A 72,089-nucleotide genomic window follows, 5' to 3' on the forward strand; every position below is an offset into this window, starting at 1 on the left:
TTTGAGTTGGGTATCAGCATATCTTTTTCAATAACAGCTTTATTGAAATAGAACTCACATAATCATAAATTTTACCCTTTTAAAAAAATGTATGACTCAATGGTTTTTAGTATGTTCACAAAGTTGCACAATTTTTACCACAATCAATTTTAGAATATTTTTATCCCTCCCAAAAGAAGTTTCGGGGATTTCCCTGGCAGTCCAGTGGAAACAGGACTCCATGTTTCTACTGCAGGGGGCACAGATTCAATCCCTGGTCAGGAAATAAGATCCAGCGTGCCATACAGTGCAGCCAAAAATAAAACAAAGTTCCATAACCACTAAGACTCACTGCCCATCCCACAGGTTCCCAGCCCCTTGCAATCACCAATCTACTTTCCATCTCTATGGATTTGTCTACTCTACATTTCATATAAACGGGACCATGCTATATGTGGTCCTTTGTAGGTTAATGTTTTCAAGGTTCATCCATGTTGTAGGACTGATCAGTACTTCATTCCTCTTGATGGTTGCATAATATTCCATTACATGGCTATGCCACATTTTGTTTATCCAATTGATAGAATTTAGGCTGTTTTCAACCTTTGGCTAATATGCATAAAGCCACCATGAACATTCATATACAAGTTTTGTGTAACACGTTTTCATTTCTCTTGGGTACACAGCTAGGAGTGAAATTGCTGGGTAATATGGTAGCCCTTGTGGAGAATATATGGAGAATATGGAGAGTCTTCTTATGTGGCTGGCAGATTTAAACCAGCAGACTCACTTTTGGGCTCTTTTTGGAACTTTTTTTTTAATATTTATTTATTTTTGGCTGCACTGGATCTTCGTAGCTTTTGTGTGGGTTTTCTCTAGTTGAGGCAAGCAGGGGCTACTCTTCATTGCAGAGCAGGCTTCTCATCGCGGTGGCTTCTCTTGTTGCAGAGCAAAGGCTCTAGGGGGGGCTTCAGTAGTCGTGGGGCACAGGCTGTTGCCTTGTGCCATGTGGGATCTTCCCAGATTGGAGACCAAACTCTTGTCCCTTGCACTGGCAGGCAGATTCCTATCCACTGTGCCACACAGGAAGTCCTAGATCACTTCTTTTAATTCTAAAATATTTGTTCTCTCTTCTACCAATAGAATGTTTGCACACTTTGGTATCCTATTTTCTGCTTCATCATTGTTCTGCATACTTCCAACTATTCCAAACTTAGTCTCTAGCCAGACTCCCATAAACAGCTACTCTTTCTGAAGCAGCCCCTCCATGCTATGTTTTCTTCACAGTATTGGGTTGGCCAAAAAGTTCATTCGGAAAAACCCAAATGACATTTTAAGCCAACTCAATATTTATTAGTGTCTGAAATTATCGCATTTACCTGTTTATCATCTGTCTTTCCATACACACTCTGAAACTATCAATCATCCCTTGGTATCTGCAGGGGTTGGTTCTAAGACCACCATCACCACCCCCACTACATGGGTACAAAAACTCATGGGTACTCAAGTCCTTTATATCAAGTGGCATAGTATTTGCATATAACCTACACACATCCTCTCATATACTTTAACTTATCTCTAGATTATTTGTACATGGCAGAAAGTGAAGAGGAACTAAAAAGCCTCTTGATGAAGGTGAAAGTGGAGAGTGAAAAAGTTGGCTTAAAACTCAACATTCAGAAAATGAAGATCATGGCATCTCGTCCCATCACTTCATGGGAAATAGATGGGGAAACAGTGGAAACAATGTCAGACTTTATTTTTGGGGGGCTCCAAAATCACTGCAGATGGTGACTGCAGCCATGAAATTAAAAGACACTTACTCCTTGGAAGAAAAGTTATGACCAACCTAGATAACATATTGAAAAGCAGAGACATTACTTTGCCAACAAAGGTCCCATCTAGTCAAGGCTATGGTTTTTCCAGTGGTCATGTATGTATGTGAGAGTTGGACTGTGAAGAAAGCTGAGCGCCGAAGAACTGATGCTTTTGAACTGTAGTGTTGGAGAAGACTCTTGAGAGTCCCTTGGACTGCAAGGAGATCCAACCAGTCCATTCTGAAAGAGATCAGCCCTGGGATTTCTTTGGAAGGAATGATGCTGAAGCTGAAACTCCAGTACTTTGGCCACCTCATGGGAAGAGTTGACTCACTGGAAAAGACTCTGATGCTGGGAGGGATTGGGGGCAGGAGAAGGGGACAACAGAGGATGAGATGGCTGGATGGCATCACTGATTCGATGGACATGAGTCTGAGTGAACTCCAGGAGTTGGTGATGGACAGGGAGGCCTGGCGTGCTGCGATTCATGGGGTAGCAAAGAGTCGGACACGACCGAGCGACTGAACTGAACTGAACTGAACTGAATGTGATGCAAATGCTACATTGTTGTTGTTATTGTTTAACTGTTACGTCATGTTCAACTCTTTTTCGAGCCCAAGTACAGTAGCCCTCCAGGCTCCTTGCATGGTATTTCCCAGGTAAGAATACTGGAGTGGGTTGCCATTTCCTTCTTCAAGGGATCTTCCTGACTCAGGGAATGAATCCTTGTCTCCTACATTGGCAGATGGATTGTTTACCACTGAGCCACCTGGGAAGCCAGCAAATGCTACATAAATAGCTGTAAATACAATGTAAACACTATGCAAATAGTTGCCAGTGTGCAACAAAGTCAACTTTGTTTTTCGAACTTGCTGGAATTTTTTTCCCAAATATTTTTTATCTGTGGTTGGTTGAATGAAGAACTCATGGATACGGAGGGCTGACTTGTATTAGCCCCATGAGAGGAAGAGACCATGTCTATTTGTTTACCACTGTATCCCAGTGTCTGGAATAGAGACATAGCAGAAATTCAATAAATATTTGGTGATTGAATGAATAGTTAGATTGTGGAGTTCTTATTTGATTTTGTTATGCTACATTGCACATAAACTTTTCATAGCTTTTTGAAATAAATTGCATTTCCAAAGGACAGTCTCAAATACAGAAGAGTGAAATACATCACTCTTCATCACACATTTACAAAATGAAAAGATATCAGCAACACTCTAAATGCTTAATGTCTATAAACTGAAATATTGTGCAAGACTTTTAAACGATGTTTACGGAGAGACTGTACTACTACAAGCATGTTTGTTCCATTACATGAAAAAGAGCAGGATACAAATATATATGACACTATGGTTACAAAGGAGAAGGTTACAAAGGAGAAGGCAATGGCACCCCACTCCAGTACTCTTGCCTGGAGAATCCCATGGGCAGAGGAGCCTGGTGGGCTGCAGTCCATGGGGTCGCTAAGAGTCGGGCACGACTGAGTGACTTCACTTTCACTTTTCACTTTCATGCACTGGAGAAGGCAATGGCAACCCACTCCAGTGTTCTTGCCTGGAGAATCCCGGGGACGGGGGAGCCTGGTGGGCTGCCATCTATGGGGTCACACAGAGTCAGACACGACTGAAGTGAGAGCAGCATGGTTACAAAAAGTAGTGTTTAATGCCTAGAGAAGAGGATTGTGAGGCAATAAACCAAAATGTGCACAGGGTTGTCTTTGGGTGATATAATTCAAGGCCACTGTTTTTCTCTCTTCTTCTTTCCACTTTTACATATTTTCTATCATGAATCTGTTATTCTTATGATAAGAAACAAAAGTAATTTTAAGAAAAACTATGATATGAATAGAAAGCTCACCATGAAAAAGGAGACATTTTTACTGATTTTTATACAATTTTAAAACAATAGCTTAAAAACAAAAAACCCACAATTGTTATTTACATTACCAAACTGAAGGGGAGTTTTCTCCTTATAGTTATGTTCAGGCTAATAAACAAACCTCAGAACGCCAGGCCTCAAGATTGCCGGGAGAAATATCAATATCCTCAGATATGCAGATGACACCACCCTTATGGCACAAAGTGAAGAAGAACTAAAGAACTAAAGAGACTCTTGACAAAAGTGAAAGAGGAGAGTGAAAAAGTTGGCTTAAAGCTCAACATTCAGAAAACGAAGATCATGGCATCCATTCCCATCATTTCATGGCAAATAGATGGGGAAACGGTGGAAACAGTGGCTGATTTTATTTTTCTGGGCTCCAAAATCACTGCAGATGGTGATTGCAGCCATGAAATTAAAAGACACTTACTCCTTGGAAGGAACGTTATGACCAACCTAGAGAGCATATTAAAAACAGAGACATTACTTTGCCAACAAAGGTCCATCATCTAGTCAAGGCTATGGTTTTTCCAGAGTTGGACTGTGAAGAAAGCTGAATGCAGAAGAATTGATGCTTTTGAACTGTGGTGTTGGAGAATACTCTTGACAGTCCCTTGGACTGCAAAGAATTCCAACCAGTCCATCCTAAAGGAAACCAGTCCTGGGTGTTCACTGGAAGGACTGATGCTGAAACTGAAACTCCAATATTTTGGCCACCTGATGCGAAGAGCTAACTCATTTGAAAAGACCCTAATTTGGGAAAGATTGAAGGCAGGAGGAGAAGGGGACGACAGAGGATGAGATGGTTAGATGGCATCACCAACTCAATGGTCATGAATTCGGGTAAACTCCAGGAGCTGATGATGGACAGGGAGGCCTGGCGTGCTGCAGTTCATGGGGTCGCAAAGAGTCGGTCACGACTGAGCGAGTGAACTGAATAAACAAAAGATGAATGATAAAATAATCTTCAAGCCCTAATATATACCGGATCTAAGACATAACACTGTCTACTATGTGTCCCCTAATGGAAAAACACAACATAACGTTCAAGTAGTCTGGACAAAAATTTAACTTAAATCTGATCAAGCTTCTAGATTAAATGAAGTGTTAGTTGCTCAGTCATGTTCAACTCTTTGAGACCCCGTGGACTGTAGCCCACCACGCTCCTCTGTCCATGTGATTCTCCAGGCAAGAATACTAGAGTGGGTTGCCATTCCCTTCTCCAGGGGCTCTGCCCAACCCAGGGATCAAACCTGGTTTCCTGCACTGCAGGCAGATTCTTTACCATCTGAGCCACCAGAGAAGCCTAAAACCTATTAATCTTTTTATTTGTTTAACCATAATTTAAAATTCACAAGTAGATTGCATTTTATTTCTGTGGCAGTACTGATATTATTGGGGCTTCCCAGGTGGCGGTAGTAGCAAAGAACTCCCCTGCCAATGCAGAAGACACAAGAGACACAGGTTTGATCCCTGGGCTGGGACGATCCCCTGGAGGAGGGCATGGCAACCCACTCCAGTATTCTTGCCTGGAGAATTCCCATGGACAGAGGAGCCTGGAGGGCTATAGTCCATGGGGTCACAAAGAGTTGGACACGACTGAGGAACTAAGCACAGCACAGTTCATTTCTCATTGCTTTAGGTATGACAGTACTATTACAGTTATGTTTTTAAAATAGTCCTTATCTTTTAGAGCTATATCTGAAATATGTAGGGATAATATAATATTGAGTTTCCCTGGTGGCTCAGATGGTAAAGAATCTGCTTGCAGTGCAAGAGACCCAGCTTCTATCCCTGGGTCAGGAAGATCCCCTGGAGAAGGGAATGGCTATCCATTCCAGTATTCTTGCCTGGGAAAGCCCATGGACAGAGGAGCTTTGCGGTCTACAGTCCATGGGGTCACAAAGAGTCAGACATGACTGAGTAACTAACACCCACACAGTATATCATGACTGAGGTTTACTTCAAAATAACGTGAAGGAAAAAAAAATAATAATAATAACGTGAAGGGGAAAGTAAGTCAGGATATAAAGTTAGCCATGAGTTGGTCATGGTGAAACTGGGCAATGAATATGGGATTCAACTGCTTCACTTTTACATGTTTTACATTTTCCACGATAAAACGCTAGGAGAGTGCAGGCGGCTACAACCTTAGCTTACTTAAAGTAAGTAAGTAGTCGGCCAGGTCATAGACCCCTCACCAATCATGCCTAATCAGACTCCTTTACCCACCCCCACCCTCCCTCCGTCTTCATCCCTCTGGTATGCTCACACTCCTTTCCATTGTTTACCTTTCACTTTGGATAGTCAACCTTGACTTAACTCTCTTATCCCAAATCCTCTGGCTGATGGACCTTAACCTTATAATTCAGTTACTATTGTTGGGTAACAAATCACCTCAAAACTTGTATTTAAACAACAATTACCATGGTTCTGGGGTTTGACCAGGTTGAACTTGGCTGTTCTCACATACAGTCTGTCACATAGTTACAGTAAGTTTCCCTCATTCCTAAACCTGGCAATCGGTGCCGGCTGTTCGCTGGGATGTCTGCAGAGGTCGTCAGCCAGAACAACTACACGTGGGCTCTCATGGGCTCACACAGGCTTCCCCATAGCATGGTGGTGAGGTTCCAAGAGCAAGCATCCCTATAATATCCCAGGTAGCAAGTCTATCAGCTTTTTGACCTAGTTCAGGAAACATCACTTCAACCATAGTCACTAGTCACACACGTTCAAGGGGAGAAAACTAGGTCCCTTGTCTTGATGAGAGGAGTTTCAATGTCACATTGGGAAATGAGCATGTGGAATGAAGATTTTTGTTGCAGCCATCTTAGAAAATTCAATCTGCCATACTTTGGGTCCCCCTTGGCATGCACATTTGTTTCTCTGGCTCTGATCAGTTCCCAATTACTAGCAAGCCAAAGGGCACTTTCCCACTCAGAGAGCTTGTCCATCTGGCCCTATCAGCTTGCAGATTTCCCTTGGCATCAAAATTTACATCATTCCAGCACTGGTGTTACCTGCTCCCAGACTTCCACCTCCCTCCTCTCTTGCCCTTTCCAAAACATATAGGGACACAGCAGCAGATAACATAGGCCGTACACTCTTGAAAATATTCCACCTGTACAAACCTGGCCCAAGGAATACAAACAGATACGAAATATGGTGGTAATAGACATGCTTAATTACACTTTAAAACTATTCAAGATTGTGCACTCTTGATGTTGGTTTGTGTCACTATTATATAATAGATAATAAAAGGCCTCAATGTCAGTATCCTGAGAAAGCTCTTATTTTAAGTACCAGGTAGAAGAAAAATTATTCAGCACAAAACATTCCTATCACCAGAAACATTGTGGCACCCTCTGCTGTCAGGAAACAAACCTGAAGGTACACTGGGCTAATTCTCCCTGCAGGCTTCTCCAGTGTCTTTGTACCAAGGCTGCCAATCATCATAGGCAGATGTGAAAGCATAAATCAGAGAGGGGAGGAAAATTATGCGGCTTAATTTGAGCAAAATAGTAAAGAATGAAAATCCAATCAGGGTGTCTAGCTGAATGGTAATAATAGGAAAGGGAAAAGGAAGCCAGGCAGAGAATCTCAAGAGGTAGCCAGTATCAAGGACATCATAATATAGTCAATCTTTGTTTAAACCCTTTACGGAAGGAAGGTTACTCTCCATAAATAACCCATGAAACACAGAAAGGTTAAACAAGCTGCACAGGGTCACATAGCAAACAAATGTCAGAGCCAGGATACAAATCCCAGCCATCTGTCTCCACAGTCTATGTCCTTAAACACTCTGCTCTACTGCCTAAGATATAACTGTGACTACTGTGGGGAAGGAGGGCAGGGAGTTATTTTTTTAATGTATCCAGAATTATTACTAGATGGTAGCTAAGACAGTAAAGAATCTGCCTGTAATGCAGGAGACCTAGGTTCATTCCCTGGGTTGGGAAGATCCCCTGGGGAAGGAAATGGGAACCCACTCTAGTATTCTTGCCTGGAGAATCCCATGGACAGAGGATCCCGGCAGGCTACAGTCCATAACGTCGCAAAGAGTCGGACACAACTGAGCGACTAACGCTTTCACTTTCATTATTGCTTTCACCTAGAAGACGACTGATTACCAGGAAAATTACTTGTCCCAAGCTAAGCAGAGACATTAGGAAGCAATCCAAGTCTCCTAACCACAATAAAATCATTCTGAAGTTTAGAAGATTCTTTCCTTCTAAATTTAGGACTTTTTGCTCTTTTGACAAATCAGAATATATTACAATGACCCCAAAAGTAATGTCCTTCATCACAACCTCACTAAAATCCATCAGCTGCTTTTACAAAGAGAATGGATTTCCCCTATAACAAGTTCAAGGCCCATACAATCTGACTGCTTCATGCACCAACCAATAAACCAGCTGAGCAGAGTCACTGAGTATTCCAAATCTGAAGACTGGTTTACTTGGCAAGTGAAACGTGTATGGTGGGAAGAGGAGGAAAAACCCTCCCTCAGAAAGGACAGAGCAACTCAGTTCCAGTCACAGGAGATGTGGGGATATTACTACAGTTCACTGGGAGCACATGCTGGAGATCATCTCAATACTGCAAACAGGAAGGGTATGAGCTTGGATGTCTACTGAAGGCCCAGTACACACAGGAACTGTTCTTAGAGTTTTGGACTTTTTATTGTATTTAAACCTCACCACACAACCCCTATGAGGCTGTCATTACCATCCCTATTTCACAGAGAGTAGTATGTCTGGGAAGAACTGACCCAAGGTCACATGCAAGTATCTGCTAGATTGACAGATGTGAACTTCTGTGTTTCTGCTTTCAAAGTTCAAGCCATTTCTCTTCCATCCAGTTGCTCATGCAACATACAACATACAATTCAAGACATCAGAAAACCCAAGAGTTGTTTCTGGCCACCTCCCCAAAATTTTAGACTCGCCTGAGTGGTCTGGATATACCTAGACTGCAATGCCCACTATGACACTGGTTAAGTACAGCTTAGAGAACACGCTTTCTGTTTATTCCTCCATGTTTCCCATCCTTCTCTCATATTCCTCACGTCTTCCTTCTCCCAACCCAGATCATCTCTCCTGGTCTATATGTCTAGGGTTGGTGTTTACAAAAGGGGACAACCCTATTCATTACTGCCTCCAATGATGTACATTATACATAGCCTCAGAAGAGATACTGATGCAGAAAATAACAAACTTCTCCTTTGCAGGCCTTCATGGAAAGCTTGGGCAAGTAAACTGAAGTTTGCTGGCCTTCAGTTTGATCAAGCAAAATAAGAGTGGGCTAGACTATACACTCTTCCAGCTATAAAGGCTATGATTTCACAATTTTTTCTGAAAGGTGTTTATCGTCACAATGAAATAGCCCCAAGAAGTACATAAACTCACAAAGGTCAAAAGAAGGAGACAGACTAATTCTAACAATACTGCTCTTTGCCTAGAATAGCAACATGATTTGACTGAAAAAAATAAAACATGCCCAGACATACTGTAGTAAGCACTGCTTCACTCTCAAGATGAGAGTGAACGGTAGGTCTTGCCTGATATCCCAGCCCAGCATCCCTGGAGGTCAGGCCAATGGTGGCTTAGACAGTAAAGCTTCTGCCTGCAATGTTTGAAAGCCAGGTTTGATCCCTGGGTCAGGAAAATCCCCTGGAGGAGGAAATGGCTACCCACTCCAGTATTCTAGCCTGGAGAATTCCATGGAGAGAGGTATAGTCCATCGGACACAGCTGAGCAACCAACACTTTCACTTCCACTTTTTCATAAGAGGAAGAGGTTATTTATCTCATTCTCTGTAAGTTCCTCCTTCACAGATCACAGCCTTGTTGTGAAAGGGTGTATGTAACTTAATGAAGCTACCAACCATGCCGTGCCAGGGCCACTGAAGACAGACAAGTCATAGTGAAGAGTTCTAATAAAACACGGTCCCCTGGAGAAAAAATGGCAACCCACTCCAATATCTTGCAGTGATGAATAGACGCAGGGGTTAGGTCTGGTAGACAAAGTGCCTGAAGAATTACAGACAGAGGCTGGTAACATTGTACAGGTGGCAGTAACCAAAAAATATCCCAACAAGACAAATGCAAGAAGGCAAAGTGGCTTTCTGAGACTTTACAAATAGCTATGGAAAGAAGAGAAGCAAAAGGCAAAGGACAAAGGGAAAGATACACCCAACTGAATGCAGAGTTCCAGAGAATAGCTAGGAGAGGTAAGGCCTTCTTCAATGAACAATGCAAAGAAACTGAGGAAAACAATAGAATGGGAAAGCCTAGAGAGCTCTAGAGATACTGGAGATACCAACAGAACATTTCATGCAAAGATAGGCACCATAAAGGACAAAAACAGAAAGGACTTGAAAGAAGCAGAAGAGATTAAAAAGAAGTGATAAGAATACACAGAACTATGCAAAAAATGTTTTAATGACCCAGCTAACCATGATGGAGTGATCATTCACCTAGAGGCAAAGATCAAGAAGTGTAGGTCAAATAGACTTTAGGAAGCATTACTACAACCAAAGCTAGTGGAAGTGACAGAATTCCAGCTAAGCTATTTAAAATCCTAAAAGCTGCTGCTGTTACAGTACTACATGCAATGTTAGCAAACTTGGAAAATTCAGCAGTGGCCACAGGACTGGAAAAGGTCAGTTTTCATCCCAAGCCAAATGGGTAAATGCCAAAGAATGTTCAAACTATCACACAAATGCACTCTTTTTACCAGCTAGCAAGGTTATGCTCAAAATCCTTCAGGCTAGGCTCAACAGTATGCGAACCAAGAACTTCCAGATGTATAAGCTGTTTAGAAAAGGCAGAGGAACCAGAGATTAAATTGCCAACATTTGCTGGATCATGGAGAAAGCAAGGGAGTTGAAGAAAAACATCTACTTCTGCTTCGTTGACTGTGCTAAAGCCTTTGACTGTATAGATCACAACAAACTGTGGAAAATTCTTATTAAAGAGATGGGAATACCAGACCACCTTACCTGTCTCCTGAGAAACCTGTATGCAGATCAAGAATAAACAGAACCAGACAAGGAACAACTGACTGATTCAAAACTGGGAAAGGAGTAAGACAAAGCTATATGCTGTCAGCCTGCTTATTTCACTCGTAGGCAAAGTACATTTTACAAAATGCTGGGCTGGGTCAATCACAGGCTGGAATCAAGATTGCAGGGAGAAATACCAATAACCTCAGATATGTAGATGATCCCACTCTAATAGTAGAAAGAGGAACTAAAGAGCCTCTTGATGAGGGTGAAAGAGGAGAGTTAAAAAGCTGTCTTAAAACTCAACATTCGAAATAACTAAGATTTGGGCTTCCCTGGCGGCTCAGCTGGTAAAGAATCCACCTGCAATGCAGGAGACCTGGGTTCGATCCTTGGGTTGGAAAGATCCCCTGGAGAAGGGAAGGGCTACCCACTCCATTATTCTGGCCTGGAGAATTCCATGGACTGTATAGTTCATGGGGTTGCAGAGTCTGACACAACTGAGAGACTTTCACTTTCATATGGCATCAGGTCCCACCAATTTATGGCAAATAGAGGAGGAAAGAGTGGAAGCAGTGACATTTCATTTTCTCGGGCTCCAAAATCACTGCGGATGGTGACTGCAGACATGAAATTAAAAGACACCTGCTCCTTTGAAAGAAAGCTGTAACAAACCTAGGCAGTGTATTAAAAAGCAGATATATCACTTTGCAAACAAAGGTACGGAGAGTCAAAGCTATGGTCTTCCCAGTAGTCATGTACGGATGTGACAGTTGGACCATAATAGAAGGCTGGGTGCTGAAGAACTGATGCTTCCAAACTGTGGTGCTGGAGAAGCCTCTTGAGAGTCCCTTGGACTGCAAGATCAAACCAGTCAATCATAAAGTCAATCAGTCCTGAATATTCATTGGAAGGATTGATGCTGAAGCTCCTGTACTTTGGCCACCTGATGCAAAGAACTGACTCATTGGTAAAGACACTGATGCTGGGAAAGACTGAAGGCAAAGGAGAAACAGGTGGCAGAGGATGAAATGGTTAGACAGCATCACTGACTAAATGGACATGAATTTGAGCGAACTCCAGGAGAAAGTGGAGGAGAGAAGAGCCTGCGTGCTGCAATCCATTGGGTGACAAAGAGTTGGACACAACTTGAAGATTGAGTAATTTACAAGATAGGATGTGGGCTCTTTACTACTTGCATTTATTTTGGTTTACGACCAAAATTTTTCTAATTAAAAGAAAATTAAATATGTGTACAATATGAAAATAGGTTTAAGGAAAAAAAACTTGAGTTCAAAATTAAAATCTATGACACCATAAACAACAGTACTACTGCAAACGAACTAAAGTTAATGTCATACAGAAATCCATATACGCGTTAAGAAGACTAGAAACTCCAAGACGTAAAAAGTAAACAACTTGATACACATTTCATCAGTGACAAAAGGGGCCAACAAGCTTCTATGCACCAAGAAATTCATAAACATATTGAGTTATTGGTATTTAAATTAATATAATACATACAAATTCTGCGGCAAGGTATTCTTATTTTCAGGACAAGTAATTCTACCATACCACCATACACAAGGTCAGACTAAGCATTTAACATTCATTCCCACAAGCTTTCTAAAGTCTCTATGAACAAGAAAAGAATGAAGTTATCCATTAGAAAACATTAACAGTAGTAATCTCTGAAAGATTTTTTTTACCTTCTTTTCCTCTTTCCTATAATTTCCTACAATATAGCTATTTTTGAATCAGGACAAGCCAAAACATATTTTTAAGATTTTTCATTTTAAGTATTACATACTGACACTAAGGGACTTCTGCTTGTCAATGAGAACTGTTGAAGGATTTTAAGCACTGAATTGACATGTCATGGACAAACCCTTGAAGAAACCCTTGGTACCCTGACTTCGAAGGCATTTGAAAACTGCTTCATGCATATGATTAGATGTCATAAACAAGCTTTTACATACCAATTTTGCATTATTTCAGACAAATCTGGATTCTGAACTGAAGATATAACTAATCAGATTTAGAGTTAGAGGAAGACAGCTAAAAATGAAAGGTCTATCAACTCAGGAGTTCCTCCATGACTTAGCTATCAAGAATAGTTCAGCAAGATGGAAGTTTGAATTAAAGCATGATATAGTGGATATAGTGGGTTTGAGGTCATAGACTTGGACCTGATTCCCAGCTCTAACACTGAGTACCTTTCACTAACTCAAGCATTTCATCTCTGAACTTCAGCTTTCTCATCCATGGAATGAAGACAACACGTACCCTATAAAACTATCATTACAATTAATGCTAATGCGTAAGACTTGTAAACAGTAGATGTTCAAATCAGAGCTTTGTTACTATTACATACTCACTGCTACTCAACCAACCAATGAGTCTATGATTAAAAGCAATAGTATAGGGACATCCCTGGTAGTCCTGGGGTTAAGACTCCATCTTCCAATGCAGGGGGCACAGGTTTGACCCCCGGTCAGGGAACTAAGGTCTCATACGCTCCAAGGTGTGGCCAAAAAATTTTTTTAAATCCATATGATTTAAGTTTAGCAGATTAGGTAACAGAAATAAAAAGTAACACAACTGGAAAACTAGTCTTTCCTTATCTGTACACTGACTTGTAATACCTAACAAGATAGCCCATTACTAGGTTATACAGGTCCAGTACTTTGGCCACCTCATGCGAAGAGTTGACTCATTGGAAAAGACTCTGATGCTGGGAGGGATTGGAGGCAGGAGGAGAAGGGGACAACAGGGGATGAGATGGCTGGATGGCATCACTGACTCGATGGACGTGAGTCTGGGTGAACTCCCGGAGTTGGTGATGGACAGGGAGGCCCGGTGTGCTGCGATTCATGGGGTTGCAGAGTCGGACACAACTGAGCAACTGAACTGAAGCAGACACATTTCTCCACTGACAAGATATTCTTGCGATCTCGAGTCATCTTTCTCTTCGTGGTACAGAGGAGACCCTTACAAATGAAAACTTCCTTTATAAATGTAACTTTCCCTTAAAAACCTTAACTTCTATCGTGTTTTCAGAGCTTCCACACAGCTCTTTCGCAAAAATAATCAGATCAAAATAATCTTTATGCCTAAAAGGCATATTCTGTGATGGCGTATTCTGCTCTCCTTCACTGTATAATAAATCACCCAACACTCAGTGCCTTAAAAAGGAAAAATAAAAAAAGATATCCCATTCCTTCCCCAAATCCAGATCAGCACTCATGCTCTGCCCAGGCCGAGGAAATGGACCAAGGGACAGAACACAAGAAAAGCAGACAATATAGAATAAAGATCTGGGCCCAAAACCGGAAACCAATGCTGCTGCCTTAGCCAGGCAAAGAGATTTCAACAAAAGAAATAAATGTACGAGAAATGTTAGGATTTTTAAAAGACCACTTTCCTTATACACAGGCGATTCAACTAGATCAAAGTTGGAAACATAATTGGTGTTTAATAAAATATCTGTCAACCAATATATATACATTTTACTTCCTATCTAAAGCTTTTTATAAAAAAGACTAAGTAAATACTGGGACACTGGTGTAAAAAAGTTCATTGCAGTTGCTCAGTCGTGTCTGACTCTTTGCAACTTTTTTCCCACGAACAGTATGAAAAGGCAAAAAAACGTTCAGGATCAAATATTTTTGTGTACCATGTTTCTAAATTAAGAGGTATATTCAATTCCATCACAAGTCCCTGAAAAAGTTACATTCTATGCCACTTTGACTCATCCATACCTACTTACAAGCACTGAGAAGAAAGAACCCATCCCATTCACAACAAAGATAACCACTGCATACATAAGAAAAACAAGGAAAAAGCTAGTCAAGTATAAGGAACATTAGAATCTGAGGGCAGGAGCTTTCATCTCTATTGTTCACTGTTGTCTCTATATTGTCTAGAAGCATACTCAGCACATAATAGCTGCTCACTAAATACCTGCTGACTGAATGAATAATTATTCTTTGAAAAAATAATTTGGGGCAACTAAAACAATTTTTTTCAATGTTGATTGTCTTAAGGCTTAAAAGAGTTATATTATTTTACATTTTTCCCAATTACTCTTATGGAAGAATACCTCAAAACAAAGAAAAGTGGATTTCTTTTACATCATTAGACTATAATGCTCTGAACCAAAAATAAACAGCATTGGAAAAAACTTTCTATAAAATACTGTTTCAATATATTTTTATTAGCAGTTATTACATCAAAATTCACAATTACAGGATCCGAAGGACTGTCTTAAAAATTCTCAAGTATATGTAATTAGATTTTAACAGTAAGATAGAACATATCCTCATTACAGCACAGCCCTTAGAGTCAAGGATAATACTGAGAATTAAGTACAGTTCTATCAAGAACTCGAAATTAATTCTGTATGCATAGTGTCACTTAAAACAAAGTTCAAGGAAGTATAAGAAGTCTATGGATGTGAATTTCAGTGGCAAACATCATTGACTTCCAAACAACTGACACCAAAGAAATTTCCAATCAAAACATAAGCATGGTGCCTTTCGTTCAATGTAGAGCTATAATAATTCTATAAAGAGACCCTGAATCCTTAAGTCTTATAATATGTTTTTATGCTGTGACACTAATACAAAACACGTCACTCTAATGTATAGATTGTGACGCATCATGACAAAAAGATAGCCTTTTTCTATCAGAAAATCCTGATTTTTCCAGTGCAATATAGGCTGTTCATTGCTGATCTATTGAAATTCTATATTTTCCAGCCTGAGCGGTATTGTAGGATTCACAAATATTACACTTCATGCCTAATATATGGAACTGAACTGTAGATCTTCCATTGCAATCATTGCAGAGAATCTGAAAAGAGATGAATTCAAATTAAGTAAATTAAACCTTATTGATAGAAAGTGGTACTGTCTGTTCAAAATCATTCCTCAAAAATCATACTGAAGAGGTATCTTCCTGGCAGTCCAGTGGTTACGATTTCGCCTTCCGATGCAGGGGGTGCAGGTTAGATCTCTGGTCAAGGAACTAAGATCCCACATGCCTCACAGCCAAATAAAACCAAAACGTAAAACAGAAGCAATGCTGTAACCAACAATAAAGACCTTAAAACTGGTCCACATCAAAAAATCATTTTAAAAAACCATACTGAAGATGTGAAAACATATACATCTAAGTCTAAATATTTCCATAAATAGAATACCTTTTATTTGTTCACTGAAAGTTCTAAGAGGCTATTAAGGTAGCTCTAAATTTAGAAAATGAAAATGTGGATTTGCACTAAGAAGTCTTATTTTAAAAGTTCCCAAACAGCATAAATAGTACTAATACAAAAGTTAACACAGGAATACTCAAATCAACACTTATAATTCAAAACAACACACAATTTCATTATTTTTCACTGACACTTAGAAAATTATCTTAGTCAACAATTTTTTACATATTTATACTATTTTTGCTTGTTAATATATTAAGTTCCTGGTCTTAGATGCCTCAAGAATGAATTAAAAGTTCAAAAGAGTACTTTCTAAAGTTGAACAAAAGAAAAGAAAAGCTTTTGGTTCAACCCTAAAATGACAGTAAGATGCCACTTAGGAATTAGTCTCTTCTCATACTGAGATCTTGAAAAATAAAAAAGGGTGTTAACATGAAAATCAATCAATACATTACTATGTGAGGAAAGTATTAACTTTAGAAAAGCCACACCATAATAAGTAGAAAACATCCAAATTTTCTCTAAATTATAATTTTGAAAGTAACTTTTTTTTTTTCCTTTGAAGATTTTTCTTTGGACCATTTTTAAAGCCTTTATTGAATCTGTTACAATGTTGTTTATGTTTCCGTTTTCTGGCCCCGAGGCATATGGGATCTTAGTTCCTCAACCAGGGACTGAACCTGCACCCCTTGCTGCTGCTGCTGCTGCTGCTAAGTCGCTTCAGTAGTGTCCAGTTCTGTGAGACCCCACAGACGGCAGCCCACCAGGCTCCTCCATGCATGGGATTTTCCAGGTGAGAGTACTGGAGTGGGTTGCCATTTCCTTCTCCAATGCATGAAAGGAAAAGAGAAAGTGAAGTCGATTAGTCGTGTCTGACTCTTCGTGACCCCCTGCACTGGAAGGCAAAGTCTTAACCACTGGATCGCCAGGAAGTCCTCCTGAAAATTAATTAAGAATATGATCTAAATGGAGAAGGTACTCACTGCGGAGATTTAGAGGGTTAAAGAATGACTGCTAGTGGTTACAGTTTCCTTTTGGCGTGGAGAAAATATTTTAAAATTGATGGTGGTTGTATCTCCAAGAATACACTAAAAAGCACTGAACTGTCAGTCCATTTTCAATGGACGAGTTGTACAGTATGTGAATTATATCCCAATAAGGTTGTTACTTTAAACAATGATCTAAACAGAATATAGCAGGCTATAGCCTCTAGTAAAACATAACGCAACTATCAGTATTACAAAAATGATCTTTCATCGACCTAACAATTATCCACACAAATTATGAAATGCTACAGTGTAAATTACACAGAAAGTGATTTTTATTTGGCTTTGTTAAGGGGTTTTTATCTTTTTATGTAGAAATATCTGAACTGAAGATTTTTGAAAATTTTTATGTCCAAAAATCATTAAAGCACCAGAAAGCTATCTACTTTTCAATTCTGTTCTGTAAATGAATATGCTAGACAGCATATATTGAGACTAGACAGCAGCACGTCTCAATTAATGGAGAAAAGATGATCATTCTCCACAAGACTAAAGGACAGAAATACTTCTTACATTTTAGACTGCAGGCTAAGACCAAATTAAAAAGTCTTGAATAAAAAGCAAACATTAAAAAACAAAAAAGCAATCTTCAAAAAAAAAGTAAACATGTTAGCCTTAAATAAAATTTAAAATAATTAAAACATAATCAAAATAAAATAGCAGACCAATAATGCACCTCTACTCAGTTATTATCAATTCACTCCGTTAAGTAATAAGTAAATAATTTAGAACGAAGTTTTTGCCTGCCATCTAGTGTTGGCAAGTATTACACGAAGATATTCTTAGATTTTCTTTTTTCCTCTGAGTTCAGAATAACTAAAATTTAAAGATTATTTGGTCCCTCCCATTAATCATCACAGTGACATCTATGCTGAAATAGTACTTTTTAGACAGATTTGAGCAAAAGGGCAAAAATAAACATGAACATCAACAAGGAACCTGAAAAGTCTTTTTAGGCATTGATTCTACTCACATCCACAGTCATGTTCTGATATTCTGAGGGCATAGGAGTCTGTGCTACCTCATCATCCCGTTGTCTCCAGGACCTACTCATATCTAAAGCAGAGCGCATACACAATGGACATCTGTAGCCTCTAGGAGAGATATAAAAGAGTTATTTTCCAAGTATTAAATGGAGAGTGTATCAACTCAGGCTAACTGGTACATAAACCATCTAATACAAGCATTATTCTATACTTCAAGACCATCTCACAAACCTTTTCAATTAAATCTTGTATCATAGGGTATTTTTTAAACCTACTTCTTTTTCCTCAGTTCTATAAAATGGAGAGGAATTTCTTAGTATTCTTTGTAGAATATATGCAATATATTTTAAAAACCAATTAAACTGCTTTTTAGCTAAACAGCCTCGATTTCTTAATATATTCAAGCAAAGAAGAGATTGTATTCCTTAAAAACTATTCAGGTCATGTTTTCTTTCTAAAAATTCTGAAAATGTTCCCTTTTATCTGGCTCTTAAAATTTCTGCTCATCAGTTTGCAGGACCAAAATATACTTACACAATTTCCCCTTTTCTAACTATCTGCATCTCACTTTAGCATCCTTTCCCCACAACAAAATTAGCATTAGATAAATCTTAGTATGAGTTTTGGATTTTTTTGCACCTCATCATAGTGGGCTAATACAACAGCTAATAATTTTGAGCAACATGTCTCAGCATGTTTGTTTTTACAACGCTATGACTGTCTCAGGCAGAGACCAAGCTCCCCAATTAGTAGCCAGAGAATGAAAGGTATGTGTCTCAAACTGCAAATGAGGTATGGCATAACAGAAACATGAGGATAAAGGCAAAGTCCAGTGTTTCTCTCCCAACATGCTTTGCCCAATTTAACAGTACTCATCTACCCTACCCAACTCAAAGGAAATATCCACCATATCCAAATATGGTACAAGTAACTGGGAGGTTTGCCCATTTCCTTCCCTACTCACCTGCAAAAAAAAAAAAAAAACAAAAACAGACATCTTACAGTAACAATTTTTTATAATCCCATCAAACACTCACTCTTTCAACATATCTTCATAACATGTTCTGAAAGAAAATAAAACATTATTTTAATAAAGCAAAAAGTATCTCCACCATTTCCAAACATTTTTGAGGGAAAAAAACAAAGTTACTTTACCTATGTAGAAGATGTCCACATGGCAAGACTTGAGCAGCAATACGAGATGTGTGAATGTCCTGTGAAAGCAAATAAAGTTGGTGGTTAATTACATGAATACAATATAAATCCTGAGTATTTTAAATTCAAAAGGGGATATTTCCAAAGCAAAAAATATTTTAAGCTCACCTCCAAACATATTGGACAATTCTGCCGGGAAACATTTTCAATACACTGTTTAAAAGCAAAATTAAAATTACCAAAAGCTTAACTAGATGTTAATTATATAAACACAGCATTAATAATAAAAACTAACAAAGGAAACAATACCAACAATACTAACAATACCAATTAAATGTAATAATGAACATTAATATGTCTCTTATATGTCAGACAAGAACTGAACAGTTAACTCTCACAACTATTTCAGGCTTTGCACATTACCTGAAACAATGAAATTGTCTAATACATCTTAATTATTCAAATTATCTTCATTTTACAGATAAAGAAATAGTAATAGTTCATATTAAAGAGATTTTACTACATGCCATATGTCAAGTTCATTACCTGTATTATCTCAATTAATTCCCACAACACTGAAACACATACAATTATTTATCCCATTTTACAGATGAGGTATTTGAGGCCTGTGCATGCATTCAAGTGTGCTTGGTCATGTCCAAGGCTTTGTGACCCCATGGACTTATGGCCCACCAGGCTCCTCTGTCTATAAAATTTTCCAGGCAAGAATACTGGAGTAGGTTGCCATTTCCTTCTCCAAGGGATCTTCCTGACCCAGGGATTGAACCCACATCTCCAGCACTGGCAGGCGGGTTCTTTACCACTGCAAAACCTGGGAAGTCCCTTTGAGATCTAGAGAAGCTAATTAACTCCCCAAATTACATGCTATCAAGAAATAGAAATATATGTGTGCTCCAACAGGCTGCCCATTGAGCCTGAGTTCTTAACTTGACAAGACAAAGTCTGATTAGGTGTGAAGAGGTAAGAGAAAGCATCAAGCCACAAATGATACCCAGGTTTTTTAGCCAACACCTGAGTAGATGATACCACCACTTACTAACATAGACAATAAAAAATAACCGAGAAACAAAACAAAAATACCACAAGAGAAACTGAGTATATGGTTTTCTAAAGACAACATAGCATATCTAAAGGCAACACAGCATAGTTAGTCAGCCTAAACTCAAGTCTGTAAAACCAAATCCAATCTTATATCATCTCCAAAATCTATTAATAAAGTACTTAAAGCCAGGACTAAAATCCTTAGGAGTCATCTTCATTCAGCCCCCATTCTCTCCTTTATACTTGTCACTATAGTCTCTGTTTTCATTATTCACCTCAGTTTCTTTTACTACCTCAGTATTTTAGGCTAGCTATTATCTAGTAGGGCTTCCCTCGTGGCTCAGTTGGTTAAGAATGTGCCTGCAATGCAGGAGACCAAGGTTCAATTCCTGGGTCAGAAGATCCCCTGGAGAAGGAAATGGCAACCCACTCCAGTATTCTTGCCTGGGAAATCCCACAGACAGAGCTGGGCAGGCTAACAGTCCATAGGAATGCAAAGAGTAGGACACAACTGTGTGACTAACTTCCACTTTTTCATTATCTAGTATCTTTTAAAAACACCCTCATCAGATTCTCCATTCTCTCAATTCTTGGATAGAATCGGTACTATAAGCGATAGCTTATTAGATTTTCTCCTAAATAATGAAAAATAATTTTTAAAAGGCCTAGGACCATGATATAAAATTTCTACATCCAAGTTAAAAATATTTTTATTGAAAAGGAATACTCAATTATCTAGGAATGCTATATTAACAAAAGGTTACACTGCTATTTCTCCTGTACCATACATTTTAAAAGCTATTCTCAAAACCAGTTCCAATGATAAGAATCCACAGGCTAATTTAGAGGCTGTCTACGTTATAGTAACTGATGTTAAGTATTCTTACACCCTATAGAGAAGAAAAGGGAACTGTAGATCAGATATTCTAAGGTGTATACTTTAAAACATTTACTTAATACTGCTTAAAAATAAAAAGCAACATGACTATACTCAGTAACATCTGAAAGTTACCATGCTTTTAAACAAATTAGGATTTTAGCTGTTTTCAAAAATAATACTTTTTAAATCATACAAACTGAAGTACATACCTTGTGCTTCCCTTGGAGATTCATTGCAAGGCATAAGTTACATTTCAAACAGTGGAAAAAATCTTCCTTTGGACCAATCCTAAAAAATAATGTGAAAACAAAAGATTATATATGTTTTTATTACATATTTACTCATTATATATAAGTTCAGATTCACTATAAACAAAGTCCAAACCACACTGAAGAATATGAGGTGAATCCCTACTTCCCCAACATCATTCCCCAAATGTAAGCCCTACAAACAGAACGGTATCTTTCTTTCTGAGTATTTTTTTCTTCTATAAAACTGCATACACACACACATACAGACACACACTTTGAGTTTTATTTTTTACACAAATGGATTCTTTCTATCTATCCTGCTTTGCAACTTCTTCTTAACAGTATTCCTTGAAGACTATTCTATGTAAGAACATACAGAACCACTTTATTCTTCTTCAAAGTTACATAATATTAGATAATATGGATATATCTTAATTTTTTAATATTCTTTTACTGATAAAACTTACTATCTTTAGCTACTGAGATGACACAATAAATAACTCTTACAGACATCAGTCAACTACATATTGAGGATTTTTCACAAAATTCCTAGAAGTGGAACTGTAGGGTCACAGGGCAGTGCATCATCAGTTCTGATACTGCCAAACTGACCTCCAAAGACAGTACTAATTTATACTACCCCAGTGTGTAACAGCACCATGTTCCCACACCCTAGCCAATACTGGTTACCTATATGACAAATAAAAACATCACTTTTAATTTGAATTTCTCAAATGATACACAGAGTATATTTTACTCTTTATGAGCTACCTGGACTTCTCTTGTGGCTTGTCTGTTCACGTGCTCAGTTCATTCTTCTTAATAGGGCATTTGTCTTTTATAATTTTAAAGAAGCTCTTTAACTCAAATATATACTTGATTTACAATATTATATCAGTTTCAAGTATGTAGCATAGTGATTAGTATTTTTATACATTATACTCCATTTAAAATTACTGCAAAATGGCTGTTTCCCTGTGCTGCACCACCCGGAAGCACAACTTCACTATAGTCAGTCCTGTCCGATTCTGTGACTCCGTGGACTACAGCCCACCAGGCTCCTCTGCCCAAGGGATTTTCCAGGCAAAAATACTGGAGAGGGTTGCCATTTCCTACTCCGAGGATCGTCCCCACCCAGGGATCGAACCCACGTCTCTCGTCTCTCACATCTCCTGCACTGGCAAGCGGACTATTTACCACTTAGCACCACCTGGGGAGAAGGCAATGGCACCCCACTCCAGTACTCTTGCCTGGAAAATCCATGGAGAGGAGCCTGGTGGGCTGCAGTCCATGGGGTCGCTAAGAGTCGGACACGACTGAGCAACCCACTTTCACTTTTTACTTTCATGCACTGGAGAAGGAAATGGCAACCCACTCCAGTGTTCTTGCCTGGAGAATCCCAGGGACGGGGGAGCCTGGTGGGCTGCCGTCTATGGGGCTGCACAGAGTCAGACACGACGGAAGCGACTTAGCAGCAGCAGCAGCAGCAGCACCACCACCACCACCTGGGAAGCACAATATATTCTTGCAGCTTCCCTTACCTCTATATCTTGCCCTCTCTGCTTCTCTCTCCACTAGTATCCACTAGTTTGTTTTCTATAACTAAGTCTGTTTCTGTTTTGTTATATATATTTACTATTTTTTTTAAAAGATCCCACGTGTAAGTGATAATATACAGCATTTGGCTCTGTGACTTCCTTCATTAATACTCTTTAGGTCCACCCACAATACTGCAAATGGCAGAATTTCATTCTTCACTATGCTGAGCAATATTCCAGAGTGTGTGTGAGAGAGAAGACAGTATGTGTGTGTACACATCTCCTTTATCTGCTGGTGAACACTTGCGTCGCTTCCATATATTGGCTACTGTAAATGATGCTATTATAAACTCTTGAGCAAATGTACCTTTTTGAATTAGTGTTTTCACTTTTTTTGGATATGTACGCAAGAGTGGGGGCGTCCCAGGTGGCGCAGGAGTTAAGAATCTGCCTGCCAATGCAGGAGACACAAGAGACTCGGGTTCAATCCCTGGGTCAGGAAGATCCCCTGGAAAAGGAAATGGCAACCCATCCTGCCTGGAAAATCCCATGGACAGAGAAGCCTGGCAGGCTAGAATCCATGGGGCTGCAAAGAGTCGAACAAGACTGAGCACGCAAGTGCACACACACAAATAGCACCCCGAGAATGGAACTACACACGGCATCATAAGGTACTTCTACTTTTAGTGTTCTGAGGAACCTAATTAAAGGAGTTCTTTACATATCCTGGCTTCCCTGGTGGCTCAGATGGTAAAGAATCCATGCAGGAGACCTGGGTTTGATCCCTGGGTCAGGAAAATCCCCTAGAGGAGGGCATGGCAACCCACTCCAGTATTCTTGCCTGGAGAATCCCATGGACACAGGAGCCTGGTGGGCTACAGTCCATGGGGTCACAGAGAGTCAGACACAACTGAGAGCAACACTTTTATACATCCTGGATATTAATCTTTTTCAGTTGTATACATTAAAATTACTTTTTTGGTATGTCAACTATATTTTTTATATCTTTTATCATACATTCAATTCCTAGGTAATAAAAAGACATGATATTTCAATTTATGGCTTATGCGTCTCTTTTTTATTATTAATCTTTTTATTTTTTTGAAGGATAATTGCTTTATAGAATTTTGCTGCTTTCTGTCAAACCTCAACCTGAATCAGCCATAGGTATACATATGTCCCTTCCCTTTTGAACCTCCATCCCATTTCCTTCCCCATCCCACCACTCTAGGTTGATACAGAGCCCCTATTTGAGTTTCCTTTGCCATATAGCAAATTCCCATTGGCTATCTATTTTACATATGGTAATTAAGTTTTCATGTTATTCTTTCCATACATCTCACCCTCTCCTCCCCTTTCCCCATGTCCATAAGTCTACTCTCTCTGTCTGTTTCTCCACTGTTGCCCTGTAAATAAATTGTTCATTACCATTTTTCTAGATTCTATGTATATGCATTAGAATATGGTATTTATCTTTCTCTTTCTGACTCACTTCACTCTGTGTAATAGGTTCTAGGTTCATCCACCTCATTAGGATTGAAATGCGTTCCTTTTATGGCTGAGTAATATTCCATTGTGCATATGTACCACAACTTCCTTATCCATGCATCTGTCGATGAACATCTAGGTTGCTCCCATGTTCTAGCTATTGTAAATAGTGCTGCAATGAACAACGGGATACATATATCTTTTTCAATTTTGGTTTCTTCAGGGTATGCCTCTTATTTTGAAAAAACTTTTGAAACCCATTGGTCATATACATACTCTCCTATATACTTCTAATACTATGGCTTATGATTTGATTTGATATGATATGATTATATTTTTATTTCATCCATTTGAAATCTACTATGTGAGACTATGTAAAGGTGAGACTGCTAGTTGTCCCCAACTTTCTCTTATCCTCTTCCTGCACAATATTAGCTGGGCACAGGGCTGTACTGAATAAAAATTACTTCCCAACTTCTCTGGAAGTGTGAACAGAAGAGACAAATGAAAATTCTGTTTTGTGCCCCTCGGAGAAAAGGGCGTACCTTCCCTTCACCTATTTCCCCCTTTCCACTGACAAGAATATGAGTTCTTTTAAATTGTGTAGACAAGGAAGTATCTTATAGATAGCAGGGCAAAAATAAGAGAAACCTGGGCTTCTGTTTAAATACATGGTTCAGACTTTTCCCTGAGAAACATAAATGTCTATTTTGAGCCAGCTGTTATTTAGCATTTCTGTTACAACATGCTAAAACCATATTCTAATGAATACATAGAATTTTAGTAATCAATTTTTTGTTTCCCGAATGGATTATCAGTTATCTTAGTACCTGTTCTCCTGATCTGAAATGCCATTTTTGCTATAAATTCGTACGTTAAATATGTGAATGTGTGCGTGCGCACACGCACGCACACACACACAATTTTTCCCTTTATTTATTTGTCTATTCCTATACAAAGAATACGGAGAAGGCAATGACACCCCACTCCAGTACTCTTGTCTGGAAAATCCCATGGACGGAGGAGCCTGGTAGGCTGCAGTCCATGGGGTCGCTAAGAGTTGGATATGACTGAACGACTTCACTTTCACTTTTCACTTTCATGCACTGGAGAAGGAAATGGCAACCCACTCCAGTGTTCTTGCCTAGAGAATCCCATGGACGGGGGAGCCTGGTGGGCTGCCATCTCTGGGGTCGCACAGAGTCAGATATGACTGAAGCGACTTAGCAGCAGCATACAAAGAATATACCATTTAAATTACTCTCACTTTGTCATGTTTTGGTTATGTGGGAAGGCAATCCCCTTGTTGTTCTTCCTTTTCAAAATCTGCTCATCTCTGTATATTTTCTTTTTCAGATGAAATTTACAATCAGTCTGTCCAATTCCACAGGTAAAACCCTGCAGGAGACTTCCACTACTGCCCAAGACAGAATAATAGACAAGAGACTGGATCTACCCTCTTACCTAAAACTACTACCACACAACCCAAACAAAATATATGAAACAAGTTTCACTGAACATCAAGCAATGGAAGACAGTGACCTGCAAGATACAGGAAACAAATTGAGTGAGCCCTAAAACTGCCCTAGTTTATTGCCTAGAGCACTTTCAGGCAGTAGGACAAGTTGGAGGAACAAAAGCAGAGCCAGAAAGATTTGCTGATCGAAAAGATGAGCTGAGAGTCCAAGGAACTCAAGATTGGTGTAGCTCACAGGATAGAGTATCAGAGAGGACAGAGCTGCACAGGGGAGCCCCTCAAGTATTTAGCAGGATACACATCAGCTCATGCATGTGAAGAAACCCCCCAAGGCCAGAGAGAGAACCATTCAAGAGAACTAGAAGGAACAGTGTTCAGCAGTCAGATACGGTATCAGTGTTTGCTCCCTTTGGCCAGACGGGAAAACCTTAGAATTCATGGGGTAATGGGCTGAGTACTCAGGAAGGTATTGCCTCAGTGGTGAGGAATAATTACTCCTGGAATAAGCACACCTCCAGATTCATCTAACAAGTTATAAAAGCAAGTCCCAGAAGTACCAAACTGTTCAAAGTAACTTAACTATATCCCAAAATAAAGCTCAAGAAGATTTGCAGGAATATGAAAAGTTCCCAATAAGGTAAAAATCACAATGTCTGGTATCCAACAATGACCAGTCACCCAAAGGCAGGAAAACCAACTAAAAAAATAATTGAACAATCAAAATCAATCCAAACTGACACAGAGGTTAGAATTAGCAGAGAAGAACATGAAACCAATTATTATTACTACATTTCACATGTTCAAAGAGTTAATACAGATGTAAAAAATTAAAAAAAGACCCAAGTCAAATTTCTAGACATAAAAACTAGAAAAGGGGGTTTGCTTATGATTGTCACATCTTTTGGTATATTTGTTATCCTTCCTTAAAAACACCTTTAGGGACCTCCCTGGTGATGCAGTGGTTAAGACTCCAGGCTTCCAACACAAGGGGCACGGGTTCAATCCCTGGTCAAGGAGCTAAGATCTCACAAGGCACAGCCAAAAAACAAAACACTACATAGAAATGGAAAGTGATTTAAAATTCTACAATAGAAACAAGGAAAAGGACTCACATAGGACACTTGGAGCTCCAACACTGGTACCATTCTAATTCTTAAAAACAGTGGTTTGATGTATTAGTATACTTTAAAACATACATTTGTTACATATATGCTTCTGGACGGAACACTTTAGGATTTTTAGAAAGAAAAAAATTCCTATATACCAACATGTCAACAATAGCTTGTCAGTGCAGGCTGGACCGAAGACTACTTTATTTTCATTCTTTCTACTTTCCTGTATCATCCAATTCTTAAGCCTATACTGATTTTATCAAAACTTTTGATAATTTTTTAAACTAATTTTCAAAAAGGAAAAATCTACCCTAATTTTCTACCTTAGCTTCCTACAAGCCACTTCATATAAAAGCATAATTTCTACCCCAAATTTAAAATTTAAATAGCCACACAATTGTTGATGGGCTAGTTAAATGATGAAGGCATGAAGAAACTTTTAGGGCAATGGAAATTTTTTTTTTAACCTTGATTTGTGATGATAGTAACATAGTAGATATATTTGTCAAAAGCTACTGAACTGAACATTTAAAATTGATGCATCCCATAAGATGTAAATTCTGAAAGCCCTCTGTCCATGGAATTCTTCAGGCAAGAATACTGGTGTGGGTAGTAGCCATTCCCTGACATAATTATATTCCAATAAGGTGATTTTAAAAACTATTATTGCTAAGATATATTAGAAATAATTTAAAAAGAATTTTTTTACATACAGTACCTACAAATTCCACAGTTTTCACAATGATACTGTTTCTTGTCTTTGTCAAACAGATGGCATACACTGCAATAATATTCTCCAAACAATGTGCTACATTCCTCACAAGTCTGTTGTGCCTAAAAAACAAAAAGGAACTAAAAATATACAATTTACCAAAACATTTTGAATTACTAATTTAAATGTCCAGATTTTTTCTTCATGTACATGTGGGTTTTTTTTTTGACACTGAAATACATTTTATTAATAAAGAACGTTGAGATAAGCACACCAACTTAAATACAAAAATGTTTTTAAACTCGACAGTCATTACACTAAAACAGATCTGACAATCTTATTCACAGTTATTATAGTTTACAGAACATTTAATTAATATTTCCTCTATTTATTCCTCCTCTCCCTCCCATTGCATGGCTCACACCTCTCTGTCTGTTAAACTGGCGACCACGGAGCTTTACATGTTTTCCTACATTTAAACCCAAGACACTGCATACTTTAAGAGCTATTGCAATACTCCTGATTAAATTTTCAAAACCACCTTAGTACAAGTTTAAAAAAAAAAATAGAAATATGTAATAAAATCTTACATGCTGAATTTTTTCACAGTTTATGCACTGCACTTCCTTTACTTTAAAGCGATCTAGCTGATGATCTTCATTGTTATCATGACACAATCGGCAAGTATAAAGCTTGTCACAGCAAGGTGCCTAATCCCCAGGAGAGGGGGAAAAAAAAAAGGTATAAGAAGCAAGACAAGGCAAGTTTGAAAAAATGCAAAAAGAAATTTCTTTCCTTCTCCTCCTCCTGGAACAAGGTCAAAGATTACAACCAATGGATCATTTGGTAAACTGATAACTACACATAACATTTCACTGTTTTCCCATCAACATCTGGGTCTCTATCAAGTTGAACACAACCCTGCAGTTCAAAACAAGAATTATGAAAGATGGCTGTCCCTAAACTTAAAAGTTAATCCCACAATACCCTAAACTCATTCTCAGCATTAAGTAGCAGGCAGGCAATTTCTACTTAAGACATTTCAGACAAATTCCTTTACCAACTTTAACACTGAAGCATTAAATACTATAATGATTATATTTTAGTCCACTTAAGTTTACCACACATCAACTCTGTGTCTTAAAGTTTGGAGAACACAATAAACGTAAAAGACAGTCCTTGTTTTCAAGATTGGCAAAGACTGCCAGTTGTCCAAGGCAAGAAAGCGGACTCTCTCCTTCTTCCTGGACACATGATTGCCCAGCTACACTACTGTTTCCTTGCTGTTACTTCTGGTCAAATGACTTTAAGTTCTTAGCAACAGAATACGCACAGAATAAAATCAGTGCCTCTCCTGGGCCTGTTTATTAAGAAGCTAGACATGCCTCTTCCCCCATGCTCCCTTCTCCCTTTCCACCAGATGAAACCTGGGCAGCAACCCAGTTGATGACTATATGCCCTAAAACATGGTTAACAACACAACAGAGAAAATTTGTCCAAGGACTGGTCATTAAAACAGCCTCATTACCAATCTAGATCATTCATTCACCTTGAATTGTGAGGTGAGGAGAAATAAACTTTTTATTCTTTAACTCACATTACTACTGGGTCTTTTTGTTACAGCAACTTAGCTTTACCCTAACTAGTACCTCAAAAAGTCTCTAGGCCAGTAAGCTAACCTTATATTATACTTTCCAGTACACTGTGAACTTTAAGATTCACTCATTCCTGAAGACTTCCTATGTCATGACTACCATAACATAGTTCATTCCTTCCGCTTACGTTTTCTGCCTGGCAGACTTAGGCCTACTCACGCTAAAATGAAGCTGGCAAGCTATAAAACTTATTTGAGATGAAAGTGTATTCCGAATCTCCACTCGCTTACCCGCCTTCTATTATTTCATCACACACCTGAAAGTGATCCTGGGAAAAGCCAGCACAGGCCCGGGGCTACCTCTGTCTACTTCCAGCACCAAAAGACTAAATAAATGAACCCCCTGATAGGCAAGGCCAGGTTTTTGCCAAGCAAGAACTTCGCTTGCAAACTACAACACAAAGGTGGGGCCAGTGCTCGCCTTGACAAAACACGCTCTTTACGGCAAGAAGCCAGTCACAGGTAAAGTTATCCTGACAATAGCTTAGCCCTACAACAAACTTAAGCCCAAGCTTCACCTCCCGGCCCACTCCTACCCAGCCCGGCGGAAGCTCTTAAGAACCCAGTGAAATCGTCACCTTCAAGAGACATCCCCTGTCGTAATGCTCGCAGCCCCGCCGCCTTTGGGCTTGCCCGCGGGCGCCATCTTCCAGCGCCGAGAAAGCCATCGCCTCCACCTCCCCTCAAACTCCACGACCCCTTCCCCCAGGCCAAAAGCTACGCTCAGAGAAGCAGCGCCGCTCTAGCCCACCCCGTCCCGGCGGCAGCAGCCTCCGGAGCCAAGATGGCGGCAGGGCACGTGACCCGGGGCAGCCGGATTTCCGGCGCCCGGGACCACGGGGCGGAAGCGAAAGGAGGCGCAGTCTCCGTTGTCGTCGTTAGTCGCTTCCTTCACCGCTAACGGTAATAATTCTTAGGTTGTCTCCCCTTTTTCCCCCATTGCTACCCGCCCACAGCCTGGGCGCGGATCGGGGCGAGGAGGACCCCAGCGGCGCGGAGACGTCCGGTGGCCCCTGGAAGGGCCGCTCTCCGGCCGCGGCGACTCCTGTGACAGGGCGACCCCTCCCTCTCCCGGCAGCTGCCGTAGCCTCGAGAAAGGGGCGGAGCTCTTGCCTGGCCTCCGGGCTGGGAGCGAATCCTAGCGCGCGCGCGGCGACGACCGAGTAGCCAGGCGCTCGTCAGCGACCCTAATGCCTTTTTGTCCCTTTCTTCATTACTTCCTCATCATTCATTCAGTAGTATATTAACATTTACTATGTGCCAGTCACCAGCTACGCCATGGGAACGAAAGTGACCAAAAACGGTTCTGGGAACTCATACTGGTGAAGGAGAAAGAGAGTCCACAGACACCCTGAAATAAATGTAGGTTTACAGCTTGAAGAAGTGCTAGGAAGGGGAAGTGTGTGTTCCAAGAGAGCTAGTACTAGAGGGAATCTGACTTAATCGGGTGTCAAGGAAGGTTTCCCTGAGGAAGAAACGCTTGAGCTGAGAGCTCAAAATGAGCAATCTAGGAGGCATCAGTGTGCCAGGATCTGGTGACAGAGGGAACACATGCCTGTAAGAAGTAGTGGGAGGGAAATGTACCCACCCCCCCTGAAACTGACATAAGGCTTAGCTGAATATGACCTGCCTTGTTAAAGAGTCAAACCCCTAGAAAATTTTATGAGCAGAGCTGCGGGTTTTGAAAGAAAATATTTGCCTTTGGCTTTCTAACCTCATGTAATGTTACGTGGAACGTACTGGGAAAGGTAAATATGTACGCCTTAGCTTTGAGGTTACTGACGCTTGCCCCCTTAATTTTCTTTCAGTTCTCGTGTGAGTTGCTGAAACCATGGTGAAATGTTGCTCGGCCGTTGGATGTGCCTCTCGCTGTTTACCAAATTCCAAGTTAAAAGGACTGACATTTCACGTGTAAGAGTCTGCTGTAGTTAAGCCAAGTACTTTTTGACTGTTAAAAGAAGCAAAAGACAGGTCTACTTAAATCTTCATTTTGCAGCCACTTGCTTTACCCCTGAGCTATACCCCCTAGATCTTTGATTTTGAACTTTAGGTCTCAACTTCTTTTTTAATAACCTTTTTAATTGAATTTGAAGTGACAATAATAATTTTACATTTTTATAATTAGTTCAGAAGCTTAAGATACCTGCAAAGGTATCACAGATTAACAAAAATATCATCAAACCTTTTTGCTAATATTACTATTTTGCATTTTAACATACCTTCAAAGAAATTGTGTTGTTTACATGTAGTTTACAATCCAAATCAAGAATCTCTGCCAGATATATTCTGTCCTTTAAAAATAAATCAGGCTTATGTTTATGTTGATGTTTAAAAATAGATCAAGCTTATGTTACAGAGAAAAGGGTATAAATTACAACTTCAGACCAAGTTTAGCTGTACTGCAGATAAATCACTTCAGTTCAGTTCAGTCGCTGAGTCATGTCCGACTCTCTGCGACCCCATGAACCGCAGCACACCAGGCCTCCCCCAGCTCCCGGAGTTTACTCAAACTCATGTGCATCGAGTCAGTGACGCCATCCAGCCATCTCATCCTCTGTAGTCCCCTTCTCCTACTTGCCACCGATCCCTCCCAGCATCAGAGTCTTTTCCAATGAGTCAACTCTTCGCATGAGATGGCCAAAGTATTGGAGTTTCAGCTTTAGCATCAGTCCTTCCAATGAACACCCAGGACTGATCTCCTTCAGAATGGACTGGTTGGATCTCCTTGCAGTCCAAGGGACTCTCAAGAGTCTTCTCCAACACCACAGTTCAAAAGCATCGATTCTTAGGTGCTCAGCTTTCTTCACAGTCCAACTCTTACATCCATACATGACCTCTGGAAAAACCTTGACTAGACGGACCTTTGTTGGCAAAGTAATGTCTCTGCTTTTCAATATGCTATCTAGATTGGTCATAACTTTCCTTTCAAGAAGTAAGCATCTTTTAATTTCATGGCTGAAATCACCATCTGCAGTGATTTTGGAGCCCAAAAAAATAAAGTCTGACACTGTTTCCCCATCTATTTCCCATGAAGTGATGGGACCAGATGCCATGATCTTTGTTTTCTGAATGTTGAGCTTTAAGCCAACTTTTTCACTCTCCTCTTTCATCTTTCATCAAGAGGCTTTTTAGTTCCTCTTCACTTTCTGCCATAAGGGTGGTGTCATCTGCATATCTGAGGTTATTGATATTTCTCCCGGCAATCTTGATTCCAGCTTGTGCTTCTTCCAGCCCAGCATTTCTCATGATGTACTCTGCATGTAAGTTAAATAAACAGGGTGACAATATACAACCTTGATGTACTCCTTTTCCTATTTGGAACCAGTCTGTTGTTCCATGTCCAGTTCTAACTGTTGCTTCCTGACCTGCATATAGGTTTCTCAAGAGCCAGGTCAGGTGGTCTGGTATTCCCATCTCTTTCAGAATCTTCTACAGTTTATTGTGATCCACACAGTCAAAGGCTTTGGCATAATCAATAAAGCAGAAATAGATGTTTTTCTGAACTCCCTTGCTTTTTCCATGATCCATCGGATGTTGGCAATTTGATATCTGGTTCCTCTGCCTTTTTTTTTTTTGCATATAGACATTGTATTTATTTTTTTATTTTTTTTTTTAAATTTAAATGTATTTATTTTAATTAGAGGCTAGTTACTTTACAATATGGTATTGGTTTTGCCATACATCAACATGAATCCACCACGGATGTACACGTGTTCCCAATCCTGAACCCCCCTCCCACCTCCCTTCCCATACCATCCCTCTGGGTCATCCCAGTGCACCAGCCCCAAGCATCCTGTATCCTGCATCGAACCTGGACTGGCGATTCGTTTCTTTTATGATATTATACATGTTTCAATGCCATTCTCCCAAATTATCCCACCCTCGCCCTCTCCCACAGAGTCCAAAAGACTGTACTATACATCTGTGGCTCTTTTGCTGTGTCACATACAGGGTTATCATTACCATCTTTCTAAATTCCATATATATGTGTTAGTATACTGTATTGGTGTTTTTCTTTCTGGCTTACTTCACTCTGTATAATAGGCTCCAGTTTCAACCACCTCATTAGAACTGATTCAAATGTATTCTTTTTAATGGCTGAGTAATACTCCATTGTGTATATGTACAACAGCTTTCTTACCCATTCATCTGCTGATGGATATCTAGGTTGCTACCATGTCCTGGCCATTATAAACAGTGCTGCGATGAACATTTGGGTACACGTGTCTCTTTCAATTCTGGTTTCCTTGGTGTGTATGCCCAGCAGTGGGATTGCTGGGTCGTATGGTGGTTCTATTTCCAGTTTTATAAGAAATCTCCACACTGTTCTCCATAGTGGCTGTACTAGTTTGCATTCCCACCAGCGGTGTAAGAGGATTCCCTTTTCTTCACATCCTCTCCAGCATTTATTGCTTGTAGACTTTTGGATCGCAGCCATTCTGACTGGCGTGAAATGGTACCTCATTGTGGTTTTGATTTGCATTTCTCTGATAATGAGTGATGTTGAGCATCTTTTCATGTGTTTGTTAGCCATCTGTATGTCTTCTTTGGAGAAATGTCTGTTTAGTTCTTTGGCCCATTTTTTGATTGGGTCGTTTATTTTTCTGGAATTGAGCTGCAGGAGTTGCTTGTATATTTTTGAGATTAGTTGTTTGTCAGTTGCTTCATTTGCTATTATTTTCTCCCATTCTGAAGGCTGTCTTTTCACCTTGCTTATAGTTTCTTTTGTTGTGCAGAAGCTTTTAATTTAAATTAGATCCCATTTATTTATTTTTGCTTTTATTTCCAATATTCTGGGAGGTGGGTCATAGAGGATCCTGCTGTGATTTATGTCAAGAGTGTTTTGCCTATGTTCTCCTTTAGGAGTTTTATAGTTTCTGGTCTGACGTTTAGATCTTTAATCCATTTTGAGTTTATTTTTGTGTATGCTGTTAGAAAGTCTTCTAGTTTCATTCTTTTATACTGAAGTGGTTGACCAGTTTTCCCAGCACCACTTGTTAAAGAGATTGTCTTTTCTCCATTGTATATTATTGTCTCCTTTGTCAAAGATAAGGTGTCCATAGGTGCATGGGTTTATCTCTGGGCTTTCTATTTTGTTCCATTGATCTATATTTCTGTCTTTGTTCTAGTACCATACTCTCTTGATGACTGTGGCTTTGTAGTAGAGCCTGAAGTCAGGCAGGTTGATTCCTCCAGTTCCATTCTTCTTTCTCAAGATTGCTTTGGCTGTTCGAGGTTTTTTGTATTTCCATACAAGTTGTGAAATTATTTGTTCTAGCTCTGTGAAAAATACCGTTGGTAGCTTGATAGGGATTGCATTGAATCTATAGATTGCTTTGAGTAGTATACTCATTTTCACTATATTGATTCTTCCGATCCATGAACATGGTATATTTCTTCATCTATTAGTGTCCTCTTTGATTTCTTTCATCAGTGTTTTATAGTTTTCTATATATAGGTCTTTAGTTTCTTTAGGTAGATATATTCCTAAGTATTTTATTCTTTTTGTTGCAATGGTGAGTGGGATTGTTTCCTTAATTTCTCTTTCTGTTTTCTCATTATTAGTGTATAGGAATGCAAGGGATTTCTGTGTGTTAATTTTGTATCCTGCAACATTACTATATTCATTGATTAGCTCTAGTAATTTTCTGGTGGAGTCTTTAGGGTTTTCTATTGTAGAGGATCATGTCATCTGCAAACAGTGAGAGTTTTACTTCTTCTTTTCCAATCTGGATTCCTTTTATTTCTTTTTCTGCTCTTACTTCTGTGGCCAAAACTTCCAAAACTATGTTGAATAGTAGTGGTGAAAGTGGGCACCCTTGCCTTGTTCCTGACTTTAGGGGAAATGCTTTCAATTTTTCACCATTGAGGATAATGTTTGCTGTGGGTTTGTCATATATATCTATTATTATGTTGAGGTATGTTCCTTCTATTCCTGCTTTATGGAGTGTTCTTATCATAAATGGATGTTGAATTTTGTCAAAGGCTTTCTCTGCATCTATTGAGATAATCACATGGCTTTTATTTTTCAATTTGTTAATGTGGTATATTACATTGATTGATTTGCAGATATTGAAGAATCCTTGCATCCCTGGGATAAAGCCCACTTGGTCATGGTGTATGATCTTTTTAATGTGTTGTTGGATTCTGACTGCTAGAATTTTGTTAAGAATTTTTGCATCTATGTTCATCAGTGATATTGGCCTGTAGTTTTCTTTTTTTGTGGCATCTTTGTCAGGTTTTGGTATTAGGGTGATGGTGGCCTCATAGAATGAGTTTGGAAGTTGACCTTCCTCTGCAATTTTCTGGAAGAGTTTGAGTAGGATAGGTGTTAGCTCTTCTCTAAATTTTTGGTAGAATTCAGCTGTGAAGCCGTCTGGACCTGGGCTTTTGTTTGCTGGAAGATTTCTGATTACAGTTTCAATTTCCGTGCTTGTGATGGGTCTGTTAAGATTTTCTATTTCTTCCTGGTTCAGTTTTGGAAAGTTGTACTTTTCTAAGAATTTGTCCATTTCTTCCACGTTGTCCATTTTACTGGCATATAATTGCTGATAGTAGTCTCTTATGATCCTTTGTATTTGTGTGTTGTCTGTTGTGATCTCTCCCATTTTCATTTCTAATTTTATTGATTTGGTTTTCTCCCTTTGTTTCTTAATGAGTCTGACTAATGGTTTGTCAATTTTATTTATCCTTTCAAAGAACCAGCTTTTAGCTTTGTTGATTTTTGCTATGGTCTCCTTTGTTTCTTTTGCATTTATTTCTGCCCTAATTTTTAAGATTTCTTTCTTTCTACTCACCCTGGGGTTCTTCATTTCTTCCTTTTCTAGTTGCTTTAGGTGTAGAGTTAGATTATTTATTGGACTTTTTTCTTGTTTCTTGAGGTATGCCTGTATTGCTATGAACTTTCCCCTTAGCACTGCTTTTACAGTGTCCCATAGGTTTTGGGTTGTTGTGTTTTAATTTTCATTCGTTTCTATGCATATTTTGATTTCTTTTTTGATTTCTTCTGAGATTTGTTGGTTATTCAGCAGCTTGTTGTTCAGCCTCCATATGTTGGAATTTTTAATAGTTTTTCTTCTGTAATTGAGATCTAATCTTACTGCATTGTGGTCAGAAAAGATGCTTGGAATGATTTCAATTTTTTTGAATTTACCAAGGTTAGATTTATGGCCCAGGATGTGATCTATCCTGGAAAAGGTTCCGTGTGCACTTGAGAAAAAGGTGAAATTCATTGTTTTGGAGTGAAATGTCCTATAGATATCAATTAGGTCTAACTGGTCTATTGTATCAGTTAAAGTTTGTGTTTCTTTGTTAATTTTCTGTTTAGTTGATGTATCCATAGGTGTGAGTGGGATATTAAAGTCTCCCACTATTATTGTGTTATTGTTAATTTCCCCTTTCATACTTGTTAGCATTTGTCTTACATATTGTGTTGCTCCTATATTGGGTGCATATATATTTATAATTCTTATATCTTCTTCTTGGATTGATCCTTTGATCATTATATAGTGTCCTTCTTTGTCTCTTTTCACAGCCTTTGTTTTAAAGTCTATTTTATCTGATATGAGTATTGCTACTCCTGCTTTCTTTTGATCTCTATTTGCATGGAATATCTTTTTCCAGCCCTTCACTTTCAGTCTGTATGTGTACCCTGTTTTGAGGTGGGTCTCATGTAGACAACATATATAGGGGTCTTGTTTTTGTATCCATTCAGCCAGTCTTTGTCTTTTGGTTGGGGCATTCAACCCATTTACGTTTAAGGTAATTATTGATAAGTATGATCCCGTTGCCATTTATTTTATTGTTTTGGGTTCGAGTTTATACACCGTTTTTGTGTCTCCTGTCTAAAGAATATCCTTTAGAATTTGTTGGAGAGCTGGTTTGGTGGTGCTGAATTCTCTCAGCTTTTGCTTGTCTGTAAAAATTTTGATTTCTCCTTCATATTTGAATGAGATCCTTGCTGGAAACAGTAATCTGGGCTGTAGGTTATTTTCTTTCATCACTTTACGTATGTTTTGCCATTCCCTCCTGGCCTGAAGAGTTTCTATTGAAAGATAAGCTGTTATCTTTATGGGAATCCCCTTGTGTGTTATTTGTTGTTTTTCCCTTGCTGCTTTTAATATTTGTTCTTTGTGTTTGATCTTTGTTAATTTGATTAATATGTGTCTTGGGGTGTTTCGCCTTGGGTTTATCCTGTTTGGGACTCTCTGGGTTTCTTGGACTTGGGTGATTATTTCCTTCCCCATTTTAGAGAAGTTCTCAACTATTATCTCCTCAAGTATTTTCTCATGGTCTTTCTTCTTGTCTTCTTCTGGTATTCCTATGATTTGAATGTTGGAGTGTTTAATATTGTCCTGGAGGTCTCTGAGATTGTCCTCATTTCTTTTAATTCGTTTTTCTTTTTTCCTCTCTGATTCATTTATTTCTACCATTCTATCTTCTACTTCACTAATCCTATCTTCTGCCTCCGTTATTCTACTATTTGTTGCCTCCAGAGTGTTTTTTACCTCATTTATTGCATTATTCATTATATATTGACTCTTTTTTATTTCTTCTAGGTCCTTGTTAAACCTTTCTTGCATTTTCTCAATCCTTGTCTCCAGGCTGTTTATCTGTGATTCCATTTTTATTTCAAGATTTTGGATCATTTTCACTATCATTATTCAGAATTCTTTATCAGGTAGATTCCCTATCTCTTCCTCTTTGGTTTGGTTTGGTGGGCATTTATCCTGTTCCTTTACCTGCTGGGTATTCCTCTGTCTCTTCATCTTGTTTATATTGCTGAGTTTGGGGTGGCCTTTCTGTATTCTGGCAGTTTGTGGAGTTCTCTTTATTATGGAGTTTCCTCGCTGTGGGTGAGGTTGTACTGGTGGCTTGTCAAGGTTTCTTGGTTAGGGAAGTTTGTGTCAGTGTTCTGGTGGGTGGAGCTGGAATTCTCTCCGGAGTGCAATGAAGTGTCTAGTAATGAGTTATGAGATGTCAGTGGTTTTGGAGTAACTTTGGGCAGCCTGTATATTGAAGCTCAGGGCTGTGTTCCTGTGTTGCTGGAGAATTTGCTCTGGAACTTGTTGGCCCTTGGGTGGTGCTTGGTTTCAGTGTAGGTATGGAGGCATTTGATGAGCTCCTATTGATTAATGTTCGCTGGAGTCAGGAGTTCTCTGATGTTCTCAGGATTTGGACTTAAGCCTCCTGCTTCTGGTTTTTAGTCTTATTTTTACAGTAGGCTCAAGACTTCTATACAGCACCATTGATAAAACATCTAGGTTAAAGATGAAAAGTTTCTCCACAGTGAGGGACACCCAGAGAGGTTCACAGAGTTACATGGAGAAGAAGGAGGGAGTTAGAGGTGACCCAAATGTGATGAGGTGGAATCAAAAGAGGAGAGAGCAAGCTAGCCAGTAATCACTTCCTTATGTGCGCTCCACAGTCTGGACCACTCAGAGATATTCATGGAGTTACACAGAGAAAAGAAGAGGGAGGAAGGAGACAGAGGTGGCCAGGAGGATAAAAGGGGGGAATGAAAAGGAGAGAGACAGATCCAGCCAGTGATCAGTTCCTTAAGTGTTTTCCACCTTCTGGAACACACAGAGATTCTGAGAGTTGGGTAGAACAGAGAAGGGGGAGGGAAGAGACAGAGGCGACCTGGTAGAGAAAAAGGAGAGTCCAAAGGGGGAGAGAGCAGTCAAGCCAGTAATCTCACTCCCAAGTAAAAATGGGTACTGAAGATTGGGTTCTTAAAGGTACAAAATTGATAACAAATACCAAAAAGCAAAGATTAAAATTCTAGAGTAGAGGTTGGATTTTCAAAAATACAATATTAAAGAAAAGAAGAAGGAAAAAAAAATAAAAGTCACAAAAATTATTTTAAAAAAATATATATATGGTTTGCTTTAAAAAAAGTCTTTTTTTAAAAAACTAATAGTAGGTTATAAAAATGAAAATTAAAGGAGTAATAGAGGACTTAAAATTTTTTTTAAGTTAAAAAGAAAAAAGAATGATAGTAAAAATAGTAAAAATATATCTAGGACTTTCTCTGGTGGTGTTGTGGGCAGTGTGGGGTCAGTTCATTTTTGGATAGTTCCTTGGTCCAGCTTTTATTTCTCAAGATCTAGGCCCCTTCCTATGTAGTCGGTACTAACTACAGGATTTTAATCTGTTGCACTGTCATTTCCAAGGCGGTTCCCTCGGTGCCGGGGTCCAGCCCCGGCTGATCCAGGGTATTCGAAGGAGAGATGGCTTCGGCGACCTATTTATTTATTTATTTATCAAAGATATAAAGAGTAATAGAATGAGGATAGCTCAGTAGGAAAATTCAGTGGAGAAAAAAAGCTGAGTAGCTTGGTTTACGCAGAAAATCAGTATAACCCGTGACACCAGGTTAGCTCTGACCACGGAGGCCGCAGGCACCCTCTCGAATAGCGGAAGGTGCCCCACCTTAGACACCTTCTCGAGTGGGTCTTAGAAGCCCAGGCAAATAAATGGTCGCAGAGGACCTCCGCGCTCCAGATGGAGACTCAGCTGGAAATTGAGGAGAAAATGACATGGGGAGACCAAGCTTTGGTGAGCAAGGCCCGTAGCTTTATTTCCAACAGGGGTTTTTATACCCTAAGTTACACATAGAGGATAATAGGGGATGCAAAGTCAGCAGTCTCTGATCCTTATCAAAAACCAGTGTTTCTTTCCTGCAAATTTATCGTATACAAATGGTTTAGGTGATTTACATCATCTTCTGGCCAGAAGGCCTATTAACATTTTATGACTCTTGACAAAGACTTATTTTCTCTAAGAGTAATTATTTTAAGGTTTGGCGCCATCTTCCGAAGGTGTTAGATAAAATTGCATTCCTATAGGGTGGATGTGTAATGGGTTTACAACAAAGGAAAGAATTTATTACCTTAAGGGTCTAAAGTTACTAACACCAAGGCCACTACTTATTTTTTCTACATACCAACTATTAATTAATACATATTCAAGGATACAATACAGGGGATGTGAAAACTTGGCAACAAGCATTGGCTCATCAATGAAATCTTTTACTAGTTTTTATTCTGACAGTTTCTAACTCTCTGAGAGGCTCTAACCTATTTGAATATCTTAAGCTTCTCGTGCCCCTCGAGGCTGGGAGACTGTAAACAATCGTATGCATAGCTGTAGGAGTCTGGGTAAACTTGTCAGGTGAATTAGAGAGCTATCTGAGGGGTTTGGATTTAAACACTACTAATTGCCCAGGAACTTTATTAATTGGAGCTGTAAGTTAACTCTTTGACAGAGAGAGCGAGATGGTGGTGGGGGACAGCCCCCAGTAAAGTCAGAGGTGAGAGCACAAAGCAATAAAGTAAGCAGACTCTGGTTTTTTGGGGGTAGATGCTCGAGAATATCCAGGGGGACTCCTGAGGCTCAATCCCGCCTTTGCGTATGCCGAGCCTCCTTCCTCATGACCTTTGTCACGAGTGGAATGCCTCTCGCCGGCTCCCGGCACCTCGGTTTTAGCTTCTTCTGTTTGCTGGTCTCTTCAGTGTCTGATTTCCGCCCTGACACAAGGGGGGCGGTGGTGGACACTTTTTTTTAGGCTCAGTTGTTCAGTCGCGCTGTGGGGAGGGACACTGCAAACAACACTGGCGTGTGCTCACAATGTCTCAGCCACACTGGGCCTGCTCCTGCTCACAGAGCGTGCACCCTGCCTGCCCACACAGCTCAGGCTCTAGGTTGCTCTGCCTGGAACCATCCGAGGCCGGCCCTGGGCTGCATGCACCTCCCAGGGCTAAGCCTCTCAGGTTCAGGCACTCGGGTAGTCCTCAGAGGTGCAGACTCCATTGGGCCTGCGTTTTGTGCCCTTCCCAGCTCCAAGCAGCTCGGGTGATGAGGTGTTTGGCGAGCGCGGTCACTGCAACTTATTGCCTCTCCCATCCCTGCCACTCGGTTTTCTGGGTGTACAACGGGCGCACCTTCTCAGGCGGATAATGACTGTCCAAAACCCCAAGAAGTCTTAGTTAGCAAAGAAGCCTACTTGCAGTTTGGTAGATAATGTCTCTCTGGGGCTGCAATTGCCCCTTTCTGGCTCTGGCTGCCTGTCACCGGAGGGGGATGGTCTGTAGCCGGCTAGTTCTGTTCAGTGCTTTGTTCTCTGCGCGGGCCTGGCGGTATCTTAGGGCTTTTCACGTGGTAGCTATCCCACAGTCTGGTTTGCTAGCCCAGATTATTTCGCTCTGATTACCCTCGGGGCATTCAGGCCCGATCCTTACTCTAAGCAATGCAGCCCATGCCTCCCTGCCCAGCCCCTGCTTGCTAGTGGCGGGTGCAGGTGTCTGGGCTGCTTCTCCGCTGGGGGAGTTACCATTGGGCTCGTAATCTGTGGGTTTTAATTATTTACTTATTTTTCCTCCCTATTATGTTGCCCTCTGTGCTTCCAAGGCAAGCCACAGACTTCGGCAGTAAGAGTGTTTCCTGGTGTTTGGAAACTTCTCTCTTTTTAAGACTCCCTTCCTGGGATGGAGCTCCATCCCTACCTCTTTTGTCTCTTTTTTTGTCTTTTATATGTTTCCTACCTCCTTTCGAAGACAATGGGCTGCTTTTCTGGGTGCTTGATGTCCTCTGCCGGCATTCAGAAGTTGTTATGTGGAATTTACTCGGCGTTTAAATGTTCTTTTGATGAATTTGTGGGGGAGAAAGTGGTCTCCCCATCCTATTGCTCCGCCATCTTAGGACAGCCCCCTCCTCTGCCTTTTCTAAAACCAGCTTGAACATCTGGAAGTTCACAGTTCACATATTGCTGAAGCCTGGCTTGGAGAATTTTGAGCATTACTTTCCTAACGTGTGAGATGAGTGCAATTGTGCAGTAGTTTGAGCATTCTTTGGCATTGCCTTTCTTTGGGATTGGAATGAAAACGGACCTTTTCCAGTCCTGTGGCCACTGCTGAGTTTTCCAAATTTGCCGGCATATTGAGTGCAGTACTTTTCACAGCATCATCTTTCAGGATTTGAAATAGCTCAACTGGAATTCCATCACCTCCAATAGCTTTGTTCGTAGTGATGCTTTCTAAGGCCCACTTGACTTCACATTCCAGGATGTCTGGCTCTAGGTCAGTGATCACACCATTGTGATTATCTTGGTCATGAAGATCTTTTTTGTACAGTTCTGTGTATTCTTGCCACCTCTTCTTAATATCTTCTGCTTCTGTTAGGTCCATACCATTTCTGTCCTTTATCGAGCCCATCTTTGCATGAAGTGTTCCCTTGGTATCTCTGATTTTCTTGAAGAGATCTCTAGCCTTTCCCATTCTGTTGTTTTCCTCTATTTCTTTGCATTGATCGCTGAGGAAGGCTTTCTTATCTCTCCTTGCTATTCTTTGGATCTCTGCATTCAGATGCTTATATCTTTCCTTTTCTCCTTTGCTTTTCGCTTCTCTTCTTTTCAAAGCTATTTGTAAGGCCTCCCCAGATAAATCAAGATGGTCCTAATTTAGTATTTTAGTCATTCTTCTGACAGCATAGGAAAGAAGGAGCAATAAAGTTTAATAATTATTCATTTGCTGAAGTTTTATTTTGTTGCTTTTGTGCCAGGTACTGTGCTATGTGCCAGAGAAAGATCTCCCAGCTACTTTGCTAAGTATAAGGAAATAAAAAATGAACATGTGTACCCCACTTTATTCCAAAAAAGACTTGAACCAGCTTGGAAAATTGGAAAAGATATGGCTATTAACCTCCAGATCTCAAAATGGTTCTGATCTCCAAAATTCCAAATTCCGCAGGTGTTCTCTGCATTCATTCACCAAGCATTTACACCCTTGTTTTGTATTAAATATTGTACTAAACAACTTTTTGATGTTGATAGAACATTGGAACTACAAGTGTCTCTGTTCATCTGGGATAAATTCATCAGATAGGAAAAGGCCCAAGTGATATTCTGCATCATCTATAGATGAAGAAAAACCTTCAGTTGTGAATTTTACTCTAAGGTATTAAATGTCTTTGGAAGCTTTTCTTCTTTATAATATGAGAAAGAATTAAATGAGGGCTATTTGCCTGCAGCATGTTTGGTACAAAAATCTGAGTATTAAAACTGAAAGTTATAAAACCATAAATTGCAGTGGTTTCCTAAATATTCCAGTTTCAAGAGTAATAACAAACCAGTTAAAGAATCAATTTAGGCACAGCCTTTTAATTCAAGTATATGTGTTAAATTAAACATCAATACTTTATGTATTTTTTTTCTAGATTCCCTACAGATGAAAACATCAAAAGAAAATGGGTATTAGCAATGAAAAGACTTGACGTGAATGCTGCAGGCATTTGGGAGCCTAAAAAAGGAGATGTGTTGTGTTCAAGACACTTTAAGAAGACAGATTTTGACAGAAGTACTCCAAATATTAAACTGAAACCTGGAGTCGTACCTTCTATTTTTGATTCCGTATCTCACTCACAGGTTTGTTTATCAGATGCTGCTTAACCATCATTACTCACTTTTTAGGGACTATTTAAGAACCTTCACACACTTGCTACCATTTTTTACTATTTGCTTATTGATTTGAAAACCATTCTTTAAGTTTTTTTAGATTTGTAAACTGTGTAAGCTTTTCTAAAGAGTAGTAAGAGTGTTTTACCAGTAGCCCCTCAGAAATGTTAATATCTGTACCTTACTAAGGTTTGGTGAAGCAAACTTGAGTTAGTATAGCTCAAGATTTGGGTCTAAAAATTGGAGGAATGTTAGAGTTGAACTGAAGTTCCAAGCTGGCAGTGCGCCTCACACTGGAGCAAAAGTCAAGAGCAGAGCCGCAACAGACACAAAGTATACTTTGAGAGCCACATATTCACACTTAAAGCCTGAGTAGAACTGGAAGGTAGAAAACCAAAAGATGAGAAGGAAAGAAGAGGTCAAAAACAAGAAGATAAAAGGATTGTTTAAGGAAACTCTAGTTGTATTCTGTGGCTTTTCTCAATGATTTTAGTGCCATGGATGAGCTGCTTCACCCTCAGTATCTCTCTTGACTTCATATACCTGAACGCGTACTCACTTTCAGAAACTCTAGAGATTGACTGATTCCAATGTGGAAAATTCAGGGAGGGCCTGTGGTTCCCATACCAATAGGAATGAACCTCTATTGAAAGGTATCTCCTTCCTGACAGCTGGAAACAGGAAGTAGTTCAGAAGATCTACTCCCATAGGGGTCTTGGTCACATTTGCAGATGTTCGTACCTCAGTACTTGAGTTATATAATGGAAACTGACTCAGTTTCTTCCATGTTAATAAATGTACAGTATCTTCTGCAATTTGCTCTAAAGGATTTGTTTCCTATACCATGGTGTCATCTATAGTCTTAAGCGAACCTTTAAAAATATGGACATAATAAGTCAAATAAGCAATAAATTACTAACTTCCAAAAGTTATTTCCTAATAACAAGGAAATCACAGAATCCAGAAGTAACACTGTTAACACTCTATGTGGATCTTTTCTGTCATTTTTATGTGTATGTTTGTATATAAATACATCTCTATTTATAATTCTTACAGAATACGATTATACTGTATATCCTTTTTATTTGCTTTGCTCTTTTTTTAACATTCATACAGTGCTTACTGTGTGCCAGGCAGTAATCTAAGCACTTTACATATATTTTGACTCTTTTAGTCCCCTAAACTACCATAAGAGTTAAATAATCTTATTCTCATTTGACCACTTGAGAAAATTTAGACCCAGAAAACTAGAATACATTCCCCAAGTCACACTGCTGTTAAATGGCAGAGGCTGGATTTAAACCCAGGTATTTTAGCTCCAAAGTTCACTCTTAACTATTATAATATTTTCCATGATGTTAAATATTTTTATATAACAATGGCTTTCAAATTTAGTCTACCTAAATATTATCCAGGGAGCTTGGCTTAAAATGCAGAATCCTAACCAGCTCTCCCAAAATATTTGATTCAGCAAGTTTGCTTTGGAGTCTAGGATCTGTATTTTTTGATAGGTACCCTGCATGATTGTGTTGCAGCTCAATGGATCACATTTTTAAGAGAAACCTATATGGAACATCAATTTTTTTTTTTAACTAAACTTTATACTGAAGTCAACATCAGTTCAGTTCAGTTCAGTTCAGTCACTCAGTTGTGTCCGACTCTTTGCAACCCCATGAAAAGCAGCACGCCAGGCCTCCCTGTCCATCACCAACTCCCGGAGTTCACTCAGACTCATGTCCATCGAGTCAGTGATGCCATCCAGCCATCTCATCCTCTGTCGTCCCCTTCTCCTCCTGCCCCCAATCCCTCCCAGCATCAGAGTCTTTTCCAATGAGTCAGCTCTTCGCATGAGGTGCCCAAAGTACTGGGGTTTCAGCTTTAGCGTCATTGCTTCCAAAGAAATCCCAGGGCTGATCTCCTTCAGAATGGACTGGTTGGAAAAAAAAAAAAAGAATGGACTGGTTGGATCTCCTTGCAGTCCAAGGGACTCTCAAGAGTCTTCTCCAACACCACAGTTCAAAAGCATCAAACAAATGCACACATCATAAGCGTATAGACCACTGGACTTTCACAAAGTGAATACACTCATGTAACTCCTCTCAGACCAAGACGGAGAAAGTTATCAATACCCCAGAAGCTTCCCTCATGCTCTTTCCCAGTCCCTACACCCTCGAAAGTACCACTATCCTGACTTTTATTGCTGTCAGTTATTGTAAATGGAGTCATATAGTACATACTCTGTTCTGTGGCTGCTTTCACTCAACATCTTGCTCTTGTGATTCATCCACATTGCAGCATGTGGTACTTACTAGTCCATGTATTTTCTTTGCACTATAATATTCTATTGTATTTGTTGTTGTTCAGTGCTAAGTAATGTCCAACTTTATGTGACCTCATGAACTTCAGTGCACCAGGCCTCCCTGTCCTCACCATTTCCCAGAGTTTGCTCAAACTCATGTCCATTGAGTTGGTGATGCCATCCAGTCATCTCATCTTTTGCTGCTCCCTTCTCCTCCTACCCTCAATCTTTCCCAGCGTCGGGGTCTTTTCCAGTGAGTCAGCTCTTCACATCAAGTGGCCAAAGTTTTGGAACTTCAGCTTCAGCATCAATCCTTCCAATGAATATTCAGGGTTGATTTCCTTTAGGATTGACTAGTTTGATCTCCTTGCAGTCCAAGAGACTCTCAAAAGTCTTCTCTAGCACCACATTTCAAAAACATCAGTTCTTCAGCACATTGTATAAATAAACTATAATTTCTATTCTACTGTTGATGAACATTTGGATTTTCACTTTGGAGCTATTATGAATGGTGTAACTACAAACATTTTTGTCCATGCCTTTTGATACACTTAAATGTACACATTTCTACAGAATATATGTATATTTATGTTAGAAGTGGAATTGCTGGATCCTAGGATCAGCTTGAGTAGATATCACCATAGTTTTCCAAAGTGGTTTTACCAACTTATACCCCCACCATCAGCTTATAAGAGTTCCTATGATTCTATATCCTTTCTCATATTTAGTGATATCATCTTTACAGTACATTTTTAATGACCATATAGTGATTGATCCAGTGTATGGACAATAAATACTTTATGTAATCAATCCTTACCGTTGTATATAGATTATCATCTTTCACTGTTTTTAGAAGCATTAGAATGAACATTATTGTAGTTAAATCTATGTACATATCCTTATTTCCCCAAACTAATTTCCTGGAAATAAAATAGCTAGACCAAAACTTACACACATTTTTAAGTCTTTTGCTTTTGATGCAAGCCTCCCAAAAGCCCATCGTAAAGTCTGTATCAGTCTACTGCCCTACTAATAGTTATGCATTAAAGTGTCTGTCCATCCTAATCCTCAGTGTAAGTTGTGTTTTTAACCTTTGCTGAAATTGATAGGCATAGATGACATCTTATTGTTTTAATATATCTTTGAATATTAGTGCATTTATGCATTATTTCCTGTGTTCATTAGACAGTTTTACTTCTTCTTTCCTGAATAACTTATTCAAGTCTTCTAGTTTTATCTTTTTCTAAGCTGTTTTATAACAACAATAGATATTGAGGATATGAATCATTTAACTATGTTGCAGTTACTTTTTGTTCTTTGTCTTTAGTTCTAATTATGGTGTTGGTTTGTTTTGTGTGAAATACATTTTTTTAAGTAGTCCTATATTTTCTCTTGTGCTGTCTGATTTAAGATTTTATAAATATTTCCCATGTATTTTTCTACTTCCTCATTGTTTTCATTCTTACATGAATTTTCATTATGTAGAAATTCATTGTGATTTACTGTACATAAATGATAAAACTTTTTCATAATTAATTCATTTTTCATGACTTATAGCCTTTCTCCACTTATTTAGAATGCCATTTTTTATCCTGAAGGCTCTTATCTACATGATCTACTCATATTTTTCTTAAGAGAATAGTCTTCTGACCCAAGGCTAGAACCCATATCTCCTGTGCCTCCTGCTTGGCAGGCAGATCTTTACCGCTGAACCATCTGAGAAGCCAAAAGAATAGTACACTATCTTAAATATTCTTTCCTTGTAGGATATTTTTAATACCTTGTAGGATATACCTTCCCTCATCATCATTCTTTTTTTTAAGGAAAATTCGTGTTTCCAGGTAAACTTTAAAGTTATTTTAGGGAAGTTCCTTTAAAGTAATCTTAGTGAATTTAAACTTTACTGACTGTTAAAAGCAATTTCCACTAAAAAAATATATAATAATTTTACTACAAAAAGTTAAGAAGGTTAAAAATTTACAAAAGGACAGAAATATCTACAATGATTGATTAACAATTAACTATTCTTAACAGGGGAAAAGAGAAAAGCTTCATTATAGGAAAAACTTCACCCTCAAAGCCCTTCCAGTTACAAACCACAATCACAAGCTTGTTGATACTTCCTCGTGTGTTGAAGAATTCCAGTCCCAGTTCATTTTTGTAAGTAAAATTACTGGGCTAAAGTTGATATTTTTAAGATGAACATGCCCTCTCTGTTAGGATTAAGCTTTTTAAAATCTTACTGAAAAATTAGGAGTTCAGGTTTTTGAGATTTTTTTTAATATGTAATAACCAAAAGTAATATTGCTTCCAAGGGCCATTATAATTTATATATACGTATTTAATTCAAAGAATGCTTTCACAAAAATATTTCAACCAGTCAGTTCAGTTTAGTTCAGTTGCTCAGTTGTGTCCGACTCTTTGTGACCCCATGAACTGCAGCACACCAGTACGCCTGTCCATCACCAACTCCTGGAGTTTGCTCAAATTCATGTCCATCGAGTCAGTGATGCCATCCAACTGTCTCATCCTCTGTCGTCCCCTTCTCCTCCTGCCTTCAGTCTTTGCCAGCATCAGAGTCTTTTCCAGTGAGTCAGTTATTCACATCAGATGGCTAAAGTGTTGGAGCTTCAGCTTCAACATCAGTCCTTCCAGTGAATATCCAGGACTGATTTCCTTTAGGGTTGACTGGTTTGATTTCCTTGCAGTCCAAGGGACTCTCAAGAGTCTTCTCCAACACCACAGTCCTAAAGCATCAATTCTTCGGTGCTTAGCTTTCTTTATGGTTCGATTCTCATATCCATACATGACTACTGGAAAAACCATAGCTTTGACTAGATAGACCTTTGTTAGCAAAATAATGTCAACCAATAAAATACAATAAATAATTCCTCCCTTTAGTTATTGGTATTGTAGGTTCTATGTGGAAATATCTAATTTTAAAAATAGTTATGTCTTTAGGTTTTCTTGAAGGACTATCATACACACACAGTATTGAAGCTTGCATTTATTTATTCATCTGATTGCTTTTTCATGTTAGAATCAGGCCTGGAATCCAGATCTGTTTTACTATCTTAATTACTATAGTTTTATAATAATGCTTAAAATCAGGTAGTGTTTATCAGTGTTAAATCTTCCAACTTTGTTCTTTTTCAAAGTTGTTTTGGATAGTCTTGGTCCTTTGCATTTTTATATGAATTTTAGAATCACTTTCATAAATTTCTACAAAATTCCTGCTAGAGTTTTGACTGGTATTCTGTTGAATCTACAGATCCATTTGGGAAGAATTGACATCTTAATAGTACTATTTTAAGTCTTCCAGCCCATCACTTCATATATTTAAACTTTTAAATTTTCTTAGCAGGGTTTTGTCATTTTCAGTGTAGTCTTTCGTTTTTTTTTGTCAGGTTTATCCCTAAGTATTTTGTATGTTTGGATGCTATTATAAACGGCATTGTTTTAATTACTGTTAGTATATGGAAATAAATTGACCTTTGTATATGAAACTGTATCTGTCAAACTTGCTAAACTCACATGTTAATTATCAAAGCTTTTTTGTAAAAGCTGTCAGGTTTTCTACAAAGATAATCATGATGTCTGTCATTGCTGCTGCTAAGTCACTTCAGTCATGTCCGACTCTGTGTGACCCCATAGACAGCAGCCCACCAGGCTCTGCCGTCCCTGGGATTCTTCAGGCAAGAACACTGGAGTGGGTTGCCATTTCCTTCTCCAATGCATGAAAGTGAAAATGAAGTCGCTCAGTTGTGTCCGACTCTTAGCGACCCCATGGACTGCAGCCTACCAGGCTCCTCCGTCCATGGGATTTTCCAGGCAAGAGTACTGGAGTGGGGTGCCATTGCCTTCTCCGATGTCTGTCATTAAAAACAGTTTTAATTCTTCTTTTCCAATGTAAATACCTTCATTTCTTTTTCTTGCTTTATTGCACTACCTTGAACCTCCAAGGGTATGCTGAGTAGAAGTACTGAGAACTGATCTTTATGCTTTGCTCCTGATTTTAGGAGGAAGGCATCAGTCTTTCACCATTGAAGATATTCATATGATGTTAACTGTGGATTTTTCATAATTGCCCTTTATCAGACTGAGGAAGTACCTTTCTATTTTATTCTTTCAGTTTTAGTGAGATATAATCGACAATACATCACTGTATAAGTTTAAAGTGTACAGTAATGATTTAATTTACATTCATCATGAAGTGATCATCACAGTAAGTTTAGATGAACATCTATCATCTCATATAAGCAAAACTAAGAATTAGAAAAAACTTACAATGTGTGAGTTGAAAATTATATTGGAGAGAATTAATGGCATGTTTGAAGGCAGGAGGAAAAGGGGACATCAGAGGATGAGATGGTTTGGATGGCAGTACCAACTCAATGGACATGAATTTGAGTAAACTTTGGGAGTTGGCGATGGACAGGGAGGCCTGGCATGCTGCAGTCCATGGGGTCACAGAGAGTTGGACACAGCTGAGTGACTGAACTGAACTGAATAGCATGTTAGGTATGTCAGAAGAAAAGATTAGTTAAGGTAAAGATATAGCAATGGGAACTATCCAGAATGGACTACAGAGAGAAAAGGGAATGTTTAAAAAATGAAAAACATGAACAGAGCATCAGTGAGAAGTAGCACAACTTCAGACAGCCCAATATACATGTAATTAGACTCTCCAAAGGAAAAGGAAGAAAAGTTGAAATAGAAAGGAATATTTGAAGAAATCATGGCCATAATTTTTCCAGGTTTGATAAAAACTATAAACCCACAGATAAAAAGCTCAGCAATCCCAAGCACGAGAAACATGAATAAAACTAAACTAGGCTACATCATAATCAAATTATTCAAAACCATTGGAAAAGAAAATTCTTATGTCTTGATAAATTAACCCCTTTATTATTAAGAAATGGCCTTCTTTATCCCTGGTAATATTCTTTGCTCTGAAGTCTACTTTGTCTGATAGTAATATACCCACCGTAGTTATCTGTTATTAGTGTTATCCTAGTTGAAACCTTTAGTTTCAACCTATTTGTGTCTTTTTGTTTTAAGGTGTGTTTTTTCTTGGTGGCATGTACTGTTGGGTCTTGATTTTTTAAATATAACTTGGTTATTTATAATCACTAATCTTTTCTATATATAATTTCTGCCTTTTATTTGGATTATTTAAACAATAATAATATAATTATCATATCACTTTATATCAGATTATCTAATGGGATATGGTTTGATTTAAATCTGTCATCATACTTATTTCCTGTTCCATTTAGTCTTTGTTCTCATTTTCTTCTTTTTTTGTCTTCTTTTCAATTAATTAAATTTTTTTATAATTCCATCTTATCTCCTTTTTTTAATTCATTCACCATAACTGTTAGTTGCTTTTGGGTCTATAATATCCATGTTTAACTTACCACAGGCCACATGATAAGTAATATTATTCCACTTAGTGTATAGTATACATATCTTACTATAGTATACTTTTATTTCTCTTCTCCAACCTTTTTGCTACAGCTGTCATACATTTCACTGTACATATGCTATGAACCACACATTACATTGATATTATTTTTGTTTAAGCAGTAAATTATCTTTTAAAAAGATTTAAATAACAAGAAAAAAAGGTATATGCTACCCATGTAGTTGCCACTGCAGGGCTTTTCATTCCTTTGTGTAAATCCATATTTCCATCTGGTATCATTCTGTCTGAAGGACTTAACTTTAATACTCCTTATAGTGCAGCTATGCTGGTGATAAATTCTTTCAGCTTTTATAAAATCATTACTTAGTCTGCTAAATAGTCATTATTTAGTCTGGAAAAACCTGAACAATCATTTAGTCTTCATTTTTGAAAGATATTGACAAATTCTGGGTTGAAAGTTTGGGAGTTTGTTGTTTTTAGTTTTTTTAAGATGTTGCTCCACTATATTCTCATATGCATGCTTGCTAATTAAAAATCTACTATCATTCTTATCTTTTTCCTTTGCTAAAAATTTTTCTTTGCTGCTGCTGCTGCTAAGTCACTTCAGTCGTGTCCAACTCTGTGCGACCCCATAGACGGCAGCCCACCAGGCTCCCCCGTCCCTGGGATTCTCCAGGCAAGAACACTGGAGTGGTTTGCTTTGCTAATGGTTTTAAATAATTTGATTATACCATAGTTTAGCTTTGTTCATGTTTCTTATGCTTGGGATTTATTGTTTCTTTATCTGTGAGTTTATAGTTTTTATCAAACTAGGAAAAATTTCAGTCATGATTTCTTCAAATAGTTCTTTCTTCCTCAACTTGTCTTCCTTTTCCTTTGCGGAGTCTAATTATGTGTATATTGGGCTGTCAGAAGTTGTGCCACCTCTACTCATGCTGTTCATTTTTTTGTATTTTAAATACTCCCTTTTCTCTCTGTAGTCCATTCTGGATAGTTCCTATTGCTGTATCTTCACCTTCACCAATCTTCTGAAATTTCTAATCTGCCATTGCTGCTGCTAAGTCACTTCAGTCATGTCCGACTCTGTGTGACCCCAGAGATGAAATCCCAGTCCCTGGGATTCTTCAGGCAAGAACACTGGAATGGGTTGCCATTTCCTTCTCCAATGCATGAAAGTGAAAAGTGAAAGGGAAAGTCGTGTCCGACTCTTAGCGACCCCATGGACTGCAGCCTACCAGGCTCCTCCATCCATGGGATTTGCCAGGCAAGAGTACTGGAGTGGGGTGCCATCATTCTCTTTAATATATTTTTCACCTCACACATAATAATTTTTAAGTCCAGGTGTCCTATTTGATTCTTTTTTATGTCTTTCACGTCTCTGCTTAACTTTCTAACATATATGATACAGATTAAATAATTTCATTAATTTCCTTGTCTACTGATTCTAACATTTGTTAGTTCTGGGTTGGTTTCTATGGATTGGTTTCTCTGTTATTGTGGCTCATATTTTCTGCTGTTTTGCATGCCTGGTAAAATTTTGTGTGCCACTTACTATGGATTTTACTTCACTGGATGCTGGATATTTTTGTGTCCTATATGCTTGAGCTTTGTTATGAGGTGTAGTTATTTGGAAACAATTTGGTCCTTTCAGGTTTTGCCTTTTTTAGGCAGGACCAGAACAGTGCTCAGTCTCAGGCTATTTGTTCTCCACCACTGAGGCAAGACTCTTCTGTGTACTCTGCTCAGTTCCCCATGAATCTGGTCTGGCTGGTGGGAGTAAAATCTGAGCTCAGGGTACTCCTGATCTTTTCTGGCCACTCTTTCCTCAGCCTTGAGCAGTTCCCTACACACATACTCTGATCTTACTCAGGGCCATACTTGACAGGGAGCTTCTGAAGATCTCCAGGTTCTTCTCTCTCCTATTGATACTTTGTTCTGTGAACTGTAGCCACCTTGGTCTCCCCAAGTACTTTGCACTACCTCCTCAACTCTGACTAACCAGCTCTGCCTGGGTTTCCTCTCCTTGCACTGACGCCTAGAACTCTCTCAAGGCAGTAAGTTGGGCAGTCATAAGGCTCATCTCTTTGTTTCCCATCTCAATCTCTGCCTTCCTTGCCTGATGTCCTTATGTGCAAAACATTTTTATACCTTTTGGCTGTGTGTTGAGGTCTTACTGCATCTACTCATTGCCACACATGGGCTTTCTCTAGTTGCAGTGAGCAGGGGCTACTTGATTGCAGTGCACTGGCCTCACTGGTGGCATCTCTCTTGTTGCAGAACACGCGCTCTAGGGCACTTGGGCTTCAGTAGCTGCAGCACTCAGACTCAGTAGTTGTGGCTTGCAGGCCCTAGAGCGCAGGCTCGGTGGTTGTGACACACAGGCTTAGTTGCTCCACAGCATGTGAAGTCTTCCTGGTCTTCTGCCTTAGCAAGCAGATAGCCTTTTACCACCAGGGAAGTCCTGGGTTTCTTTTGTCAATCCAGCCTCTTATTTCATCTTGGCTGAAAGCAAAGTCATTTTCACTAATTTTCACAAAGCTGAAAGCAAAGTCATTTTCACTAATTTTAAGTAACAGCTTTTCAAAATTATGTCAGTGGTGTTTTTGAATGAAAAAAGTATACCCAACAAATATACCATAACCAAAATAAGTACTGAGTGCTTAAATTATCTCTTTATATATCCAAGACCAGAGTCCTCTCTAAATCCATAACACCCAGCCTGAGGACCTGCTTCAGTGCTTTCCTGTCATCCCTTATAAAGTGAAATATTCATCAAATAAAGCAATTCCGTTAAAAGGTTAAAAATGTAAGTTTTTTGGATAGGTAAAACTTAAACTTAGCAGCCCACACTTAGGGACCAAAACTGTTATGGTCACGTGAGTGTCATGCTGTTTGTTCATAAGCAGATGCCTACCTCCAGGTGAGAAGTGCCTTCCACCCCTAGGATTCTGCCCTCCTTGTGTATGCCAGACCTTAGACAAACAAAGATGGGGACTCTAGGCACCTGAAACATCCCCGTCCTCTCCCTGTGGTCTTTGAACAACTCTTAGTATCACCAACTTAAAAATGTTCTCTAAGCATAGTATTCGGAGAAATAACTGAGGCCTAGTTATAACTTTTTATCTAACTGCTTGTCTGTCTGGTTTAATAACTTGGTGTTTATGTTTTCAGGAACATAGCTACAGTGTGATGGACAGCCCAAAGAAACTTAAGCATAAATTAGATCATGTGATCAGTGAGCTAGAGGATACCAAGAAAAGTCTGCAGAATGTTCTAAACCGAGAAAAACGTTTCCAAAAATCATTGAGGAAGACAATCAGGGAATTAAAGGATGAATGTCTCATCAGTCAAGAAACAGCAAAAAGACTGGAAGCTTTCTGTTGGGACTGGTGTCAGGAGAGCATAGAACAAGACTATATTTCATGAAATAATTTCATGTTATGTTCTACTTAAAATTGGTAAAATTGATATTGGCTTTTAAGGAAATAATTCTCATTTACCATCATTAAATAATGTCCATCATTCCATCATTTAGAGTGCCCTTTGGGTCCTCTGCAACCTCATGCATTAGAGTTATTATCCAAAGGCTTTTTTTAAAAGATACACAAAATTTTGTGCTAGTTATCATGTTTTGGAGTAACTTGTGAGAGTTATGTTTTTATAGGCCTAAACTATATGGGCTTCCCTGCTGGCTCAGAGGTGAAGAATCTACCCACATTGCAGGAGACCTGGGTTCAATCCCTGGATTGGGAAGATCCCCTGGAGAAGGAAATGGCAACCCACTCCAGTATTCCTGCCCAGAAAATTCCATGGACAGAGGAGCCTGGAGGGCTACAGTTCACGGGATCACAAAGAGTCAGACATGACCAAACAGTGAACACTTTTAGACCTAAACTAGTACCACATCACTATTTTAAAATGTTAAGAGATCAAGAAAATTCTGTAGGACTAAGGAAATGATTTTAGATCAGCTACATTAAGCTCTAGTAGTCGAAAGTGGACACTTAAGCAGCATCAGATTTTTGGCTTCAAAGGAGTATCTTTGCTTATAATACATGTCCATCTAGAATCCAAATCAAGGTGCTTTTATTATCAATAACACTAAAAGATGTTTTTACAAGGCATCCCATGGTAGTAACCTTGAGAACAACATAAGGTGCAGATCTTTTGGCCTTTAAGGTTGTTCAGAGCCAAGTTAAGAAGACCCCTGATGAGGTCTTATTTTTTCAATACAGTACATCATTTCTCCTCACTAGGAGCACTTTGATGTAAACCAGCATCGCTTTAACACATTTTTAAAGAGGATCATAAATCTGATTTTTAAATGGTTACTGACAGTTCTTCTGAACATTTTGTTTCATGACTGTTATTTCATCATAAAGGTATATCTCCAAAATCTGAATGCCAGTAGTAACTGGATACTTTTAATGTTGTTTTGTATTTTACAGAAAGTAGTATTACTAACATTTTTTTAAGGTACAAAATACAGAAAAAAACATTAAAAATAATGATGTGGCTCTTCTAGTTAAAATAGGAATTAAAAAGAGGGTTATAATATTTTCCTTTAATTAGGAGACAAGATTGCTCTCCAAGATTTCATTTAGAGAAATAGATAAGCAACAATTTTAGAATAGCTTCTTACTGAATTTACAGATGAATAACTTTTAGTTATTTTCTGACTGATCCAAGAGTCAGAAATTTAAGTTTATCTCCTGATTTCTTAGTAAAAACAACTGAAATTAGTCATAAATACTGTGCATTAGAATAAAAAGTACTAGCCCCAAAGCAAGTTCTACTTTGAAGCATATGTATATACGTAAACTCCATTCATATGTGTGTGCTATAATAGTTAGAATTTGAATATCAGTTATTTCAATATGTTAACTAGAAATGAACTGCATTTTGTGTTAAAATGTTCATTATAATTTTATTTGTGTTACATTAATATCAGTAAGGATACAGTCGCTTGAATTTTTTATATTCAAGAAATATATAATGCATGTTATATTTTTATGTAAGATTCCAAACCTTCCCACTAAATGGGATTTTACCCACATTTGAAAGATTAGCATTATGCTAAGAAATCACTGAGGTGCTATCTTTTTACTACCTTTAAAGTATTCTTTAGCTACCCATTATTTATTTGAGTTATTTAATTGTGCATTCATGGTGGACATGCTAATAGAAGTTTGGTATGATCTTAGGTTTTTAAAGTCAGTGGGCAATGGAGAAAAATAAAAGGATAGATCCAAACACTGCATCCAAATTCTAGATCTCTCCTGGCTGCTTAAAATAAATCAAGCCCAGTAGACCTTTCCGAGAATCAGTTCCCAGTTTCTGCCACTATCATCACAGTTACCACAGTCACTTTTATTACTGGTATTCCGTGTTCATAGTGAACTAAGATTTTGTCTTCTTTTTCACTGGTCTCACTGTCATTGAGAAAGAGTGAGCTGTGGGCAAAGTATTGCTATCGTCAAGAATCCGGAGCTGCCCATTTGCCCTTATGGAGAAAGGATTACCAGTAGAAATGTGACATAACTAGAGTCCTCCCCACCTACCATCCAGGCAAATGCCTGAACGTGTACATACCTCAGTTCCCTATAGCTCAGATATAAAGAATCTGCCTTCAGTGCAGGAGACCTGGGTTCAATCCCTGGGTCAGGAAGATCCCCTGGAGAAGGAAATGGCAACCCACTCCAGTATTCTTGCCCAGAGAATCCCATGGACAGAGGAGCCTGGTGGGCTATAGTCCATGAGATCGCGAAGAGTCAGACACGACTGAGCAACTAACACACACACACACTGTTCCCAGAGATTCCAGCTTAGCCTGAGGACGAGCCGTCCTGTGCAAAACAGAACCAGGCACCCCTCACCCCCATCCAGAGGATCCTTAAGCAGCCAAGGTCAAGCTAAGGGTTTCACTTTGCTTTCAAGCTTACAATAGCCTCTGGATCCTGGAGCAAACCATTACACCAGTTCAACCTCAGCACCAAATCAGGTACAGTGGACTTGATACAGTGTTTTTCTCATATCAAGTTCAAACCTCTGGAAATAGACTTTGGTTGCTAAAAGATAATCACAGTTATACCACTGTCATTAATTTGAGAAAAGATGAAATTATTAATATTTATATATATTTAGTCTTAATAAAAAGATAAAAGAAATAATTGAGAGTAAAGAATCCATTATGTATTTGAAAAATAAAATATTTTTTCTAGTAATGTGCTCTATATTGGTTTTATACACTCAGTTCAATAAAATGAACAGCAAAAAATCAAGAGTATGTATACAGTGGTTTTGCTTTCATTTCGCCTGCATTTTTCCCTCCACCAATAACTGCTGTCTTTTAGAGTCTGCTAGATTAGGTAACCCAGGTGGCAGGCCTGCTTCCACCACAGTATGCATCTGCCATAGACCCCTTTCAGCCCTCTCCTTTCAGCCTCACTCAAAACTGGCAGCCTTCATGTTACCAGCAAGGGCAGTATTCTTAGATTTGAAATGTGCTACCATCAGAACCTAGAGATGCTTATTAAGCATCGTGCTTCCTTATTCCTAGTGGGGGGCTTCCCTGGTGGCTCAGACAGTAAAGCGTCTGCCTACAATGCGGGAGACCGGTGTTCAATCCCTGGGTTGGGAAGATCTGGAGAAGGAAATGGCAACCCACTCCAGTATTCTTACCTGGAAAATCCCATGGACGGGAGAATCTGGTAGGCTATAGTCCATGGGATCACAAAGAGTTGGACACGACTGAGCGACTTCACTTCACTTCCCTGGTGGCTCAGCTGTTAAGGAATCCACCTGCAATATGGGAGACCTGGGTTCAGTCCCTGGGTTGGAAGATCTGGAGAAGGGAACAGCCAATATTCTTCCCTGGAGAATCCCATGGACAGAGGAGCCTGGCAGGCTACAGTCCATGGGGTCGCAAAGAGTCAGACAAAACTGAGCAATTTTCACATTCACATTTCACATTCATAGTGGGAGATAGAAGTTGTACTACTAAATTTGTCTTTTATTCAGAGGGGATGGTCTAGCGTGCCCCTGGTCACTGGACTCCTCCCCCACTCCGCCTCAGATTTTCCTTGTGTGGTTTAGTTGGCTAAATCATGTCTGACTCTTTGCGACCCCGTGGACTGCAGCATGCCAGGCTTCCCTGTCCATCACCAACTCCCAGCAAGCTCAAACTCATGTCCATCAAGTCGGTGATGCCATCCAACCATCTCATCCTCAGTCATCCCCTTCTCCTCCTGCCTTTCCCAGCATCGGGGTTTTTTCCAATGAGTCAGTTCTTAGCATCAGGTGGCTAAAGTATTGGAGCTTCAGCTTCAGCATCAGTCCTTCCAAAGAATATCCAGGACTGATTTCCTTTAGGATTGACTGGTTTGATATCCTTGCAGTCCAAGGGACTCAAGAGTTTTCTCCAACACCACAGTTCAAAAGCATCGATTCTTTGGCACTCAGCTTTCTTTATGGTCCAACTCTCACATCCATACATGACTACTGGAAAAATCATAGCTTTGTCTGTACTGACCTTTGTCAGTAAAGTAATTTCTCTGCTTTTTAATATGCTGTGTAAGCTGGTCATAGCTTAGCAAGAGTCTTTTAATTTCATGGCTGCAGTCACCATCTGCAGTGATTTGGAGCCCTCAAAAATAAAGTCTGTCACTGTTTCCATTGTTTCCCCATCTATTTGCCACAAAGTGATGGGACTAGATGCCATGATCTTAGTTTTCTGAATGTCGAGTTTTAAGCCAGCTTTTTCACTCTCCTCTTTCACTTTCATCAAGAGGCTGTTTGGTTCCCCTTCACTTTCTGCCATAGGGTGGTGTCACCTGCATATCTGAGGTTGATATTTCTCCCAGCAATGTTGATTCCAGCTTGTGCTTCATCCAGCCTGACATTTTCTCCTGGCAATGTTGATTCCAGGTTTTACTTCATCCAGTCCTGCATTTCACATGATGTACTCTGCATATAAGTTAAATAAACAGGGTGACAGTATACAGTTTTGATGTACTCTTTTCCCAGTTTGGAACCAGTTCACTGTTTCATGTTCAGTTCTAACTGTTGCTTCTTGACCTGTATACAGGTTTCACGGGAGGCAGGTAAGGTGGTCTGGTATTCCCATCCTGTTAAGAATTTTCCACAGTTTGTCATGATCCACACAGTCAAAGGCTTTGGCATAGTCAGTAACAGAGAAGTAGATGTGTTCTGGTGTGGTAGACCCCTGAATTTCATGAGTTTCATCTCACCCTCTAGAGCATACTTTATCAAGTCTTCAGATTTACTAGTCACAGCTTGCTCATCCCATTTGATTAACATAATCTGTCAATATAGTGATTTTCTATAGAATGTCTACATGGTCTGGGTCTCTTTCAATTAGAGGCAAGAGAGTTATAACCTAGGCTGTTAATGTTGCTTTTTGTTAGTTCCATGTTAATATGATCTGTTTTCTGATCCTGTTTGTGTGTGTGTCTTTTTAGTAGGGATGGTAAAGCAGGCACCCAGCTGATCACTGGGTCGCCTACCGTGCACCCAGAGCCATGTTAATCGACTCTAGCAAGATGTCACAGCTGGCACTCGGCCATTGTCAGGCCTACTCCTTGGTTGAATTTGCTTTAGTCCTCTGTCATCCTGCAGCCTCTGTCTAAATTTTGCAGGAGCCAGAGTGGTGAATTAAATGGAGATAAAATGGGAGCCACTTCTCCTACATCCTGTAAGATCTGTAAAAGTTTTACCAACCCCACCCACAAATCAGAAGCCAAGGGGTCTGAAAAAAGGGATTAACATAACAGGCCTGAGACTGCTATCCTTAGAAAGGCCTGACTGTAGAATTGACTCTCGGCTAGCATCTGGGAATTTGGATTTCAGAAGGATTTCCATCATTCCCTAACTGATAAGAAGGCCTCTCTGTGCCTTAAGAGTTTGTAGATACAATGTGGTTTATGAAGAACACCTGCTTTCCTTCTGGGAGTCTGGAATTTGACAATGTTTTAGGCAAAGAGTGCCCATATAACCAGCCTCCAGTAAACCTTATACACTGAATCTTTCATGAGCTTCCCTAGTAGAGTTTCATACATGTTGTCACAATTCCATGCTACACTGAAATGACTCTTAGAGGCTTACACCTGATTACCTCCAGACTTTGCTTCCTCAAACTTCTTTTCACCACACTTCTAACACTCAGGAGAAACAACGATGCCCACACTCCCACATCCCTTACCTTCCTCCCAGCTGTACTTCCAATCACAGAAGTATACCCGATGCAAAGCAGAAGCTGGAAGAGATGAAATTGGCAGAAGAAAACATTGGATCAGGACCAAGGAACCCAGGAGCAGTAGCCAGATACAACCTATAATAAGAACCGCATGGGGGTCCATAACGAGCACCAGTAACAGCAGTTTAAGAGGAAATGCTGAGAACTTAGCACAATCAACACGTATTTTTCAAGTTTCAGGAACTGAATGCCAGAAAATACACTAGACCCTAGATAACCAATAGAGAAAACACCAGTTCCTGTCCTCAAGGTTAGAGACTAGTAGGAAGTTCCAAAAGCAATAATCTGAGAATGCCAAGGAGTGTATTTCAGGAGAGTGGGCTCCCTGGTGCCTTTCTCCTCACTGTGCACTGCTTTATTATTAATAGTAGATGCACATGTGCAATAGAATTCATACCACAGTATCTTAAAGTTTAAGTGTTTGAGTCTCGGTCTCCTTCATTTAATATTTACTTCAGCTGGTGGCTCAGCTGCTAAAGAATCTGCCTGCAACACGGGAGACCTGGGTTGGATCCCTGGGTTAGGAAGATCCCCTGGAGAATAGAACGTCTACCCACTCCAGTATTCTGGCCTGGTGAATTCCATGGGCTGTGTAGTCCATGGGGCCGCAAAGAGTCAGACATGACTGAGTTACTTTCACGTTCACTTTTTAGGCACATAAAGAAATTTATAGACTAGCAAATTTAACATCATAACCCATTGAGTGTGCTGCTTTCAAAGCCCCATACAGTATTGTAAGGGATGCAAAAATGACAAGGTGAAGGCATACGCAGCCTACAGGGATGCACACGTATATGATGCAAACAGAAGTAAGCAAGGTGGCAGGACCGTGGCAATTAAAGTAGGTGACTATGAAATGTATGGAGCCTCCAAGCTCCAAAATGGAACTCAAGTGTGTCGATGTAGACACTTTTAAAGTTCTGTCACAGGACTGGGACTCTATTAGCAGCGTCCTCAGATGTAAGAGTAGGAGACCAAACCACCTGGGGAGAATCAAATAGACCCAGGTTCAAGTCTCAAGCCTGCCGGTTTACAACATATGGGACCTGGGCCAAGTTACCGAACCTCTATGAGCATTCACAAAGTGGACCGTATACCTTCCTCATCAATATAATTGATGAGAATTATATTTAACTGGTTGTAAAACATAGACCATACAATGAGCTTTCCATGCATTGTTTTTCTTTCTTTAAATCCTATGGCAAGATAATGGGGAAAGGAGATAAGAACAGGAAGAAGGGCAGAGCACAAGAGGGGAGAAATGCTCTTGATAGGGAATAAGAGGAGTACAAGCAGCAGTGGCCAGGTGATCTATTTGTGCCTTAAACAAACCTTCCCTCTCTGTGGCAGCTCAAGGACGAGCAAGGAACATCGTCCCACTGAAAGTCAGGAAAATTTTATTTAATCACATCCTCCCATGTCAACTCTGAAAAATCACTTAATCCATCTTAGGTATGTCTCATTCACTCATTCATTCATTCATTCCATTTCATAAAGCACTTGAGACAGTGCTACTCATCAAGTGGTTCAGAGACCAGTGTCCAAGTAAAGGAGTTCACATAAGAAAAGAAGTCAACTACATCGCCAAGCCCACTATTTAGTCAACATATTTTCATAGTGAGATTTTCTCCATGAATAAAGCAATGTGTTTTAGGATATATTTGTTTTTTGGCCAGAGCATGCGAGATCTTTGTTCCCCAACCAGGGATTGATCCATACCCCTTGCCTTGGGAGCATGGAGTCCCACTGGACCACCAGGGAAGTCCCACTGAAACTACGTGTTGATCTACATTCTAGGACGAGCACCTCATCTCACTCTGACCTGGCTACTTTGAGTTAGCACTGTCTCATAGTATCTGGTCACTTACTAAATAGATACTTTGATTAGCAAGGTGAAAAGACAGCCTTCAGAATGGGAGAAAATAATAGCAAATGAAGCAACTGACAAACAACTAATCTCAAAAATATACAAGCAACTCCTGCAGCTCAATTCCAGAAAAATAAACGACCCAATCAAAAAATGGGCCAAAGAACTAAATAGACATTTCTCCAAAGAAGACATACAGATGGCTAACAAACACATGAAAAGATGCTCAACATCACTCATTATCAGAGAAATGCAAATCGAAACCTCTATGAGGTACCATTACACACCAGTCAGAATGGCTGCGATCCAAAAGTCTACAAGCAATAATTGCTGGAGAGGGTGTGGAGAAAAGGGAACCCTCTTACACTGTTGGTGGGAATGCAAACTAGTACAGCCACTATGGAGAACAGTGTGGAGATTTCTTAAAAAACTGGAAATAGAACTGCCTTATGATCCAGCAATCCCACTGCTGGGCATACACACTGAGGAAACCAGAAGGGAAAGAGACATGTGTACCCCAATGTTCATCGCAGCACTGTTTATAATAGCCAGGACATGGAAGCAACCTAGATGTCCACCAGCAGATGAATGGATAAGAAAGCTATGGTGCATATACACAATGGAGTATTACTCAGCCATTAAAAAGAATACATTTGAATCAGTTCTAATGAGGTGGATGAAACTGGAGCCTATTATACAGAGTGAAGTAAGCCAGAAAGAAAAACACCAATACAGTATACTAACGCATATATATGGAATTTAGAAAGATGGTAACAATAACCCTGTATATGAGACAGCAAAAGAGACACTGATGTATAGAACAGTCTTATGGACTCTGTGGGAGAGGGAGAGGGTGGGAAGATTTGGGAGAATGGCATTGAAACATGTATAATATCATGTATGAAACGAGGCGCCAGTCCAGGTTCGATGCACGATACTGGATGCTTGGGGCTGGTGCACTGGGACGACCCAGAGGGATGGTATGGGGAGGGAGGAGGGTTCAGGATGGGGAACACATGTATACCTGTGGCAGATTCATTTCGATATTTGGCAAAACCAATACAATATTGTAAAGTTTAAAAATAAAATTAATTTAAAAAATAAAATAAATAAAAACAGGTGAAATATAAATTTAAAAAAAAAAAAAGGAAAGCTAAATAGATACTTTGAACTTAACCATGGCTCCATGGCTCCACAGAGTCCCCAACAGATTTGTGTCAGATAATAAATTTCCCAAATCCTTGTAGTAGAGCTTGTGCTGTTGAAAAAAAATACATAAGATCACATCTGCCTCGGCAAATCTAGGTCTCATGCTTTTTAAAACGGACATGTTTTATTAAACAGAGATAGTGAAGCATACTCTGTTAGTGCAGGACACTAACCACAAATACTGGAAATGAGCACCTTGTGGAGACGGGCACCAGCTGCAGACTTGCCAGCAAAGTGTACTCAACATACAATTTAAGTAGAAGCAAAAGGTATCAGTGCTTATAAAAGAGGTAGACTTTATAATGGTACACAAAGTGTTGCCAGCCTATACAGCTGAAAGGAACTACCTCTGAAATCCTGAGCATTTAAAAAAAATGTTTTGGCTGCAACTCTCTCTCTGACACTTGTGGGTAGGTCTTAAGAGTATTGAGATGTACGTTTCACCTTTCTGTGGCCTTCACCATTATCTGGATATATCCTTGTTGAAAGGATACGAAATGATGTTAGCCAGCAATAAAATGTGGCTATCCAAAGGATCCAGCCCACAAAGTGCCATAGGGACCAGAAAACTAGAATGAAATGAAGATAAATTCTACAATTTAAACCTAAAAACAATTTCAGCAAGCTACTTTTAAATGTACCTTACGGCAAATGCACTCTGCATGCGCCCTATGGGAGGATTGTTTATAAGAGCACAAAATGGAAACGAATTCAAATTCCATCAGGCAGAGAATCGATAAATAAAACTATGGTGCACCCATACAAGGCAATAGTAAGCAACAATTCAAAAGAAAGAGATCCATCTATATGAATTGGCATGTGAAGAAAAGACATTTAAGTGAAAAAGAAATAATTTAGAACGCAACTCAAAATATTATCCCATTTATAAAAAAATTTTTAAACCCACATGCAAAACAATTTTTGAGTGTGTGTGTGTGTGTAAATACATAGAAAAAGGAATAGAAGGATATGTGGCAAATTGTTAAAAAGTGGTTAATTATTGGACTTCCCTGGTGGTCCAGTGGTTAAGAATCACCTTCCAATGCAGGGTACATGAGTTCCATCCCTGGTCAGGGAACTAAGATCCCACATGCCGCAACTAGAGAGAAGCCCACACCCTGCAGCAAAGAGCCTGAGGGCCGCAACTAAGACCCAATGCAGCCTAAACAAGTAAATAAAATGTTTAAAGTGGCTGGTTCTATACAGAAGGAAGAAAATATTTCCAGTAGGGTAGAGGGAGCAGGAAAAGAAAGAAGGTGTGGGGAGAAGGAGAGAGAGAAAGGAGAGGGAAGGAAAGAACAAGTTTTAACAGCATTCTACAAATTTAAATCAAAGCCATGCCATTTCTGAAAAAACTAGTAGCTGCTTGTCACCATTACCCTCATCATCTCCTGGAGACATTGGTGAATGTTAAGATACAAGTCTTAAAGTATTACCATTTCCTGTAATTCCTGAATATTTCAAAGAACTCTCTCAAACCCCTGCCAGCTTAACTACTGCAGTTTATAGAAACCATTGTCTGGGTAAGTATGATGACAAGATTTTAATTAGCTTGCCTATGACTAGCCACCTAGCAGAAACCTAAAGAAAACTGCCTTCATTCCCTGTTGAGAACCTTCCCATTCAGCTTTCCAACTGACTCAATACCTCAGAAAATTAAAAAACAGGAGTTCAAAGTACTGCTGTGTGAGAGGTATTGCACACGCTCACAAGTCACAATTTTCATAAATCCTCATGTTCTGCCTTTTCTTAGTTTTGTTTCAGATATCCAGGTTCTAGAAGAAACGTTTGTCTGAAACAGAAAGTTATTATTTTTTCAAGAGTAATTATAGTTGATATTTACATAGCCCCAATTTCCACTGAAAGTGTTTAAATGGCATTAACTCATTTAAACTCACAACAACCCTGTGAGGTATGCACTATTATTATTCTAATTTTATAGAGGAGAAAATTAAAGTTGGGTAATTTGCCCCTTGGTCTTACAGCTTGTATAATGATACATATTCTCACAAAGAGATACATTGTTATCAACCCCAATCTACAACCCAGAGATTTCAATTCACTAAATACTGAATTGCTCACTGAAAACACCTAAAGGCCAGACTTCACTCCTGAATGGAAATTCAGGAGCTCAAACTGGGGCAGTTTAAGGTTGAAGGATAAAATCTATACGCACCCTGTGTCTGAAGCTGGGGAAAGCCCATAGTGACTCATCACCGCAACCTGGATCTGTCTGATGCTACTGCCAGGCATAAACAGGGCGGCTGAGCACACAGGATGAAGTCACCTGACCGCATTCGTAGCCAAGACACTCAGGTATCCACAGCTTCCACCTGCGGGGAAGTCTGTCTAGTCACCCGGCTTCTCTCAGCTCTCAGGAAGAACGCATGGAATGATAAAAAGAATCATCTTAATTTCTTCAAAGGCCTTACCTTACCCAACCACTGGAACTGACATAGTTTTCTACTCCCTATTTCTATAGTTTGTAAGCACATACAAGAATATAAAAATTAATAGCTCTTCTTTCCATTTAACAAGCAACACTAGACTAGAATCTTTATTCTCTATGCGATTTGCTACCGTTAAGACTGTGCTGGTAATACTTTAGAATCAATCTTACCATACCGCATGCAGTGCACTGGGTATGGCCGCAGGTATAGCTGGATCCAGGGGGTCAAATGATGTCAGAATCTGCTCTCTCTCCAATCGGTTTTATTGAGCAGACTCTCTTTGTGTAGGTATGTCTCTCCCCAACTTCAAGTCCAAAGGCAAAATTTATGTGCCTCTTTTCCAGTCACTTATACAAAAGTTCCAGGATTGGCTTTGACTGGGCCCCAGTTGATTTGGCTTGAGTCAAATGCCCAACCCTAAACCAATTTCTGTGGCCATAGAAAAGCAATGTGATTTGCAAGTGTAGGATACAGACAATCCTGAAGCCAGGGAACTTAGGCTAATCAGTAGCACTGGGCCAGATGTTGGGCAGGGCAGGCAAAAGATAACAGCAGTGGAACTCAGAGCAGTGTTGTCTCTGAGAGGTGTGAATAGTGGGGATGTGGCTTCAGAGTGGAGGTTTTAGTAAATCTTTTCATGTACTTTGTCTACCAGGATAAGGCAGGAAGGTGTAGGAGTATTTTGGTCCTTATGACAGTGGTAGATAAAGATACCTTTAAATGCACAATTTGGTTAACTGGGAAACATACAGAATCATTTCATCATTCTATTTGACCTAGAAATTAGATTCTGTTTCTGATCTTGTGACAGACTGGTTTTCCAGCTCATCGTGGGCCAGATTCATTCACATTCATTCATCCATATGTTCATGCATTCATGCAGGCCAGAAGAATCCACTAAGAGTCTGCCATGTAGGAAGCACTGGGGTCACCCTGAAATCAATGGTACCCTAGAAGGGGAATCTCCGAAAGAGCATCCAACCCCTTCTCTCCCTATCAGCTGTCATTCTCCCCACCAGCCTTGCAAAGTAGGTCCATGGGGCTCTGACATCATAAACCCAAATACACCCCTCACCCAGCTTAAATCATTATTAAACATGGACAATCTTGCTTCATCTATACTCCCACTCCCCATCCTCTGATTATTTTGAAGTAAATCCCAGACAACATACAACCTGTAAATATTTCAGCAACTATCTCTGAATCCATCTTTATCTTTTTGTTAAAATCATTTATCACTATCATATTTGCAATAATTACTTAATATCATCAAATATCCAGTCAGTGTTTACATTTCCCCAGTAGTATTTTCTTTAACAATTTGTTCATTTGAAGCAGGACCCAAATAAGGTCCAAATGTTGTAACTGTTTATGTGTCTTAAATCTCTTTTAATCTGTAAGTTCTCCCTCTACCTCTTTTTATTTATTTAAGCCTTGAAAAAAAAATTACGTTAACAACCAGCTTTTGTCCTACAGTGCATGCCTGAATTTTCAGGATACTTTCACAGAGCCTTTATAACAGTAAGCTGACAACCAGGGGGTCAGAGTCCACCTAGCACAGCGATTAGAGCATGAATTCCAGAGCCTAACTGCCTGTGTTCATATCAAGGCTCTGCCACTTAATAGTCACATGAACTGACCTCTCTGTGCCTCAATTTCCTCATCTTTAAGTGGGGTTCACAATAGTACCTTCCTCATTGGGTTATTTTGAGAATTAAATGGCTTGATGTATGCACAATAATTAGAATAGTGGTGCACAGAACACAGCAAATGATACATTATACAGATGAAACTGAGTCAGTCAGGCTGACAGGTCCAAGGCCTCACAGCTAATGGGTGGCAAGGCAGAGACTAGCACCCTGATTTATCCCACTGGCTTGATACTGTTTCAGACCATTGATAAATGAAAGCTCTCACGGGGTGGGCATCACTCCGCCCCTGGCCAGGATGTTACTGCCTTTCTGTTGTTAAATCACTGGGATGACTTTAGGAAACTTCTCCAGGTCTCATCTCAGTCTCCAGATCCGCAAAGTGGTGGAGATGGAGATAAATCTCAGGTGCCTGCAATCCCTTTTAGGAGAAATCCCAGCAGAAGACGCCCTTAGCAAGCCTAGCAGGAGAGTCATACAGTCTGCTCCACGTTGGCGCCAACCACAGAAGCCTATAGATTCCCGAAAGGAGTGTGATCCACCCCCAGGCCTCCAGGAAATGAGCCTCGCAGCGCTAACCGCTACTCCCTCAGCCTGACTCAGGGGGCAGGCCGGTACCCATCACTCTCCCCAGGTTATCCGTAATCCTGACTCACGGCGGCCCTGATGGCAGCTTCCCGGCTTATTCACACGGCCAGGTAAGGGGAACGCCTCCTCCAGACAGCTTCAGCGGTTTCTGCAGCAGGAAACCAGCCTCGCTGGACGTCTGTCGCGCCTTTGGTTACCTAAGGCCTGGCAGCAAAACAGGGACTTCATCTCATCAGGACTGCGGAGGTGAGTGAAGCTAGGTGCTGCTGATCATCCACAAGCAGTCGTGCTGGGGTCCTTGAGCATGTGATAGGCGGCTCTGCAGAGTGCCCCTCAAAGCCGCAGATGGACATCCAGCAGTTCTCAACTTGTAGGGTCTGAACAACAACATGCAAATAAAGACCAGCAGTAAAGATATGTTAGAGGGACTTCCTGGTTGGTCCAGCTGCTAAAACTCCCCACTCCCAATGCAGGCCACCTGGGTTAGATTCCTGGTCAGGGAACTAGATCCCACAGGCCCCAACTAAGATCCAGCGTAGGGCTTCCCTGGTAGCTCTCTGAAAAAGAATCTGCCTGCTAATGAAGGAAACACGGGTTTGATCCCTGGTCCTGGAAGATCCCACATACGATGGAGCAACTAAGCCCATGTGCCACAACCACCGTGCTCTAGAGGTTGGGAGTTGAAATTCTGGAGCCTGGGCACCCTAGAGCCTGTGGTTGCCAACAAGAAGAAGCCACTGCAATGAGAAACCGGCACAGCATAACTGGAGAGTAGACCCCTACAACTAGAGAAAAGCCCACAGGCAGCAAGGAAGACCTAGCACAGCCAAAAATAAATCATTTTTTTTTAAAGACCCTGCTCAGCCAAATAAATAAATAATAAAAGTTTGTTTAAAAGATATGTTAGGATTTTCTGTCAAATAAAAATTCGATGAGGGACTTCCCAGGCAGTCCAGTGGTTAAGACTCCATGCTTCCAAGGCAGGAGGCATGGGTTCCATCCTTGGTCAGGGAACTAAGATCCTGCATGCTGCTCAGTGCAGCCAAAAAAAAAAGAATTGTATGAAACTTTAAACATTTTTGTTCCTTTTGAAGTTTTATTTCTTTACTTCATAAACTTCAGGACAACAAATGCAAACAGAAAAAAAAATTCTATTACCATTTTGCTTTTGTTACTTACTTTCATCAACATTTCAAATGAAAGGTCATCAGAAATCCAATACAAAAAGAAAGAGGAACAGAATAAATAATACAAATGTCCATCATACAAAATATTTGGCTAAATAGTTTGCAGTAAATCCATAAAACATAACACTGGCAGTAGTTACAGAGAGTACGTGGATCTAATTTTATTGGCATGGCAATGTGATTCTAATACAGAATACAAAGTATTAATAGTCTACGTAATACACACCCATTGGCGCAAAGCTATGGGTGTCTCTGCTTTGCAGCCCCCAGTGCTTTTTTTATCTTAACACTCAAACCTTTTCCTGTCATTCCTTAATTAATATTTAATGTCCCTGCCAGACTAGACACTCCATGAGAGCAGGAACTCCATCTTTAGCCCAAGCACCTATACCAGCCCGAGACGTGGCACAGGACATGTGGTCAACAGAACCGAACCGTGGAATCTCAGGAACTAAGCTTGTCCCTGCTTCCTTTCCAAATTGCTGATGCATTGTTGACTTAACCATCTATTTCTAGAATTTTTGCCTAGGATTATCATCAAGTCTGTGGAATTTACCATTCTTCTAGTTGGTGAGTGTTTGCATTCTTATTCACTTTGGTTCTCAGTTTGCACAGTCTCTCTCATTAGATTGCCAGCCTTTTGAAGCCAGGGACTGTGCTCTGTTTTGTTCTTTCTGCAATGGCCAGGAAAATGTTCTGCTCAACCATTTGGTCTTTGAGCTATCGAATGAGTTGGCAAGTATAAGCTCCTAAGAGAACAAAGAATTGAAGTCACTGTAATTTAGCTGCAATCACAACTCCCTTTCTTTTTTTTTTTTTCACTTTTGTATTTTTATTCTTGTTACACCTTTTATTTAATATTCGTTTGCAGAGCCAGTGTGGGCAGGAAGAGGGGAGACAGGCTTTGGATTCACACCAACTTAAAAATCTCAGCTCTGCCACCCCTCAGTGGTGCAACTTTGGATACATTGCTTGAGTACTTCTCTGGGCCCTGGTTTCCTTGTAGGTAAAATGAAGATGATAACATTTGCCTCGCGGGCCTCGCGGATTATGGACATTCAGTTATACAATGCAAGCTACAGGCTTAGCACAGTGCCTGACACATAATAGATGCTCAATAAACGTTATCAATATCTATATTGACACAGTAGAAGACGGTCTCTTAGCCAGTTCAGCAGCTTAAAGGAGGCTTCCAGTCCTTATACAGAGCAGTCTGGTGGGTGCCCGCAGCATGTTGAACATTTGAAACCGGAAGCTTCTCTGTAGCGCCTTCATGTACGTCTGCTCCAACTACCTGAGTTGTTTTTGTCTCCAAACCTGTTCTGTGTTGTCCTCAAACCTCTTTATCCCAGCTGAACTTGTCCTTGTAATTGAGTGATTTTTTAACTAATTAATTAATTTGGGATGGGCTGGGGAGGTGGGTTCAGGACGGGGGACACAGGTACACCCATGGCTGATTCATGTCAATGTATGGCAAAAACCACCACAATAGTCTTAAGCAACTAGCCTCCAATTAAAAACAACTCCCTTTCTTGTGCCGGGCACTGTGGTTGGAGCTCTGTGTCAATTACCTTTCATTCATCACAACAATCCTCAGAGGGAAATACTACAAGCCCCATTTTACCCCTGAGGCTTCAAGTCACCCACCTAGTAAGAAAAAGAATCAGGGCTGGAGCCAGTTTTTCCTGACTCTGAAGTCCATACCTTTTTTAACCTTTATTTTATTCAAGTATAGTTTATTTACAATGTGTTAATTTCTACTGTACAGCAAAGTGACTCAATTATACGCCTATATACATCATTTTTCATATTCTTTTCCATAATGGTTTATCACGGGATAGTGAACATAGTTCCCTGTGCTACACAGTAGGACCTTGTTGTTTATCCATTCTCTAGATAAGTTTGTATCTGCTAATCCCAAACTCCCAACCCACCTCTCCCCCTATGCCCCACATCCCCTTGGCAACCACAGATGTGTTCTCTGCATTTGTGAGTCTGTTGTTTCATAGATAAGCTCATTTGTGCCATATTTTAGATTCCACGTGGATTTCGTATGATATTTGTCTTTCTGACTTACTTAGTATGATCATCTCTAGGTCCAGGGGCCATGCTTTTAATCACTTGCGACCATGCCCTCCCATTCCTCCAGTAGCTGACAAGAAACAAACTGGGCATCTTTGGGGCAGTTTGATGAATCAGAGGGAGTCCTGAAAGGACAACTCACTAAGTTAACCTCCCAAAATTTTCATGTCTGCTTAGATAACGACCATGACGGCTACTAGAGAAGACAGTTTTTCAACTGTTGCTCTTGGCTCCTGAACCAAAGCAGAAAAGACATAATCCCTGATCTGAAACCTGTGAACAGCCTCGTCAAACCGCTTCAGTCCCTGAGCCTTTGGATAACCCCCTCCCCATCCCGTTT

At 39.7% G+C, this 72,089-nt stretch overlaps 2 protein-coding genes across 4 annotated transcripts; one reads left to right on the forward strand and one right to left on the reverse strand.

The window, feature by feature from the left end:
* Positions 1-14,883: 14,883 nt before the first annotated feature.
* RCHY1 (ring finger and CHY zinc finger domain containing 1) lies at positions 14,884-30,326 on the reverse strand. Its single transcript, XM_027544757.1, has 9 exons — positions 29,843-30,326; positions 28,201-28,320; positions 27,617-27,732; positions 21,242-21,320; positions 19,259-19,303; positions 19,091-19,149; positions 18,973-18,999; positions 17,923-18,043; positions 14,884-15,542 (listed from the first exon to the last, which is right to left on the reverse strand). The coding sequence occupies exons 1-9, from the start codon at positions 29,930-29,932 to the stop codon at positions 15,414-15,416; spliced, it is 786 nt and encodes a 261-aa protein (XP_027400558.1). The 5' UTR covers positions 29,933-30,326; the 3' UTR covers positions 14,884-15,413.
* THAP6 (THAP domain containing 6) lies at positions 30,080-57,724 on the forward strand. 3 transcript variants are annotated; one of them, XM_027544758.1, is made up of 5 exons: positions 30,080-30,167; positions 31,073-31,175; positions 43,479-43,686; positions 48,050-48,175; positions 54,615-55,189. In XM_027544758.1, the coding sequence occupies exons 2-5, from the start codon at positions 31,096-31,098 to the stop codon at positions 54,867-54,869; spliced, it is 669 nt and encodes a 222-aa protein (XP_027400559.1). In that variant the 5' UTR covers positions 30,080-30,167; positions 31,073-31,095; the 3' UTR covers positions 54,870-55,189. The 3 variants fall into 3 exon arrangements, with proteins under 3 accessions (XP_027400559.1, XP_027400561.1, XP_027400560.1); XM_027544759.1 differs by lacking the exon at positions 30,080-30,167 and adding an exon at positions 30,414-30,626; XM_027544760.1 differs by lacking the exon at positions 48,050-48,175 and having other exon boundaries at positions 54,615-57,724.
* Positions 57,725-72,089: the final 14,365 nt, after the last annotated feature.

This window comes from Bos indicus x Bos taurus, chromosome 6 (genome assembly GCF_003369695.1).
Source record: "Bos indicus x Bos taurus breed Angus x Brahman F1 hybrid chromosome 6, Bos_hybrid_MaternalHap_v2.0, whole genome shotgun sequence".
In the NCBI taxonomy this organism is placed as follows: domain Eukaryota; kingdom Metazoa; phylum Chordata; class Mammalia; order Artiodactyla; family Bovidae; genus Bos; species Bos indicus x Bos taurus.

Coding starts and splice junctions, on each gene's coding strand:
- RCHY1 (XM_027544757.1), bottom strand. CDS start 29,932: ATGGCTTTCTCGGCGCTGGAAGATGGCGCCCGCGGGCAAGCCCAAAGG. Junction 27,733..28,200: donor ACTGTGAAAAAATTCAGCAT/GTAAGATTTTAT, acceptor TTTGTTTTTTAG/GCACAACAGACTTGTGAGGA. Junction 18,044..18,972: donor TATGAAGATATGTTGAAAGA/GTGAGTGTTTGA, acceptor TATCTCTCCTAG/AGGCTACAGATGTCCATTGT.
- THAP6 (XM_027544758.1), top strand. CDS start 31,096: ATGGTGAAATGTTGCTCGGCCGTTGGATGTGCCTCTCGCTGTTTACCA. Junction 31,176..43,478: donor AAAGGACTGACATTTCACGT/GTAAGAGTCTGC, acceptor TTTTTTTTCTAG/ATTCCCTACAGATGAAAACA. Junction 48,176..54,614: donor TCCAGTCCCAGTTCATTTTT/GTAAGTAAAATT, acceptor TTATGTTTTCAG/GAACATAGCTACAGTGTGAT.